At 39.1% G+C, this 62,500-nt stretch overlaps 3 protein-coding genes and 1 pseudogene across 4 annotated transcripts; 3 read left to right on the top strand and 1 right to left on the bottom strand.

Annotated features, from left to right (window-relative positions):
• The first annotated feature begins 12,900 nt into the window (after positions 1-12,900).
• LOC143547938 (ribosomal RNA small subunit methyltransferase, mitochondrial-like) lies at positions 12,901-14,727 on the top strand. Its single transcript, XM_077039231.1, has 2 exons — positions 12,901-13,316; positions 14,006-14,727. Exons 1-2 carry the CDS (start codon positions 12,906-12,908, stop codon positions 14,720-14,722), a joined length of 1,128 nt encoding a protein of 375 aa, XP_076895346.1. The 5' UTR covers positions 12,901-12,905; the 3' UTR covers positions 14,723-14,727.
• A 3,721-nt stretch (positions 14,728-18,448) lies between these two features.
• On the top strand, positions 18,449-21,219 carry LOC143547937 (putative ubiquitin-conjugating enzyme E2 16). The gene is made up of 6 exons (XM_077039230.1): positions 18,449-18,520; positions 18,600-18,703; positions 19,377-19,479; positions 19,563-19,626; positions 20,637-20,725; positions 20,841-21,219. The coding sequence occupies exons 1-6, from the start codon at positions 18,491-18,493 to the stop codon at positions 20,934-20,936; spliced, it is 486 nt and encodes a 161-aa protein (XP_076895345.1). The 5' UTR covers positions 18,449-18,490; the 3' UTR covers positions 20,937-21,219.
• A 2,455-nt stretch (positions 21,220-23,674) lies between these two features.
• LOC143547936 (uncharacterized) lies at positions 23,675-26,273 on the top strand (annotated as a pseudogene). Its single transcript, XR_013137865.1, has 5 exons — positions 23,675-24,115; positions 24,910-24,988; positions 25,072-25,668; positions 25,745-25,996; positions 26,066-26,273. The product of XR_013137865.1 is annotated as an uncharacterized LOC143547936 (transcript).
• Positions 26,274-39,532: 13,259 nt separating this feature from the next.
• LOC143547947 (uncharacterized) lies at positions 39,533-42,708 on the bottom strand. Its single transcript, XM_077039237.1, has 7 exons — positions 42,249-42,708; positions 41,096-41,238; positions 40,749-41,020; positions 40,507-40,661; positions 40,178-40,440; positions 40,020-40,082; positions 39,533-39,920 (listed from the first exon to the last, which is right to left on the bottom strand). Exons 1-7 carry the CDS (start codon positions 42,406-42,408, stop codon positions 39,669-39,671), a joined length of 1,308 nt encoding a protein of 435 aa, XP_076895352.1. The 5' UTR covers positions 42,409-42,708; the 3' UTR covers positions 39,533-39,668.
• Between the last annotated feature and the right edge of the window lie 19,792 nt (positions 42,709-62,500).

The raw sequence follows: 62,500 nt of genomic DNA, 5'->3' as shown, positions 1-62,500 counted from the left end.
AGCGTCACAACGCTGATCAGAGCAAATTCTGTGACTTCCACAGGACAAAAGGCCACAACACCGACGAATGCATAGACTTGAAAGACATCATCGAGACATTCGTCAGAGATGGAGAACTCGCACACCTCGTGGCGTAAAGGATGCTAAGCAGGCCAACGCGTGTAGAACCCCAGTTGGGAAAAACACGAAACTACAGCTACAATGTTGGAGACTACATACTGCGTAAACAACAAGATTCCGAACCAAGTGCATATCGGCTCGATGGCACTCCCATCCAACACAACATGGAAGGGAGCTCAATTACACAGTGCATGTAGATCAATTCCAAACTTGTAAAAGAAAAGGCCCAGAGCCACTTCTAATGGAAATGATTCTCCTTATCACATTGACGCTGATAATCTTACATTTATACTTATGAACTTTCCACACTGATATGCCGGTCTTCACCGCATACATATGTGGGGAAGTAAGTCGTTGCGTGTGGAAGGCGGCAAAACCCGCATAAACACAAAAAACGGCCAACCTTCACGCAGGTCAGTCATAGGTAAAGTTTGGTCATCCTACTAAATGCAAGTGACGGTCTTACCCGCACAATCATGATAGAGGAAACTGAACATTAACCTATTGACAACCGCGCGTCGAACGGTTAATTTATTCAGAACACTTAGAAAATATCTTTAAGGAAAAAATGAGGAAAACCTCCACGCAGGTCAGATATAGGTAAAGTTTAGCCATCCTACTAAGTGCAAGTGACGGTCTTACCCGCACAATCACGAAAGAGGAAGCAAAACTTTAACCTATTATCTGCCACGTTGATAGGTTAACTTATTCAAAGTACTTAAGAAATTGCTAAGTTAAACTAAAGTATGCACAAGCGAATCATATATTGTTTATGTGGCAAAACAAGTGCCAAATTAAACTATACTATGCATGAGCAAGTCGTATAACGTTTATAAAGTAAGAGTGACGGTCCTACCCGCACAAAGGATTTACATTCCATAAAAATTCAAGTATTACAAGAATGGCCGGGTATCTACCCGCCTACAAGAGTGTAAATCTATACAAAAACATAAACCTATCCTAACAGTGGAAAAGGATCTAAAGGTTCAAGCTTCAGGACCACTTCCTCCAAACCCACTTGTACCCGCACCATCACTTGGCTGTGGCGGTTCAAGGAAGGTCTTGAGAATGGTTAACCCATCATCAGCAGCAGCAACTTCGTTCACCTTCTCCACCACTGGATGCGGGAAGACAGCATACTGGTTCACTGCTTGGTCATAAGCAGCCTCAGTATCCACATCATATAAAGGGAAGTTGGAAGGCGGGATGCCCTTCTCAACGAACCCTAGACCAAGCAGGAAGCCAGCCTTTTCCCTATCCTCATGAGAAGCATTGAGGGCTGCGCTCATGGCATCGTCATATGATGTGTCCGTGAAGACCCGATGCACAACATACAAAACAAAAATACAAGTATCAAAACCTTTTCTAAGTATAAAGAAAAGCGTGAAGACATTATGAAGCTAAGCTTACCTGCGACAACGCTTCTCGTAGAAGCCATTCCTTGGTAACCAGAGCCTCCTGAAGGACAGCTTGAGCTTGGTTACGGGCGCGTTCGGCTTCACTTTTGTTAAGGTTAGCAAGCAACACTTCCTTAGCAGCAGCCTCTTCAACGCCCTTTAGCTTACGCTCAGTATGGTCAAGCATACCCCTCTGGTCCAAGATTTCTTGAAGCTTCTTGGCTTCTTCCATGGCCAAGGCGTCATGAGCCTGCTGGAGCCTCTCTAATTTGGCTTTGAGCTCCTCATTCTCGGTGCGTAGAGGCTCAGCAACAGCTTCAGCCCTGGTGGCCCTCTCAGTTGCGTTCCGAGCGGTTTCTTTAGCTAACCGAAGCTGTTCGTTAACAGCTTGGGCAGCCTTGGAACGGGCCTCGAGACGGGCCTGAACTTCAACCTCAAGGGCCTTGAAGGCCTTCTCCTTCTCCGCAGCAACGGCGGAGAGCCTCCTGTTCTCCTCCCGGACAGCCCGCGCCTGAGCTACTTCTTGGATACGAGCTGCTTTTAACTTGTCGTTTTCACGACAAAGCAGCTTGACGCGCGGCTGCATCCGGGCAAGGAGAATTCGAAGCTCGTTTGTCAGCCTACCCTCCTGGTAGCTTGACATAGCTTCTCCCAGTGCACCACTGGGGGCGGCGTGGCGCGCCCACTCGACGCAGTCCACAGCCGTCCGAAGGGTGGTTCCCCGGCGGATGTTCCACCGCGGAACAAACACCTCATTCGAATCCGACACTGCAAAAACAAAAAGCAGTTAGGAAAAGATGATAAAAAAAACATAACAGGCCAAAATAACCCTACGCACCTGTAGGGTCGACGACAGGCCTGTAGCCGCCAAACCCATCACCCGAATCTAACGGATATCCATCCAAGAGGTCAGGCAGATGGGAAGGAGGCAGAGATTGGCTAGACGCCCCAACCCCAAACATACCTGCTGAACCGGCCGGGGGCGAAGTGGTCGCCGGTGCCGGAGGCGCGGTTGAAGCCGCCGTCGTAGGAACCAACAGAGGTGAACTCACCGGATGTGAACTCACAACCGTAGTCGCCGCTGCGGAAGAGCCCGCAGAAAAACTCACCGTCGGCTCAGTGAAGGAATCAGTGAATATGGCACTGACAGCCGGCGGAGACGACGTCACATTTGGAACAGTTGCCTCAACCGAGTGAGCAACTGAACCAACACGTGAAGCAGGCGCAGCCGCCTGGGTCATCGCCTCGGGTAGGTTGACCAAACCTACCGTCATGGGTCCAGAAGTGCTCCTCCCCGCTCCACCTTGGAATGCGGTTGCATCCACGCCTGCATGAAGACAACATATTTAAATATAATGGCGGAAAGATATGAAGTTTAAGTTAAAGTTTACACTTACGAGTCCTCTTGAGCTTAAAGGTGCGAATAGGCGGGGACGAACCCGATGGAGCCGGCCTCTTCACGCCGGTCACCGTCGTTGTACTAGGCTGCCCGGAGGTGACAGCTGTCTCAACCTCCGGAACAGTGGTCTCATCACCACCAGGGTTCCCCGCCACCTCTTCACTCTCGGTCTCCGACTCTGACCGATTCCCCTGATCGGCAGTGGAGGCAACCTTCGCCTTGCCCTTCCCGCCGGCAGCCTTCTTCTTCCTCGCCAAGAAAGGACCATCTGCGGATTCCTCATCAGAAGATGACAAAATTAGAGGAATTCCCGCAGAGGTTTGAGCATTGAGAGGGCGAGGGTCAAAAAGTTCTTTACCTGGCCGACTGGCGCTCAGGATCTCGTGGCCTGGCGGGTAGACCTCCACGAACCGATCCGCCGTTTGCTCAAGGATGGACAACTCGTTCTCATCTAGAGCACGAGTACCCATCCGAGCGGGACCATCACTCTCCCGCGGCTGCAGGAGAGACTGCAAGTCGTTTCCCTCTGAAAACAAAAAGAAAAAACGGTTAGAACAAAAACCCTAAATTAACGGATAATATGAAGCATACCGTAAGGGACAGAGTTCAAACCGTATTCGAGGACGATGGGAATCTGTGACGCCTCCTTCCACACCCGGCTCATCCCGAGCATCACCATCCCGGACTCCGCAAAGCGGTAAACCGGAGACTGGATCCGGGAAACCTTGGAGAACCATTCCGCCTCCTGGTAGTTGGAGGCGTGAAGGTTCGGGAGAGCTCTCCCGTTCTTGAACGTCATCGCTATGGGGACGACGCGAGCGGAGATATAGAAGAACTCCCGCTTCCAAGATCGAAAACTGCGCTCGGTAGCGCAGATCTTCAAACCCTTGATCCGATTGACCAAGGTATACCACCCCTGGATGCACCTCCAGGAATAGAAGGTCATCAGGCGGTCAACATGGGGCTCCACACCCAGAATGAGACACACCCACTCGAAATGGCGGATCTTGGCGATCGCCATTGGGTGTACCTCAGTCAGATGCACACCGTGTCTCTCCAGAACACGGTATACAAACTTCGTCAATGGGAACCTGAGATTCCCATAGACGAAGATTGCAGCGTACACCCCTATCTTGCCCTTGGGGGCATCGTACACCGTCTGATGAGGTGCAGGAAACTCAGGCTCGAAAGGCTCGAGCATGAACTTCCTGACGACGTACTGATAAAGGTCGACCGGAAGAGCACACTGGCACTCGCTAGCAGTACTCTTGTCATCCTTGTCCGACGTGGACGACGGATTCTCGAAGTATACATCGGACTCCTCGACAGTAACCTCAGGATCATGAGAAGACTTGTTTGGGATGTAAACAAGAACAATTTCAGGAGAATGCTCGACAGAAAAGTTAGAGTATTCGCCGGAAATCGTTTAGAAGAAGAAGAGAGGTGAAACTGTGAGTTGAGATGCAACATCTCCTCCCTTTATATACTCATCGCAATGAATGCGATGAATTTAATGCGGAAGAGAGAGGAAAACGCTGGTGCAATGAAACTATGACACGTGGAAAAAGCAAGCTGGCAACAGCTGTTGACAGGACGCGTGCCGTAAACTTCGCGGCCACGCGCCCGAAAACTCGCGCCCACGCGCCTGAAAAAGCGTCTGGAATGACCATATACTGTCACGTCGTCATAACTTCCTGCACGTCCTGACACTGTCAGAAGAAACCGTCGGACGACGTTTCAACAGTTTGGACTGTTCTTATCCTTTCACCAACTCTTCGAATTTCAAAAAGATTCAAAAGTAAGCGGGACTATACCCCTTACCTTGGCAACCAAGTAACTATAAGACAGGTGCGAGTACAGTGTTAAGGCAAAACCCTTCACATACTTAGCACCTGCAGGGAATTGAAGCCAATAATACCTCGGCGACCAAGTAACTATAAGACGGGTGCGGGTACAGTGTCAAGGCAAAACCTTTCACATACTTAGCACCCGCAGGGAATTGAAGCCAGGAATACCTTGGAAGTAAAGTAACTATAAGACGAGTTCGGGTACAGTGTCAAGGCGAAACCCTTCACATACCCAGCACTCCGCAGGGAATTGAAACCAAGAAGGATCTTCTGGGCCATGCTTGCGGAAACGGGAATAACATCCCCGCATAGCGGGAACATCGAGAACTAGATTGTTTGAAGCTCCAAGATGGAATTGGTTGTTTTAACATAATTGATCACTATGTTCAAAACTACCAAAACCTCATGGAGAATCTATACAAGTGGAACTCAACGCTCCTGACTTGCGAGGAGGTTACAGACCTACCCGCATCACACCCAAAGATCAAGCAGAAAAGTCGGGAATTTCTGCACGTGACATTAGGACTTTCGCGGGAAGAATCCCCATGGAAAACCTTAAAACTATTCCCGTTTCAAAACCCTTTGCTTAAGTCCAAAAGTTCACCTCACTTATTAACAATTCATGAGAAGAACATTGGACTGGGGGGACTTGAAGAGGTAGGTCCCAGCAGAGCCCAGTTGGACCCACAAGACTTACCTCAAAGAGGGACGTCTGTTTAGTTGAACCCGCAAGACTCACCTTCAACAGGGACGTCTACGCAAAGGCTAAACTCGCAAGACTCGCCTTGAAGAGACGTCTGCGCAGAAACCAACTGGATCCGCAGGACCCACCATGCTCAGAGACGTGACGTCCTACGCGCAGTACGCAAGCTGTTCCCGCAGGAAAAGCCTCCCAATGGTCGACGTACTCCGCCTGTTCCCGCAACAACGGATACTGGCCATCAGGGAAGGCTACCCGCGCAGCAAGGCTACACGCACAAGGCACTTAACTCTTAAATAATTCAGTAATGTCACCTGAAGAAGGAGTGAGCAAGCCGGGAACACTCCCGCACAAAGCCGGGAACACTCCCGCATAAATGAGCCAGTCCGTACGATACTGGAGATCTTTTGTACTGTACCTGACGAGGTATGGACAAAAGATATGACCCAAGATACGACAGCTCACTGACAACAGTATGACGAGCAGCACGCTCTTGTACTGTATGTCACTATCAGCCGCTGCCTACTCACCAACCTGTCGGAGGACGTGCATAGCCTGCAGTTGGTGGAACAGGAATAGTACACAGCCGGCCTGGTCACTATCAGCCGCTGCTTACCCACCAACCACCAGCATGGCACGTGCGTAGCCCACAGTTGGCAGAACAGGAATACTATTCAGCCGGCTGTACCTGCTTGGAAACCTACCTTCGGCTATAAATACTCCAACACCTTGGAATGGTATGGACACATTACATTACGTTACATTACCTTATCACATCTTATCTTTTCTAGCAATCTCTTAATATACACTTATATTCAAGAGCAATCTAGTCTGATTCTCACGCCGGAGGGTGGTCACAAGGAGGTACCCCCCCCCCTTCTAAGTGACGAGCTCACGGTGTCTGTTTTGCAGGTCACCAGAAGAACCATCTTTGCCGGACATAACCCCTCGTGGGAAACATCTATTTAACCCCCAGATTATCCGTAATCTGCCCGGGGTCAACAAGTGTTTCTTCAGTCGTGCTCTGATTCAAATATCTATTCTGGCAACTCATAAACTCCCAACACGTCGACCCTTATACGATTTGGACATCTTAATTATACCTTTTGGAACATCCTTTCAAAAATACTTGTGTTACCACTACATATTAATCATATTATCACTTTAGAAAATATTATCTTTTAGGTATTACTATAACCTTAATTTTATATAAATCTATTAGTAATTTAGTAGTCACGAAAATATAATAAATTATATGAAAACATAAATTTAATTGTACGTATATGTACACTGAAGAGTGTCGTTTGCTAGTATAGAAAATAGAATTGGACATCACTTCTTGTTCAAGCCTTATCTAGTTAGACCATGTGTAGTCATAAAGCTCCACTATCAGGGATTATGCGTCACGTGGCGCCCAGTCAGAGTTATAGTTTTGTACAAAAACAGGCTGTAGTCATAACTCTCTACTACCAGGGATTATGCGCCACGTGGCGCCCAGTCACGTTTACACTTTTTTGCACCCACCACCGGATCCAATTATTCCGACCACCACGAAACCCACCGGATCCAACTATTCCGGCCACCGGATCCAATCACGAACAGTTTACTAAACACTTAACCTCACAAATATTTAAATAATAAATAAATAATAATAAAAAAGCACAAATAAATAATAAATATATAGAACCCCTTCACTCTCTTCAAAACCACTTCACACACACAAACACACACTCTCTTCAAAACCACACCCACCTCCGATCTTCACACACACAAACACACACAATCTTTTAAAACCACTTTATAGCAACGAAGAAGAATTTCGGCCGTCGGAGATTCTCTGATTTGAACATGGTGTCACTAGATTCTCCGATTTGACGCCGTCGGAGTTCCGGCCACCATGAAACCCACCGGATCCATTATTCCGGCCACCATGAAAACCACCGGATCCATTATTCCCACCACCGGATCCATGCAACCAACGGTCATTTTTTGATTTGTGTGTCATTCTTGCGCGTTTTGTATACAACGCACCAAAAAAAATCACATAACGCAGGGGGGCGGTGTACCCCCGCGTTATCCTTCAAAACGCCGGTGGGAACGTTCCCACTACGAACGGTCTTATGATTCTATTTGGCATGCAGTAAGTTTTGAACCATTCTTTTGCATGCCTTTTCCCTTTATTGCCTTTTATATTTATAGAAGATAAATCATTTTAATGTAAAATATACTTATATTGTATTATATAAGTATCTTTAACAATTGTGATTGCTTATTCGTAATCGTAGCAACTAATTTCATGAAATCATGTGAACATTTTGCGGAGTGACTATAATTTAAAAAAAAAAAAAAACTTTAGGAAACAACTTGAGTATCGCGTTGATAATTATGTACACCGACAATAGTAAATGAAATAATAGCTCCAAATGAATAAACAAAAACGTTAGGTGAGATGTGTTTGCATTTAAAAATACATAAAGGAATGGGATCACATAATTATTTTCTTAATATAATATACTTTATGAAATAAGAAAATATCGTTTCTTTTTAATGACTAAAACTTAATTAAAAAAACCATGACTAGTAAGAAAGTAAACATGACAAGACATTATTACAAACCGAGCTAGAAAAGTGATAACTACATATAGATTACTATGTAATGTGAAATGAATCTTTGTACATATTATTGATAAACGCGGTGTGAAAGAGAATGACACCGCATATGTAATTTATATATCGAAATTAAACGATAATTAAATGTATTTATAATACCACAATTTGTGCTCCCCTTATACATTCTAAATTTCTAATGACAATGTATGTGACAAGTTTTAAATTGGCGGTGATTTATACTTTATATGGATGGATTGTTTATAAAATTTAAAATTATCTATAACCTGAAATATTATTGTGTATAACTTACTTAGGCCTTCCGTAGTGGCATGTTATGGCCGGGCTTTATGGTGGATAACGCCGGGGGCACACCCCCCCCCCCCCTCGCGACGTTTTGGTTTAATTTTTTTTGCGACGTTTTGTAGATAGCGCGGGTGGAAGGCACAGAAATTAAAAAAAACAAATATCAACAATTATGGCCGGCTTTACGACTAAACCATGTTTTTGTAAAAAATCATAACTCTGACTGGGCATTACGTAGCGCATAACGCCCAAAGGTGAAGCTTTATGACTATATATGGTTATATAAGGGAAATATATAGTTACTATGGTCTATGGTACTATGGTAGTAGTATAAGATGGTGTTATTGGTTGATGATTCTAGGCTTCTAGCCTGGTAATAATAAATATAAATGTAGATTTTACCGCTCTCTTTTTCTATGTTTTTCGTGAAAGAACAAAGTGAAATTTTAATCAGCCTGTTTACGCAAGGCCCATTTAGAACAGTAACTGGGCAACTGGGTTTGCAAACCATAATAGGGATAATGGGCTTATGAGACCTTACAAACATATGCACTCGTAAATAGCAACATTGGGCTAAATATATTATGGGCTTAGTCATTTAGAAGACATCGAGCCAAGAGCACGAAAATGATAATAACAGCCCTATTGTTCTAATGGAAAGAGGAATCTATGATTAGCTTTTCGAAAATTTCCAAGTCTTTTTTCTCAGTTACATAACATAAGTGCTTGTTGGTTTTATTAATTTCAACCATTCATTTTTTGTCTCAGTTAACGAATTGGTATGATGGTCTCAATTGTTAACGTATTTGTTTTCAACGGTCCTAACGTCGTTAGTTGCAGGCCACCAGAAAAACATTTTTGACAAGAAAACTCACATTTTTTAAAAAGAAAACTCAACATTTTCGCTCAAATATCTTTGTTACCTTGGAGCGGACCTTTAGAAACCTTTTTTCTAGTAAAGCCCAAATTATTGAGGTCGCCGGAACCCTAGAATAACCGTTGAAATCGATTGGTGGTGCTCAAGTGGTGGTTGGCTGGTGGTGAGTCAGTAGGTGGTGGTGGCGGTGTTCATGTGGTGTGCAGGTTGAGTTTTCTAGCAAAAAATCATACTTTCCTGGCCAAAAGCGTCTATGATGACCTGCAAGTAATTGCGTTAGGATTTTGTTAGTCGTAGACAGTTGGAATAAATACGTTAAAAGATGGGACTAACAACTATCAGTTCGTTAGTTAAGACCAGCATCGACCAAAAAATGATGATTGAGATTAATAAAAACCAATATACCTTATTTAATTGTTATAAATTACTTAAAATAATGTAATAAAAATCTATAAACTTATAGGGTTTGAATCAAATACAAATGAAATTAACGTGCTAATTGTGAGAATCAATTAGGGTAATTATGTAATTACATCCGTAATTATGTAATCATAATTATGGATGTAATTACATAATTACCCTACTTGATTCTCACAATTAGCACGTTAACTTCATTTGTACGTTAACTTTCCCACTAAATTTATACATGCATTATCATGTCTAAACAAGTTTTATGTTAACATATTTCTAAACAAGTTTGTGTTTGTATTAAAAAAGACACGAATAATTATCTTGTCATCTAGGGGTGTCCTTCCCGAAGTTTATCCCGGTTGATTCGAAACCTAGAATTCGGACCAAAAAACCAACCCAAATTACTTCGGTTCAAGCTAGTCTTTTTTCAACTTTGGGTTTCTCAGGTCCGATTAATTCGAATTCAGATATTGGTTTTTTGAGTTGGGTTTCAGGTAAAAGTAACATCCCTGTTTTCATCCCATATTCGTGTCTAGAATATAAGCAACTAAGGGTGTGTTTGGGATTCCTTATTTAAGGTGAAAATAACTTTTTATGATAAGTAGAAAAGGTATTGTGACTATTTGATAAGGAGTTTTAAAAAAGTGTTTGGTTTAACTTATTTATGTAAATGACCAAAAAGGACATTTTTATACAAATGAATAAGTTATTTTTAAAAAGTGTTTGGGATTGCTTATCTATACCATTTTATACTTTTTTCATCTCTAGCATATTGAAAAAGAAATTACAAAATATACATCATAAAATTTGTTTCCATATAATTTTTTGATTAAATCATAATAATACTACATTCGAGATGTTAAAAAAACACCAAAAATACACAATAATAACAAAATAATGTCATACTACATTCCGCTTTGCGATTCCATTATTTCTTGCGCAATAACATCTCTTATCGCTGCCATAAGCATATTATCATCAGCCGTACGATTTGTAGCCGGAACTTCTTCATGATCTTCATCAATAGGATTATCTTCTATGGGATTGTAAGATTCTTGTTGGGCAGTTTCAAATGCTTCATCAAACCTACCGGCCTTTCTAATAAAGTTATGAACAGCCATCGATGCTAAGACAATTTTCACTTGGTGATCGTATGTATAACTTAAAAGGAATCAAGAATCAAATATTGAACTTGAGATGGTATAGTCTTTAATCTGCAGCTCATTAAAGAACTTGAAACTGAGCTGCAAGCTAATAAAAAATGAATCTTGATTTGACCCAACAACTTAAAAAATGAATCTTGATTTGACCCAACAACTTGAAACTGAAATTGAGATGGTATAAAAAATGAATCTTGGAAAGTCCTTCAATTCTAATATTAAAAAATATATAAACAGACCGTTCAAACCGTACCGTTACTAACGGTTTGGTTATAATTGGTAATGATTCGGTTTGGTTCGGTTATAATTTTCAATAATTGGTAACGGTTCGGTTTGGTTCGGTTGTAATTAATTCTTTATTTAATCTTTGTCATGAAAGCTCTCTGATGTTGGACTTCTTGGTTCGGGTAGCGATCACATTACAGCAAGGCGGACTTCAAGTTATAATGGTAAGGCTTTATCCATTTTCTATTTAGTTATACTTATAAATAATCAAAGTGTTATCATAGCTATATTATTACAATAACTGTGTAAATTTATGAAAATTTGATCAACAAAGTTTTATCCATCTAACAATCTCTTTAACCCGAACCGATTAACCCGAAACCCGAGCAAGTTAACCCGATTAACACCACTAACTACAAATGATTAAAAAAACAGTAGGAGTGTAGAACTTTCCTTTATTTTCTCATCCCACCGCTCAGGCGATGCATCGATTAAGCTTCTCGTCCCACCAATCCCCGTTTCATGCCTCATCAACCGGTCATAAAGCTTCCATTCTTTTTTCATAACGTCCCCTTTGTTTTTAATTTGTTTTTCATCAAATGTTATGCCCGTTTTTTCATGCATGGTTTGAACTATATTCTTCCACCCAATCTTACTAAAGTGAGTACCGGGTCTATTCCCTTTTCTAAGTTCAAGCAAGCACGCATCGATAAACTCCTTGAACGTATCATTGTTCCACAAGAATTTTTTGTTTTTCGTAGTCCTAAGCCTACTATATCCATGATTCATAAAACAAACACATCGAATATACCAAGGTAAAACTTATTAGTGAATATAAGACAACAACTAGAGGTGAAACAAAAAATTGAGCATATAATATTAATCTTAACTAGGTTTGTTTTCAACTACCATTAGTTGCTTGAAAATGATGTTTCGCCTTCTTTTACTCAAAAGTCAAAGCTCCTACTAATTCCTTTCTTATAATGAAATTTTATAGTCATTCACAAAGAACTGTGTTTTTTTCCTTCTATTAAAAGCACCAAAATACCATAAGCACCAAAGAACTGTGTCATTGACAAAGAAATTTTCATTCAACTTTATAATCATTCACATAATATAAACATCACATAATCTATTAAAGCACCGAAACACCGTTAAAGCACCAAAGAACCGTGCCATTCACAAAGAAATTTTCATTCAATTTTATAGTCATTCACATAATATAAACATCACATAATCTATAAAGCACCAAAACACCAAACATGTTTCAATCAAACAACTCGCAAACAGATTTAAACACAAATTACATGAGAATCAAACATACTTAAAACCGAATTGTACAAACATGATGACCTGTGTTTTTTCGAATTGGACACCACCGTGTATTTTTTTGATAGAAGGAGATGAAGAGATTCATATATTGTAGGAGCAAATTCAATGTTAGCTAACAGAGGTGGTTGAGAGGCAGTTACTCGAATTGATGAGTTGGGTGTGTGAATTCATGATCGAAAGAAGGGTTAGGGTTGAGAATAATTCGAATTGATGAGTTGGGTGTGTGAATTCAATGGTTGAAGCAGGTTAGGGTTGATAATAATGAATCGATGCAGGGGCAGAACGATGGTAAATTGATGGTAGGGGTAGACGATGAATTGATGCTAGGTGGACGATGAAAGGAGGGTGTAATGGGAAATCTGATATTGATAAGAAGATAAGTTAGTAAAGTCTGAAAACTTAAATTTTAGGCTTGTAAATAAGGAGAAATACACTTTTTTTTATAACTTATAACTAATTATAAGTAGGTAAAATAAGGAATCCCAAAACTTTCAACGACCATATCTATATCATCACAAACCAGCATGCTTCAATGTGCCAAATCCTCAGTCAATCGTCACTTTCTTCTCAAACTCTCCGTTCAATTTCATCAACTTCATGCGAAACACACCCACCCCCCTTACAATAACAGACACCATGATGAAGATGACAACAATTTCAATAGAACCCAAAATCAAAATCAAGAGGATCGTTTTCAGCTATACAAAAGCTGGGGCCAACACCTTTTAACCAACCCACGAGTCCTTGATTCCATTATCAGGAACTCCGGAGTCGGCCCGGGTGATACGGTTCTTGAAATTGGCCCTGGTACTGGAAATCTGACCATGAGGCTTCTTGAAGCTGCTAAGAAAGTTGTTGCGGTGGAAGTTGATAACCGTATGGTGCAGGCTCTTCAAACCCGTGTTGCGGAACACGGGTTTGATGAGAAACTGTCGGTGTGTGTTTGTTGCTCATCAACTGTTTGATGAAATGCCTCACTGAATTTGTGTTGACTGTTTTTAATTGCTTATAAACTGTTTGATAAAAGAGCCCGGCTTGGCTCGTTTCGAGCTCTTTTTCTAAGGTTTGAGCTTGGATCATGAATCGCTTTTACAAGCTCGAACTCGAGCTCGGCTCGTGTATTAGTTATTAATTAATTTATTAACAATTTTTGTTATCATTTTTATATATTTCAAGAAACCTTAAACGAGCCTAAGCTCGAGTTGAGCTTGTGTGCAGAGCCTTAAATGAGCCAAAGCTCGGCTCGAGCTCGGTTGTTTTGTGTGAAATTAATATATAGAAGTTCGAAAGAGCTAAATTAAAAAATACACAATGTTCGTTAAGGCTCGACAAGTCTGACCGATCTTCTCATACAAGGCTTGAGCTCGGGCTCGATAACTAAACGAGCTTTATCTGAGTCTCAGGCTTGGCCTGGCTGGAAAAGGTTCGGCTCGTTTCGAGCTTTTTATTGATTCGATCTCGAGTAGCTCACGAGTGGCTCAGCTCGTTTGCAGCCCTGCTCACAGACTCTATCCTAACTGTCTTTGCAGTAATAACATATATGTATAGATGCTACAGTAATCTATTCAATAAAAGTTCAATACTTACATCAATTTTGAAAATTTTAAAGTATATTTTTGTGCAGATTATACATAAAGATGCACTAAAGGCGGATTTTCCAGATTTTGATCTTGTGGTGGCAAACATTCCTTACGGAATATCATCACCTCTAGTGGCAAAATTTGTTTTTGGTGGGTACAATTTTAGAAGTGCAACTCTTCTTCTCCAGAAAGAGTTTGCTACTCGACTCCTGGCTAATCCTGGTGACTCAGAGTTCAATAGACTGGCGGTTAATGTGAAACTGGTAGCCGATGTTGAGCATGTCATGAATGTAAGCAAAAAGGATTTCGTGCCCATGCCAAAAGTTGACTCGTCGGTTGTTAAAATCAGTTTGAAAACCGAAATCCCGGATGTAAATCTCAATGAATGGTGGGCTTTCACTAAAACCTGTTTTGGTAAGAAAAACAAGACGTTGGGTGCGACGTTTAGGCAGAAGAAAAAAGTTGCAGAGCTTTTGAATCTGTCAAAAGTAACAAGCTTTAATGGAGATATTGTGGAGCATGAATGTTGTAACGAAAGTGATGATGAGGAAGATGAATGCGAGATTTTGGGAACTGAAGTGAACTTGTTTAAGGAAAAACTTGTTGGGATTCTTAGAACTGCCGGACTTGAAGATAAGAGGCCATCAAAACTGTCGAATGGCGAGTTATTGTATTTGCTTTCTTTATTTAATAAGGCAGGAATATGGTTTCATGATCAAGAAAAACCAAGGGATATTAATGCATCCTTTGCTGGATTATAGAGTAAAGTTATGGTTCATTGATTTTATTAGTGTTATTATTTACATGTGAAATTCTTTAATAAATTGGTAGTTTATAGAGCTTATTGCTTGTTTAATTTGATTCTTCATAATGTTATCTCAAACATGCATATTCTTGAAACTTTCGCAACTCGATCTTTAAAGTTTGCTCGTAATTCAGCTCGAGCTACTTGGATCTCTAACATTTGAGCCAAGTTTGAGCTGGCGGAAGCTCGCTTGTTGCCTCGATTGGACGAATTTTTATTTTTTAATTCTCTTGTTCATTGGACTTGTATATTTTGAGATTGCAGTTATTATTATTATTTTGACACTTGTATGAAGATTACGCCCTGCTTGCGGTGCGCGCATATAATGTATATATGTGTGAACCCTCGGGTGGGCAAAAGTAAAAGTGCACTAATTTTGACGTTATTTTACTAATCTCGTGAAAATAACGTTAAAAGTGGCGGAAGGTTAATCAGGCATCATGTGGTGGCGTTGATAGCCGAAAGACAAGGGCACATGCACCAATCAGCCGGTGTCCCTGATGATTGAGTGCTATGTGCCTTATGTCCAAGGCTTGATGCAAAACTACTATCGAGCCGGGGGTCTCACCGGAAGCAGCCTCTCTATCCCTATGGGATAGAGGTAAGGCTGTCTACATCTTACCCTCCTTAGACCCTACCATAGCATTGCTATTGGTGGGATATACTGAGTACGATGAGTACGATGATGATGATGATGACACTTGTATGAAGATATATAAGATCATCATGATTCAAAATAAACAAGTTGGTTCACCTAGCCACAATTGAGTTGATTACGAGCCGAATGCGAACTCAGTTTTAGATCGAAGGTTACGAGTCGATCCAGCTTAGCTTGTATTGGCATGATGCAACTCACTCTTTGAACATCCCACATGACTTCATAATCACCTTTATTCCATTCTTTTTCCTTGGCATATATGCTTGATTGTAAGAAAAGTCAAGGGAACATCAAGAAAAGTGTTTATTTGAATGAATGAAAAATAGAGGTTACCTTTATGAGTAAAAGGAGGCAAAATAAGTGGATTTGACAAACCCCCTCATGCTTTTATTAAAATATTAATCAATCGATTTGGCCTTTGGGTTAAATAAGTGAATAAATGATGTAGAATGGCATGGTTGTTTTTTAGCCGAGACTTCGTGGTTTTATCAACATGAAATCATATATACCTCTCTAAACTTACTTAACATCATATATGACTATATACCAATCAAATTTAAAATGCAAGATATAATGTTCTGCTACATTTGGTATATACATATAACGAGCCGTATCTTATCGAGCTCAAGCCACGCTTGAGCCTCAAGTAAAACTCGTTTTAGTTATCAAGCTCAAGCTCAAGCCTTGTATGCGGAAATCATTTACGCTCATTGAGGTACTATATATGTGTGAACACTCGGGTGGGCAAAAGTAAAATTGCACTAATTTTGACGTTATTTTACTAATCTCATGAAAATAACGTTAAAAGTGGCGGAAGATTAATCAGGCATCATGTGGTGGCGTTGATAGCCGAAAGACAAGGGCACATGCACCAATCAGCCGGTGTCCCGATGATTGAGTGTTATGTGCCTTATGTCCAAGGCTTGATTCAAAACTACTATCGAGCCGGGGGTCTCACCGGAAACAGCTTCTCTATCCCTATGGGATAGAGGTAAGGCTGTCTACATCTTACCCTCCTCAGACCCTACCATAGCATTGCTATTGGTGGGATATACTGAGTACGATGATGATGATGATTATGATGATGATGATTTAGGCTCATCGAGCCTTATCGAGCCTGGTGTATTTTTTTATGACTTGTATGTGTTTATTATAGTCAAACTTTAGCTCATTAAGGTACTAAACATGAGCTTAGGGGTGTTTTCGGGTTTTTCGGGTCGGGTTTTTCGAGTTTCAAAGGTTTAAATCTATACCCGAAACACAACCCAATCTCTCACGGTTTTTTCAGGTTAGGTTAATCGGATTTCGACTATTCCAGAAAATAAATAAATAAAATAAAAATTACAATGTTAAAATTAAAGCTAGCATATTCTTCTTCAGTTTTGTAACGTAAATAAACAAATATTAAACCAACACAAGTTGATGTAACAAACAAAAAGAAGTAGAATTTAACAAAGTCCAACCATAATAAAAAAAAACACAACATTATATGTCGTGATTAGAGTATTCGATTATGGTTGCTATTAATTATAAATAAAACTAGTTATTAAACAATAAACAATTCATCCTAAAAAGATGAAGTGGGAACACCCGATCTGGTCCAAATTATGATAACCTTAGTGGCTAAGATTTCGCATATTATACATAAAAATATACTAGAAGAGTGCCCGCACGATACAGCGGGAAACTGGAAACACATATTTTGATAATCATGTAACAAACTTTTGGATGTTTATTATTTTGTTTGAAACTGTGAGACTGTTCACCAGTTTGGTTTCACGGTTGAAACCGGAGCTAGCCATACATATTGAAATGTTAATTCTTTACTTATTTAGCATTAGATATTATATATATTAGACATAGTTAAAATATAGTTAACCAAATTTTTATTTAAATACGAGCAAACTCGTGTATTACAACTTTAATTTAGCCAAATTTCCAATATGGTTTTTTATAGTCTTTGTTCTTATTATGATTTCGCCTTCTATTTATTCTAATAAGTTTTATTATTTATGTGACCAAAGTTATATTTGTTCATAGTATGATTCTTTTTAATAATGTATTAGTTGATGTTTAGTTTGAAGTGAAGGTATATACAGATTTATAATTCTTATTTTAAATTTTAAACTCGAAGTTTTTTTTATCGAAGTATAAACTATATCGGAACCTAATCGTTGGTAATGGTTCGGTTTAGTTGGGTTTTAATTAGAAATAGTTTACTTCCGGTTTTTTACGACAACAAAAAATGGGTAAAGTTGGCTCATGATTTAATTTAAAGCCATCAAAAGCAAACCACAAACACTTTTGCATAATGTTTTTTACTTCGAAAACTATAGCAATATCATACTCAAATTAAAGATAATAAAATGCTCGTTTTTATGATGTCATTTATTTTAAAAAATATTAACGTACGAAAAAGTTATGATCGTTTGAAAATCGTGGGGTAGTTGGGTTAAAAGTGAAAATAAAATAATATATAAGTAAAAGATAAATGACCAAAGTTGTAATTTGAATGGATGAAACTTGTAATTATTTTGAAGAAATTGCAAATGCACGTGGGATTTAATGTTACAATGACACTTTTGTCCTTAGTTAATGTTGTACATCATGCATAAAATGTTGTAAATTACTTAAAGATAGCGTCTTAATTTGCCCATCAATGGTATATTATATACAATATAGATTTAGTTTAAAACTAGTAGCTTATTCGGGTTGACCCGAAACCCATAACTCAGACCCAAATTACTTCAGTTCGGATTAGTCTTTTTTCGGGTTTGGGTTAGTTCGGGTTTTGGTATGAGTTTTTTTGTTTCGGGTTTCGGGTTTTGGCAGCCCTACACGAGCTCTTTTTACAAATAAAACACCCAAAAAAAAAATCTACAAGTCATAGATTTATTACCAAAAAAACATAAAATAAGAAGGTATGATTTTGTTACATATCTACCAAAAATACATAAAAATAAATAAATAACTAAACACAGATGTAAAACGACTAGAATCTCATTCTCCGGTCTACACCTACACCTACACCTACAAACCACCGTCCCTCCGCCATTCTCCGTCGCTATGACCGCTTCCTGCAATTCCTCTCGCAAGGTCTTTCATCGATTTCAATTTCAATTTCAATTAATTACATATATATATATACTCGTCATAATTCGATTACTCTGTTTAGGTTTTAAGCAAAATTGCCACCAATAGACTTCAGAAGGAGTTGACGGAGTGGCAGATCAGTCCTCCCGCTGGATTCACACACAAAGTCACCGATAATCTTCAACGGTTTCTTTATTAATCATTAATCTCTTCATTTTCTTTTCATTTTTAGGGTTTATATCCTTCTATTTGATCCAATTGTTCACTTAGGGTCTTATATAAATGTTTTGATCACTTTAACAATGCCTATTTTAATCTAGGGTTTCCGAAATTTGATGTTTGAAATCTGTGATTTTATATTGAGTTCTTAGAAATTTGTTTCTGAAATATAGGGGTGTGCGTGGTGCGGTTTTTTCGGTTTTTGGAGTTTTTGAAACCGTTCGGTTTCGGTTTTCCGGATTTTGTTTTGGTTTCGGTTCGGTTTTGGTTTTTTCGGTTTTTGCCATTTGAGCTTGAAAATTTTAGGTCGAAAAAAAATTGACAAAAAATAATGAATTTAGATATAAATAATTTAGTTAATTGTAAAATAACAAAATATGGGAGTTACATATTTATTAAATTCTTATAAATTACTTAATATAAAATATAAAAAAAACAAAAATTTAGGAATTCGGTTCGGTTCGGTTTTTTTCGGTTTTTTTTACATGCAAACCCAAAACCGAACCATTAGTGCACTTTTTACCAAAACATAAAACCAAACCGTCGGTTTTTGTTTCGGTTCGGTTTTTTCGGTTTCGGATTGGTTTTTTTTGGTTTCTTGCACACCCCTAGTGAAATATGGTGTTTGTTGTTTGCAAAGGTGGGTGATTGAGGTTATTGGAGCTCAGGGAACTATTTATGCTAACGAGAAATACCAACTCCAAGTCGATTTTCCAGAGAATTATCCCATAGAAGCGCCTCAGGTGATTTTGATAAAATTTTAATTGATGCTTCTGGTTATTCGTTGTGGCTTCTTGCTTACAAGTTGTTTGATGAAATGTCACAGGTGATATTTTTGCATGCTGCCCCACTTCACCCGCACATCTATAGCAACGGTCATATTTGTTTAGGTACTCATCAAATACCTTGAGGTTTCTTGTATATGAATTGCCGCAACCTTACATGTTTATAAGGTTGTTGTACTCACTATTAAATGAGTTTCAAAATATGAGGGTACTCTTAACTCTCCTACATGTGACACAATTTTAGAAAAAGGAACTAACGTAATTATTATATGCATGGATAATAAGTCAAATTTGGCAATTTTCAACACATATCAAATGCTGGAAACAAACAAATTGAATTAAATAGTATAAGAATCCTTACATAGTTACATAAAGGTTGGATATGCGTACCTTGAACGACTGCAGCGTTTATTAGAAAACCAGAACCTACTTTTCATTGAACCATCGACAACAAGTAATATATAAATTTAAATATTGTCTAAACAAATTTTGTTATTTAGTTATTGTCTTTGATAACTTTTTATTACGTTTGACTTGTTATTAAGTATGATAGGATTTTTTTTTTTTACCAAAGTCGCATCATATGTGTTTTGTGTTGAATGTTAGTTTCACAATTGGTTTACATGTTAATCCATTCAACATGTACAACACGTCTAAAACTTATTTATATTACACATTTTATCTATAACTTGGTCCGTGCATATGACATATATTTAATTATAAAAAATTCCAAAGTATACATAATAGATTAGTTAAATACAATTTTACTTTCTTGTTTGTATATCTTATAAATCTTTAGATATCAAAATTTATCAATCCAGTTTTCAAATCATATTATGTTGTGCAAAAACTAACTTGTGGTACCATACACATGTTTCATGCCCTTTACGAATGCCCATTACTCCATTAGTCATTAGATAATAACATCTGAAAAGGATAAATTTAAATAAGTGTATGTTCAATTTTGTCGTATAAACTACTGTAGCTATTTAGTAACAAAATAATCATATATATATATATATATATATATATATATTGATATCCTTTTTCCAATATTATTGGGGTATGCATTTAATTTGAATGATGAAGATTTAATAGGCTTAAGTCTTTTGTAGATATTCTATACGACTCATGGTCACCTGCCATGACTGTTGGTTCTATCTGCATCAGCATTCTGTCCATGCTATCAAGTTCTCCAGCCAAGGTTTTATTTGCAATTTTTTGTAAATACAAGTGAATATTCAAATTTAGTTCTAAAAATGGTGAAAAAGAAAGAACTTTTGTGTTTTTTCTAAAACTATGATTGGGTGGCATTGCAGGAACACCCAGAAGACAATGATCGATATGTTAAGAACTGTAGAAATGGTAGATCTCCTAAAGAGACGAGATGGTGGTTCCATGATGATAAAGTTTAATCAAAGAAAGAACAAAGGATGTGCTGTTTCATGTCGTATTCATGTAAATGAAGAGCAAATTTTCTTGCTTGTTTGCTCAAAAAGTAAGGATGATTATGTTTCTAAAGCAGTTTGATACAATCTTTTAACTTCATATTATATGCCATCCAATCCTTAGTTACATGAAAAAGATTACAAATTGTTTGCAAAAACTGTTTTGATTCTTGGCATATTGTATTTCCAGTCCATATGTTTGTTGGTTATTTCATCTGAGTTTAACAAGCAGTCAACGCCTAGGCTATCAAGTTCTTGTAGTACCTGTTATCATCACCTGTTCGCGCTGCATCAATATGAAGTCGGGTATCCCATTCGCCATTGCCCGTGTTGTTGTACAGCCTTTGTCTGAAACTGGCGTGTCTTGCGTTTCCAATGGTGTGACTGTAAAACAAAGAGTCGATTCTTATTTAGTAGTGTTTTTCTTGAAAATACGATCCGTGTTTATTGATCGATTTTGAAGATTACTGCGACCCTTGAGCTTGAATTTGTTAAGGACGGTATGGAAGGTGTTGTTTGGGGTTGGTATATGAGTCTCTTCTTACTAGAGGGACATCCCAACTCGCTCCACCTGTATGCCGAAACCAAACATGAACAATAAAGCATAAGGCGAATGATTAGACTCGTAAACAAACCAAACTTGTCATGTTTAGTTCATTCGTTTAATTTAACCGAACAAATGAATGCATATGGACAATTAAACTGATGGATTTCTTGCTTGTGTTTGTTTAGAAATTGGACATTTTTGTGTTCATTTTTTAACTATTGAATATTTATCGTGTTCGTCTATTAATATTATAAATTAACGGTTCATAAACATAAACCAACACCACATAAATAAATGGGTGAAGAAACAAATTTGGATTTAAAATGAAAACTCCCCCACTTAGGTAAACATAAATGCTAAAGAATGGGCCTAAACAGATTGATAAGTTGATGTGCCTAAAAAGTAAAGGAATTTGTCAGATAAGGCTGATATGTTGACGGGCCTAAACACATTGGATAGACACTGTGGTGGATCTAGACGATAATTTCAGGGGTAGTGTAAACAAAACCATACTTTAATATTTGTTTTTTTACCGGTTTCGCGTTTACCGGTGCCTATTTACGTGTTTTACGTGTAGCGGAGCCCAATATAGGGTTTCGCTTGTACATGTGTTGGTGCATTATGCCGCCTACAACAGGTGTCTGGTTAGACGTGTGGCGTGTCCCAGGCCCGACTTCTTGAAACTAGCGTATCGACGTCCAATTAACCCGTTTGCAATGGCGGATCAAAACAAGTTGGTTTATAATGGGTCGCCCCAAAATAACTCAAACTTGTTTGCTTATTGATGTTGTAAAATTATTCAAACTTATTAATATATTAATACAATAATTTTATTGATATCTTTTGATCATATCAAACGCATATTGTTAATGAGTAGTTTTAGTGTTTACTCAATAAATATATTACTAAACACAATATTTAATTATATAAGATAATAAAAGACAATTGTAAACCAAATATAATAAATAAAAAAAAATCTAAATCTGTTAACTAATCTAACAACAAAACGTATCATTTAAATATATTAATTTTATCTATTCAATTTAACTAGAATATTTGATTAACAAATAATGTAAAATGTTTAACTATAAGGTGATTTAAAATTCAAATCAAACAAAATAGTATTATTTGTAACTTTGTTGAACTAAAAGGGTTAATAATAAATTTGCTTATAATCTATTTTTACTTTTTATAAAATCCACGTTCCTATTCCATCTTCCTCACTCATCTTTCTCTCTCTTCCAAGATATCATCCTCCATAGATTCTAAGTTAGTTGTAGATTTTTGTTAACTTTGAAAGGTATCGTTGAAAGGTTTTAAAACCTTTTTAAGGGTAATATAATATAATTTCAGGGGTAACATAATACATAAAACGTAAAAAATAATTAAAAATTTTCACTTCGCCAGAAAAGTTGAGGGGTAGCGGGTGCTACCCCTCCCTCTCAAATAGATCTGCCCCTGGATAGACATATAAATGAACGTTAACAAACATTTACGAACATGACATATGTTGATGCTTGTTCGTTTAACTAAGTGTTCAAAAAGTTTTGCACAACTTCGTTTGTCTATTAAGTAAGTGAATATAAACAAACTTTTCGTCAAACCTCAACATTTGGCTTGTTTACAACCCTGGTTCAAAATAATAAGTAAAAGGTCTCAGATGTGGTTGTTTGGATGAATTGATGATTAGTTTGATCAATTTCGAAGTCTAATTAATCAATTCTTAAACCAATTGCTTAAAAACAAACATGTGAACAAAGGGAACGCGTTGCGTTTTTCCGGCGAGTTGTCAGACACTCGATGTCGACGACGGTGATAGTAACGGGGGAGTGTTGATGCCAGGCGAGTAGTGGTAAGTGGCGTTGGAGATGGCAACAGCAATAGCTGGGTAGAGGAAGAGATTTTAGGGTTTAGTGTGTTTTGAAACTAGATGGTGGAAAGAGTCGCGTATGTTAATGTACGATAAGAAGTTTTATCCTTTATCAAAATTAAAATTTATACATTAAAGTCTGATCCGATTAATGCCAATTAATCAATAGTAACCACCACACCGCCCGGCTAGTAACTATCGAAACACTACTATGGGTAAAAGAGCTAAAAATCAAACATCATCAATGCCATCATTTCATACATTCAATTGACACACAGAAGTGAGGGTTTAAGCAGAATGACTGAACCTCTTCTTCCCGCCACTACAAACCCTAGAAAATGGAGGTTCACATGGGAATCCAATTCACACGTTCCAGTCATCCGATTATACATCTTCAATTCCAACACCAAACCATCCACTAAATGCGTCAATCTCAAACTCTCAATTCTGTCCACAAATCATTACTCCAACTCACCTGGCATAATAATAATAATAATAATAATAATAATAATAATAATAATCAAGTGACGTCACTTTGGGTCCCGATTCCTAGGGTTTTGATTGATGCAGAAGCTCCTATTAGTTTTCGACCGCTGGATGATCACATTGAAGTTAAGCTTGTGTTACTTCTTCCTGTTGATCACCCGATTGTATCGAATTTTGATTTCCAAGATAATGCTGCTGCTGCATTGGAAGATGATGACTCTCAACCTCTTCAATTGGATTCCGGTAGTTTAGCTAAATTTACAGTTACACCATGAGATTGTCTGTTAACCTAATTTTTAGGGTAATAGTATTCGAATTGGACTCGAATTCGGTTTTTGAATATTCGAATTTGATTCGAACTTAGTATTTGAATGAATACGTATTTGTGTTTTCCATTCGAATCGATTCGAAATTCGAATATAGTTTATACATTTTACTTTTGCATTATTCACACACACACGATTATATAAATACAGGTATATATTTGAGTTCACTAATCGAATTCAAATCGAATTTGAATAATTATACTTCTTAAGCCTCGTTTTTATTTTATTCATCAAAGAGTAGTGTTTACATTGAAATAGAAGGCAATGGGCAACAAGCTTTGCCGCTAGCCCTTTTTGAATAGCAAAACTAAGTCGTTTAAAAAGTACATTCATATCTGTTGGGGTCATACTATTACTACACATGACCTGTTAGACACGACTAAGTAGTTCCACAGCCTCAGGCACAGGGAAACTGAAAGTATCTAATGCGAAAGGTATAAACATGTGCTGGTTGCCAAGACATGCTTTCTCGTGTTTGGTCACTTTGCATGAAGCAACTTTTAACACAGCCAGACCCACAGTGAAATAATTCGATTCCATTACTTTGAGTATATGAATTTCGATTTGTTGAACACCCATTGTTTCAATGCACCATTATTGCATAGAAATTGAAATCTCTTGAGTCTCAGCTTTCTTTATGAATTTTGGTTTTTGAAGCAATATATCTAACATTCTTAATATCTTCACTTCAATTGTGTACTTTCGTTTCAGATCTTAAAATGTTGGCTTCTTGTGGGGAGGTGCACTTTTACTGTAGAGGTTGTTCTACCAAGTTAAGCAACCCTGTTCGGTATGGTTATTTCATCGTTATCACTTTACCATCTGGATATATTTTATATTGGTCCTTTTGTTATAGTATTATCATATATGCAGAAATTTCAAGGAAATGCCATCTGTCAATTGGCGTGAGGCGGCTGATAACTGGTTTGGGACTTGTTGCTGTTCTTTTGGTGGTGCAAGCGAGAAGCTAGTAGCACAATATGCCAACTCATACACATGCACACCTGGTGCGTGCCTATTGGATGCCACTTCTGTTGTTCTCTGTAAAGATGACTTTGTAGGATATAAGTTTCCCAACCAAATTGAACATGTAGAGCACAAGTCTACTAACAGTTTAAGAAAAGCTGTCTCTAATAGTCAAAGTACAAATGGGTTGACTGTTGACCATGATAGTCAAAATGGATGTTGTCATCTTCATGTACACGAGGACCAAACACATATTACAAGTGAGTTACTAACAAACAAGGCTAGTCTTCTCAACGGTCTTCTTGGAAGTAGTTTTATGGTTACGTCACCTTATCTTTCAAAAGACATTAAATGGAGTGAAATCTTATGCCCCAATTGTTCATGCTTACTTGGAGCATATCCACATGATAATAATGATGGACCGTTGAATGATTATGGTGTTCACTTGTTTAAATGTTTTATATCCACTTGCTCTCCGGTTCGCGGGCCAACAGACTTGTTTAGGTAAATGTTTTATATCCCTCCTTTTCATATTATTTTGTGAACCAGTAAATACAATTATACTGCTTAAATGTGACAGGAAATACACTTTAGAGAGGATATTTACTAGTCAGTTATTGGAAAGTGCAAAAGATGAACTCTCGTTTAGAACCGTGGTTAGAAATCTGCAAACCAGATCGCCTATGTTGCAAATTGTTCTATTAAATCCAAATTCATGGTGTTCGTTTGGGGATTGTTTGGATGCAATGACACCGGTTCCTAATATTATTATGTATCCGATGGTTAAAGTGCTATTTTCTAACTGCAGCAACAGCACTGAGTCTGAATTAAGGTTTGTTGACCGTTATAATATACTTTTACTGCCATTTTTTCCTTTTAAATAATAATTTCGGTTTTACAGGAAGTTAGAAGAATGGGTTGTTAAGAATCAAGTTGGTGATGTTTACATGTTGACATCAAAAGCATTAGCAGAATCATTAGAGCTAGCAAACTGTATGCTTCCATCTTCACATGCTTTTCTTCAAGGCATGTCTTTATCTTTCTTGAGGAGGTAACGAACATTAGCTGTTTTATGTTTTTTTTTAACTGTAATTTTGTATAATGTATTTTATGATTTGGTTCTTCGAAAGTATTTGAAACACTTTATATTGGATGATCAAGACTTTTACAAAATCTTGTGTGGATTTTGTTCCATTTTAGCTTTTTATAAAGTTTCACAAGTCAATCTCTCAATTGAAGATAAGATGGATTTATGCTCTTTCTTTTCGGGTGTACATGTGTCGTAGTTATAGCCACTCAGGGCCACATCTGATGGGCCGACTCTCAATCATCTTATGCCACATTGCCTGGTTGTTTTATGCTTAACATGACTCTATTATAGTTTATCTTAAATTAAATGTTAGGTTCTTGATTTGGCTCATTTGTTGTGATATATGGTATAACAAGTTTTGGCTATCTGATTAGTTAGTAGGCATAATACACGTAAAAGGGGTATAATTGTCATTTTTTATAAATATTACAGAAAAATTGTTACGCTCATCAACTCCCCGGACTACCAATCAAAACCGTAATATGTCTGTCATTAACTAATCAGTGTTTTTCTGAACACCCGATCATCAAAACTTCAAAACGCAGAAATATATCTAGACACGAATAGTCTAATACTACATTCAGCCTGTTTTGTACAACTAGATTCCACCAGGTTATTTTTTGTTGCACAGGCTATGCCCAAAGGTCACCTGAATGGTTGGCTGTCTTTGGCAAATATGGAAAGCCAATAGCAAGTCTTGATTTCAATAACTTTATAAAAGTTCAGTTGAAATTCCTACTGCTTATCAGAATATATTCTCTAATTTCATGCTCATCACAAACTTGTGTTCAAACCTTTCGGCGGTCCACACTCATGGGCCAGAGACATGAACAATGCCACTCCACTTTTATATTATTCTTTCGGGTTTTAAATAAATTATTGGCTATAAATACAAGCTTGGCAAACCATAGGATATTGTCAGTTTAAGTTCACTGCTACAAATGAAGTGACTAGAGGCCTAAATGTATGAATGGGAGGAGTATAAGGGAGAGTTTGTTTGGTAACCAAGGATGACTTGCCTGTTTCTACTTTTCAAAGTCGCTCGGGGCCCTTTGATTGGTTGGTTATCAGGCAGTCTTCTTGGCTAACCTGACATTCTCTTCTTTCTGGTGGCAACTCTTGTTTCATTATTTACTTGCAAGTCCCAACGGTATATATACATATATACTTACACACATAAACAAATACATCACATATAAATATATATACACATATAAGCACACACACACATACACACACACATACACACATGCATATACACGCAAACATACACACATACATATATGCATATGCATGTATTAAGGTCATGTACGTTTCAGAATCAATAATTTGTTAAGAAATGCATAATAAACTTGTATATAGTGCACAATAATATAATTAAAAGTGGTGGAAGAGAAACAAAGATAGTTGCATATCCGTGTTATGTGTTAGATTCAAAACAATATGCACGCATGCATACATGGTTCTCTTAGTTAACATATTGTTGGTTATGAAATTAGAGCATCTCTTGTATGTGTATCATGTGAGCTTGATAACTAACTACTTTTGTGTTGGTCTATGTGTCATATGTGGCATGTGAAATTTTGAGAGAGGATCAAATCATCAAGCATTCACATGTATCTTTGCATGTTCTTGTATCATGGTTAATGTGTGAACACAAAATGTTATTCTTTTTGGTTAATCATAAGTGTACTTGATTCAAGTCAAGTATAACCACAAAGAAATAACAAGTGAGGTGAAGTGAAGTGAATACATGATATATAAAACTTTGGGGTATTTTTTGTCTGATTTATTAATATATTCAGTCACTAAATAGGTTTTTTTCGGTCACCAGTTTAGTTACACGATATTGCCATTGCCTATCGGATCGGATACAAATAAACCGACCAGTTTTAATTGTACTGCATAAAACAACGAAAAGTCGATAAAAAGATCTTTTTCTTCATCTTCACGCCTTGTTGGTCCAACCTCTATAAGAATTAAGAAATAGCAATGTTTTTATATCAAGCCGGTCATCAAGCTGACGGCTTTATCGGTTCATTAGTCAGACTGATTAGACCAGTCTTGAGAACCATATTATACTATAATCAGTTTAAACTTTTATAAGAAAAAAAAACAGAATTTTATAAATACCAACTGCAGTCACTCTCATATGTAAAGCTTAAAAAGCTGAAGACACCAATCGAAGAAAACTGAAGCTTACAACAATAGAAGAGTAAATGCAAATGATTCATAGCAGTTGTTTATCATATTAGAAACCACCTATGTTTTTAATAACACTCATCCCAGTGGTACATCCAGAGGCAATACTTGTTGGGGGAAACGTGGGATCCAAGAAATATGATAGTAACAATAGCAAGACAAACACAAAGTGCAAGAACAACAAGAGCAAATGAATAAACATGGTTCACTCTATGGACTGGATTTGGCTACGTCAAGTAGATAGATTTATTATATCAAGAACTCTTTTTAAGAGTCATATTAATTCTTAATCAAGAAAAGAAAGGCATGTTTATAATAAACGCATTAGTCGTAAGTTGAACTAAGTTTTCTGCTTTCACCACCGTGGTATACGTACATATATGAACGACCCTTTGTATCAATGATCTTTTCTAAGGATAAAATACAATCATTCACTCGTTTCCTGATTAAATGATTTATCGGCTAAATGTTTTCCGGTGAGACAGTGGATTCTTTGCAATATGAACTCTTCGCTGGTTTTCATAATAAAGAACTAAGAATACCATCTTATTGTTCTCAAACTGATCACTAAGAAAACTTTTCAACCACATGTATTCTATTTCCGTTGTTGTACCACTCTTTTGTAATCGAGTTCATTCTCATTCCTCTAATTGACACAACATGTAATGCTTCTCCTAAAATCAAAATAATTACACCCACATATGCATCAACAAAACCTTACAAGATGCGACCTTTCCCTCTATAACGTTGTGCAACCTTATAGTTCAATTTCGAGTAACATTTGCTTGACTAGCTATGATTTTACATGCACGGATGTACCAATAGTAACTCTCACTGCATAAGCTATAGATGGTTAGAGCTTGTAGCTTAATGGTATCAAGGAGTTAGATAATGTGAAACCTCGATCATTCATGTGGTTAGGGCTTAAGTCCTACATGCAATAAACAAAATGGTGTAATTTAAGAGTACCGGGGTAGGTTAGTTTGCCAATTGCCATTAGAAAAAACATTTAGCATGTAACAAAAATACAGTAACATAATTATGGAAAAACAAAAGTAATGGGTGTTAAGTTCACACTAAAAAAAAGTTTAATGTAAAAGTATTACGGAAAGTAATAAAAGAGTTAATTAAAATATTCTAAACCTTAGGAATTAAAACATTATTAACTCTTAATTCAAAGATTATGACATGTCCTCATTTCAAATTTCAATATTTGTTTTCTTGATTAATATTCTTCCACTTACCAATGAGACTGATGGCTTATTGATAAAGACAAAGCTTTTAAGACATACGACAAACACACAAAGAAATTCGTCGTTAAAAAATATATATATTCTTTCACTTTGTTCGATTTTGCGTTAATTGATTGCCAATGGCATTGCTCTTCCCCAAAAAGATCATAACAAAAACAATGTATTATAGTTATATTCGATCCTCTTTATATAAAGTTTATATATAATATCAATTAGAAAAACGTGAGAAACAAAATAAAATATTTTTTTATCATCTTTATTTCAATAATTTTCGTTCAAAGGATGAGTTGACTTTAAAATATAATTGGATGCCTTTAGCAAGTATTGAAAAGCCAATAATGAGTCTTGATTTTATTCACTTTGTGAAAGTTGAGTTGATATTCTCACCTCTGACCAGAATATATCCTCTCATTCCATGGACTCCCATATACATGAGGCTTAAACCATGCCACTTCAATACAAACAAGCACCCGAATTTTATTAAATAATATTTTGGTAATATTCTGATCACTTGCTATCAACTATATATATATGACCTTCACAAACCATAGGAACTTGCCATTTTAGGCTCACAACTTGAGACGAATGTGTGGTCAAACGACTAGAGAGAGTTTCGTTTGGTAGCCAAGGATGACTTGCCTGTTTCTTCCTTTCAAAGGGCTTGGTCCTTATGGACTATGAGTTAAGGTTCATTGATTGGTCGGTTATCAGGCAGTCTCCTTAGCTAGCCTAACAATCTCTACTCTCTCATGCCAACGCTCTCTTCTTTTATCGATTCTTTATATTAGGCAATGCACCATTTAGATTTGTTGAAAATGACAAGGTTGTTGCCAAGTACACACAATAAAGGTAAGCATTTCGGTGCTATCTTCCGTTAAACCAATTGATTTCTTGTATTGTACGTGTCACCGCCATAATACTCTTTCTATATGCGACTCTTTTGAGTCTTTGGGAAGCAAAGAGAATATTAATAACACTTATATACCTCGACTCTCTTCTTATGCCCATGTATTGATAATTTGATAGTAACCAGTTGAACTAGTTGAATGAATGATATGGATAATTTAAAACTTAAACATGATATAGATGTCTAACGATGTTAAAAGAAAATATAAAATGTAAAACACTACTAAATAGTTCATAACATTTTTGCCGACATGGTAATACCGGAACAAGCTACCACTTAATTGTTACGACTTTGGTGATACCTGTTGATACCCTAGATGAATTCTTAGATAATGAGATACTTGAGAATGATTGATCAAATGCAATGGTTGAATATGAATATGATTATGTGAAGATATGAGTGTGATATTGATCGTGAATCTGCTTATTACAAACATTGTTCTCTCTCTTATAAGGTAAGAGAGATGGGAGAATTACATGGAATACAATAATAATGTCCTTAGATGTAAGCTATTTTCCTCTGGTCCCAGGTCTTTTCCGCTGAACCCTTCTTTTCCTTATTTTATCCAGTGTATCTTCTTTTGAGCCTGGGAGACTATATTTCTTTGGTTGTTCACTTGAACCAGGCTACAGTGCCTTTCTGCATGCATGATAAGACATTTTACTGATGTTCTCTCCATCCCACTCTATCTAGACTGGGCTTGTGCTTTTCTCTCATTTGGGTTATTCTTATAGGCCCATCTCCTATATAAGCTCTTCAATTATATTGGTGCCACCGCTATAGGTGGCGGTGACAGTGTTAAAGAGACCAGAGCCAGCGACGGTAGGCCAAGTGATGGTCAGGGAGAAAAGAGGAAGATTTAAGAATTTATAAGTAGCAGCGGTTGAAGTTTTGAAATGATATATAAGACGACGCACAATAGTTTTATAGTAAAAAAAAAGAAGCTAGTGATGGGTTCCATGCATTATATTAAATTAAAGTAAATAAATAAATTATGATGATACGTGTTTATATATTTTATATTTTGTTCATTCTTAAAACAATTTTTAGCCCTAGCTAGTGGACGTTTAATTTTGTTCAATAAAACGTTATTGTTTTAATTGAAACAATTAGTGGTAATCTAAGTGCTCACAAGTTAAATGTGATGTACATTTACAAACCCCAAGTTCATACACACCACAATACAAAGAAAAGTAACACCATCGTATTATACGTCGGTAGTTTTTCTCTTTAATCGACTATATAGTAGCGTAAGATATTATAAGATGTCAGGTGGTGTATTATTCGCCACCTATACAACTCTCTTTATGGAATTCCAACTTTTAAAATATAATTCCAGTCCCATTCAACATGTTAGCCCTTTTGTAATTCTATTTACGACATTTACATAGTTTTCATGTTTATAGCAAGTTTAAGCCGCATTTTAATTAATAACATAAACTTTTGGCCATAAAATTAATGTATACAACATAAGGCCAAACGTGGTGGACGCGAGATTGGGCGACAAAAAGACGACTTGGGGCTAGAACACCCCCCCCCCGGCGATTTTTGGGCGATTTGGGGCGGGGGCGGATTCTTTTTATCGCCCTGAGAAGATGAAGAATATTATTATTATATTATATATTATTATTATATTACTATTGTATATACATATGTATATGTATATGTATATGTATATATGTTGTGTGTGATATATATATATATGTGTGTGTGTGTGTTGTGTGTGTAAGTATATGTATATGTGTATGTGTATGTGTATGTATATGTATATATGTTGTGTGTGTGTATATATATGTATATGCAAAATGAATTCTAGAAACAACCCGAACCAACTGAACCACCCATTTCCTCCTTTCGGTCAACACCATGGTTCGCAAAACTAACCGAACGTGAACTTACAATGGAACCCGATGAACCTAAACCAACTGAGCTATCCGTTTCAATTTCCCGACCCGAACCTAAACATGTACGCCAACCGAGCTATATGTTTTTTTATATTTTTAGTGATGTATTTTTTTTGTATTTCTTTTTAATTTTAATGCATTTTTATTTAATTATTTAAATAAATTGGTTTTTATTTAATTATTTAAATAAATTGATTTCTAGTTTTGACTCGTTGACTTCCTGAAGTCAAACACTTATCGATGAATTGGAAGCCAAGATATATAAATTTTACATTCATAGTCTACGAGTCATTTTTATGAAAACCTTTGTGTAAACTTGGTAACACTTTTAGCATGATTGCCAAGACTTGTTCAGCTTATTTAAAACACTCAAATTGTTTTAAGTCCGATTTGTAGGAAGTAGGTTCACTTTTTTTATTAAAAAGATATTAATAGGATAAACACTAACGATACTTTCTGTCGAAGCACGAGATGAATCTGACCTGATCCATGACGATGTTTCCACGGATTTCGAGATGAACGAACCACGTCTTGATCTTCTTCTCCGGCTGCTTGGGATCTGCAATGACTTTTTGGGGGTGTGGAGGTGACCGCTAAGAAATCTCGAGGATCTCTTTTTCACAGACACAAAAATATGGTGGTGGCTCTTATTGAGAATGACCAACCCTTAATAAGGAGGTGGAGACCTCCTTATATAGGGAGCCTCATGGCCACCATCATGGTACCCTAATGGGCCTAGCCCAGTTAGGGTTACCTCCACAAAACCCCCTCAGCCCAATAACACTGTATTAGTCCATATAATAAGCCAAACATAATAAATTTAGGGTCGTAAAACCGGGTTTGGTACCATACCCCTACAAGCCCCCCAAGTCCAGCGTTGCTCCTAGGCGCGCAAGCGTTTAGGTGGAGCGCTGGACTTTATGAGGTGTGTTAGGGCGTGAGGCGGTTTTTTCCCTTTTCTTCGGCCTTATCTTTATTGTCTTTGAGTTTTGGGAGGTTTTCTTCATGATGGTGACGTGTTGTGGTTTTTATGATAATGATGGTGCACTAGCATGAATAAGATATAGCACGCCGAATAATAAAAGCCTGCGCGCGAGGAGACTTACGAGCTATGAGAATAATAAAGCTTGCGCGCGAGGCGACTTATGAGCTATGAGAATAATAAAAGCTTGCGCGCGAGGCGACTTACGAGCTATAAGAATAATAAAGCCTGCTCGCGAGGCGACTTACGGATCTATGAGAATAATGAAGCCTGCGCGCGTGGCGTCTTACGAGCTATAAGAATAATAAAAGCTTGCGCGCGAGGCGTCTTACGAGCTATAAGAATAATAAAGCTTGCGCGCGAGGCGTCTTACGAGCTATGAGAATAATTAAGCCTGTGCGCGAGGCGACTTACGAGCTATAAGAATAATAGAGCCTGCGCGCGAGGCGTCTTACGAGCTATAAGAATAATAAAAGCTTGCGCGCGAGGCGACTTATGAGCTATAAGAATAATAAAGCTTGCGCGCGAGGCGTCTTACGAGCTATAAGAATAATAAAAGCTTGCGCGCGAGGCGACTTACGAGCTATAAGAATAATAAAGCCTGCGCGCGAGGCGTCTTACGAGCTATAAGAATAATAAAAGCTTGCGCGCGAGGCGTCTTACGAGCTATAAGAATAATAGAGCCTGCGCGCGAGGCGACTTACGAGCTATAAGAATAATAGAGCCTGCGCGCGAGGCGACTTACGGGCTATAAGAATAATAGAGCCTGCGCGCGAGGCGACTTACGGGCTATAAGAATAATAGAGCCTGCGCGCGAGGCGACTTACGGGCTATAAGAATAATAGAGAGGCGTCTTACGAGCTATAAGAATAATAGAGCCTGCGCGCGAGGCGACTTACGGGCTACAAGAATAATAAAAGCTTGCGCGCGAGGCGACTTATGAGCTATAAGAATAATAAAGCTTGCGCGCGAGGCGTCTTACGAGCTATAAGAATAATAAAGCCTGCGCGCGAGGCGACTTACGAGCTATAAGAATAATAGAGCCTGCGCGCGAGGCGTCTTACGAGCTATAAGAATAATAAAGCTGGCGCGTGGCCTATGGGTTTATGAGGATTCCCAACCTTTAAGTTTGGCGCGTGGCCTATGGGTTTATGAGGATTCCCAACCTTTTAAGTTTTGGCGCGTGGCCTACGGGTTTATGAGGATTCCCAACCTTTTAAGTTTGGCGCGTAGCCATATGGGATATTATGAGGATTCCCAACCTTTAAGTATGGCGCGTAGCCATATGGGATATTATGAGGATTCCCAACCTTTAAGTATGGCGCGTAGCCATATGGGGTATTATGAGGATTCCCAACCTTTAAGTATGGCGCGTAGCCATATGGGGTATTATGAGGATTCCCAACCTTTAAGTATGGCGCGTAGCCATATGGGGTATTATGAGGATTCCCAACCTTTAAGTATGGCGCGTAGCCATATGGGATATTATGAGGATTCCCAACCTTTAAGTATGGCGCGTAGCCATATGGGATATTATGAGGGTTCCCAACCTTTAAGTATGGCGCGTAGCCATATGAGTACAATCATGGTTGTTCTTATCCTGATTTGGATTAGACCGTTCCTCATTTGTTGTGTCGCTTACGATCGGCCTGCGCAAGGTCTTCTTTATTCTCACGCGCGGATGTGGTGCGTGAGCGTGCATGATGCGTGAGCATCTGATATGCATGAGCATACGTGAAGCCCAATAACATATGTGATGCGTGAGCATATGAGATGCGTGAGCATGTGATATGCGTGAGCATACGTGATGCGTGAGCATACGTGATGCGTGAGCATATGTGGTACGCGTGAGCATGCGTGATGCGTGAGCATATGTGATGCGTGAGCATACGTGGTATGCGTGAGCATGTGATATGCGTGACGAGCGTAGGTTTTGGCTTTATGTCTTCATGAGCATGTGATATGCGTGAGCTGTGGCGTAGAGTGATCGCCGGGAGCGCGCATGCGACCCCCTGTGGCGTAGAGTAATCGCTGGGAGCGCGCATGCGACCCCCTGTGGCGTAGAGTAATCGCCGGGAACGCGCATGCGGAATCCGAAGTTGATCCACAGGGAGCGATTTTGATCCGCGGTGGCGCGCATGATCTAGAGATTTTGAATATCCACATCAGGTAGGTTTTATGTAAAACCAACAGATCTAATAGGATTTATAGATCTATGAATATGAAGTGTGACTATTGCTCAAACGAACCCAGATCTGAGAAAATCATAACTAGATTTGGTATATTTCACTTAGAAAAAACACAGATCTAAGGGTTTTCCCCAAAAGTTCGGTGGTATTTCTTCCTGTATATTTCCAGATCTGGAAGTATTTTTTAGATCTACGGATTTTTGGATTTCCATAGAACATATCTGAAAGAAGAAACTTATTGCCGTCCCACGGATGGCGCCATTGTCGAAGCACGAGATGAATCTGACCTGATCCATGACGATGTTTCCACGGATTTCGAGATGAACGAACCACGTCTTGATCTTCTTCTCCGGCTGCTTGGGATCTGCAATGACTTTTTGGGGGTGTGGAGGTGACCGCTAAGAAATCTCGAGGATCTCTTTTTCACAGACACAAAAATATGGTGGTGGCTCTTATTGAGAATGACCAACCCTTAATAAGGAGGTGGAGACCTCCTTATATAGGGAGCCTCATGGCCACCATCATGGTACCCTAATGGGCCTAGCCCAGTTAGGGTTACCTCCACAAAACCCCCTCAGCCCTATAACACTGTATTAGTCCATATAATAAGCCAAACATAATAAATTTAGGGTCGTAAAACCGGGTTTGGTACCATACCCCTACACTTTCATTAGTAATGAGGAATATACTAGTACAACACTGTTTACAAAACCAAATACTGAATATAATTTACAAAATTTTATATTCCACAATTGATATGAAGCTGGGTCTTTAGCGGGTCTCCATATAAATCATATTTTGGTCTTTGACTAAGCTCTTTGATTACAACAATAAGCAAACAAAATGTTGACGGTTATGGTTGAGGATTCGTGTTCAACATGGGTCCCTTAAATAGATTACGTGTCTCTACTTAGACAATGTGTTTGTCTCTTAGAGTACAACAACCAAACAGTATGTAATGCTAAGGAAGTCCATGCATCAAGGTTACACCTGATGAACTTATAGTGTTTGAATATGTGAAAATGAGAATGTGAAAGTAGAATCAAGTAGAGAGTATTCATTTCTACATAGTCCCAACATATTGAGTCACATACTGCTAATTAAGAGAAAAATAATTTCACTCGAGAGTTTATTCATCAATTCAACATTATTGAGTCACATTTAATATTTCCACAAAACATCCATTCATTACATTTTCCAACACTATTTTCCTTCATTTTTACTTGTTAACTCAAATTCTTTGATTTCAAGTTTTCAACACTCAAAAGTTGATCTTAAACATCATAACTGAATCATTTTTTATATACACGTAATTCAGAAAGGGGTGACGGCGTAGCTTGTTGTCCGCCTACCTGCTATGTTGATGTAATATCTATGTTTCTATATAATGAGAAATTTTCTTTATATAAAAAATTGTTAATTTATACACGTAATAAGAATGAAATTAACCAAGCATCCCATATAAGTTATTTCCCCCTTAATTTACACATTTATTATTATATTGTGACCTAGTTCACCATTCATGAACATGAAACCCATCACATTACCCACAAGAAGTTATCTTAACATGTATATACTCACAATTATCATACACATAGATAGTCATTAACAACATATTTTTGTGACTATTGTGAGTTTAACATAGATTAACGATTGTATGAATTATCTTAACCTATCTCAACAGGACTTGTATGTAACTCAAAAGACTTTAAAACTAGGTGTAAATACCACTTTCTCTACAAATGAATGATTTACAACTTCCTTCCTTGGTATTTGGGTTCAACACAAGATCATCAAATCGCCCATGAATTTTCACTTGCGATCATCTCATATACACACTCTTAACCCTTGAGACACAAATGCATAAAACACGTGTATTCTATACAACTCTCGGATTTTCTATTTTATTTTTAGCCCACTTAACCTTAAAAAGTCTCTCTAGTTTGTAATTCTTCGTCAGAATTCCTTATTTTGGCCTCCTTATGACTTTTTAACCTGTTGGAAAGTTAAATGATGTTTAGACCCTTATGGCGTGAGTGAAGAAGTTCGATGACTTTTTCATAAGTCGTAAGGAGACCAAAATAAAAAATCCCAAACAACCCTAGTCGGTATTGGTTTTTGATAAACGATAATTCTATTTTTGTTTTTCTATAATTAACTACTAACATAGCCAGCCACTCATAGGTTAATCTAAAGGGTTTTAACAAGGGTTTCTTCTTCTTCTTCTTCTTCAGGTGCGTGCGATTCATACTTATTAACATTTCCTTAGTTAATTACTTTCTCTAGGGTTTTTCGCAAGTGATTAATCACTATGAATTGGGTTTTCATTTTGGTTGCTAATTGCTGTATTATAACGATCCCGTTTTCAAATTGTTTTCTTATTATTTATTATTAGTTGCCATTCAACTGATTAGCTTCCATGATCTGTTCACACTGCCATAGTTTTAATTTATCTGAGTATGGTGTTAAAGTTCATAGTGACTACCCGATTCCCTTTGGTTATCGGTTTTGGTTGTGGCGGGTAATTGGGTGGTTCTTGAAAAACTTGGATGGTATTATGAATTTTTGTTTCTTCACATGACGCGTAGAAAAAAATGTGTTGTTTGTTTGAAGTGACTTGCTAAAACTACTTATCTGTTTGCTAAGTGTTTTTAAACCGTGTGAAAACCGTCTTAAGGGAAAATTAATAATAGGGTGTCTTTTGCAGACTGATTATATTCTCTATTTGCCTTGCATTTGTCATATGATTGTTGCTCTAAAACTGTTGGTTTGTAATTATAAAAAGCTAACAAAGAAGTCTGTTACACCTTCTTAGCATACTGAATGCCGCGCCTTTTATTGAAAGGCAATTTCATATATATGACCGTAAAAAGTACATTTTTTTTATAATCTTTCTATAGTTTTATATTTCGTTATGTCATTCTTGATGAATAAAATAATATCAGTTACTTATAATATCAGAGGATTGAAGAATTTCATACCAAAAAGGCATCATGTTTACCACAGCAGTAAAATATCTCGGCACAAAACCGAAACCAGCAATGAAAGCATTAGAGCCCAGATTCCGACCTGAGCAAAACCAAACCATCACACGGGCCATTTTTGAAATCCTAAAGGAACATGGTCCTCTCAATGTTGCTCAAACATGGGAACGTGTTCAGGTCACTTCAATTTTGTGTCTATTCATCATCCACCAAAGTTTTAACTGTTAAAACTATTTCTGAAATAACCATGATTACAAACATGTTGCAGGAAGTCGGTGTAAAAGATTTAACCAGCAAAACACAGATGAAGACTGTATTGAGATGGATGAAACAGAGGCAGAAGCTTAAGCAGATATGCAATCATGTGGGTCCCAACAAGCAGTTCCTGTACACAACCTGGTTCACTAAACCACCAACTGTCACCCAACCAAGATCCACTGGGGTCAAACCTTCCTCAACTTAAGTCAACTTCAACTACAACTGCCGTCTTTTATTACATTAGATCGGTTGCATCATGTTTTTGGCAAATTTTGATTATGCAAATCTTTCTAGACATTGGTTTGATATTTGTTTCATGTGACTTGTAATCTGATGCAAGTTTGTTTGAATTTGACGAAATAAAAGTCAAATCGATTTCAACTTATAATGGGATGCGAATTTGTTTGAATATGACAAATGAAAGTCTGATTGATTTGTAATCAGATGCAAATTTTAAGTTTATTAAAATTTGACAAATAAAACTCGGATCAACTTGTAATTGGGTGCAACAAATTGACTTGTATTCAGAATTTCAGATGCAAAATTTTAGTTTGAATTTGACAAAATAAAAAGTCAAAATCAAAGGGGGTTTAACTAAAACATAAATCCAACTATAAATGAGTACACATTCAAATCACAGACTAATGAACATAAACTACATGGAGACACAATAATGTTCACTATACTGTTTTCCAATATACAAAATCTTTTTCTGAATTTCAACACATGTTTAAATTAATGCCGGGCGTTTGCAGTGTGCAATACATCCTTTAAAACAGCAGCAATTCTATCAGCCATGTGTCGTTCTAGAAACATCTGTTTGACCCGCTCATACCCTCTTTTTCCCATGGTCAACCGCTTTTCAACATGGGTAGCGAGTTTAACGATGTTTGTAGCAAGTGGACTCACCCCTTCTTTCCCTGCAGGATGCAGAAACCCGGTTGACCCGTTGACCACTATCTCTGCAGTCCCTCCTGCTGATGTTCCCTGCAAATTAACAAACAAAAATGTCAAATTTATGTTATTAATAATTTAATATAGCTTAAAATCTTAAGTGTTAACTGTCAACATAGAAAATATGTATACCAGTACAGGAAGTTGAAACGCCATAGCTTCAATTGTTATCCTTCCAAAACATTCTCCTCTGCCCTGATATATAACACGAAGTAATTATCAAAGTCAATTGTTTGACTTTTATTTACCAGATAATCAACAAAAGTCAAAAGATGAGAACTTTATGGTACCTGAGAGTTTTGAACCAGAACATCGATTGCTGCTAAATACGGGGCAACAGTAAGCGTCTTATTAACAAAATGAACTCGATGTTGGATCTTTTTCTGTGCTACAAAATCCCGTAGTTCGGTTTCAAATTTTGTCTGCACGCTCATATCACTCCCCACAATTACCGCATGTATTGATGGCACTTGTAGCTTCTTTTCTTTTATCAATTGTAAGCTTTCATAAAATGACTTCAAAAATAAATCTTGACCTTTTCCTCGCGACACACCTACACGTTATAATAATGAATTAAAATAACTTTTATAACTTTTTAAAAAGAGATTAATTAACTTACTGTTTATGGCTGCAAATAATATGTCATCATTTCTAACTCCAAGTGACTCCCTAACATGCTCTCTCAAAACCCTTTTGGCCACATTATCTTCAGCAACATCCATAAGTTCTTTACTGTTACCAAGGTGAACAACATATGTCTTTGGCATTTTAATTCTGCAAATTAAAAGAATAAATTTTTTTCCAACTTTGTAGCTAAAAGGAGTGATTAAATTAGTATGTGAAGATATATATTATACATACTTTAAGCGTTCTTGAGTTCTGTTCTCCCAATACTCAGCTGTTACATGTGAATCAATCATAGAGCCAGCAACATAAGGCAGGTGTTTAACATAATCTAGTTTGAAATAATGGCCACGCATTTCATGAATCCACCATAAAACCTTTGGCAATACTCGTGGGACGTTTTTGTTCAAAACAGCATCAAGCCATTTTCCAGCAACAGCAGTGTTTAAAATTACCAAATCAGCTTTTAGAGCTGTGTTTACAGCTTCTTGACCTTTAGCAGAGAAAACCTATAATATACCATCAATTATCAAACATCATCACAAATGTTATATATTTATAACCAAGTGAAATGGAAGACGTACCTGCACTCCACGGTCCAACATCTTGTTTTCCAAATTGTATATAACTTCATCTGTTCCTGATGGTTTCTGGTTTGTTATCCAACAAACTTCAGCACCGACACCACGTAAAAGAAATGCTAGTTCCATCAATAGCAATGGACCACCTAGAGCATTAAATGGAACTGGTTATTTGAGGTGGTACTAAATAGTAAATACTGATTACTGATATTTGTCCAATAGTATTTTCTTTAATTTGGAAACCAATAAATCATCAAGAATATTTACCCCTTATTTTCATGTTGAAGCCATATAAAATACTGACAGAAAATTGCTATTAGTTTAACAGAGCAATTTAAACTGCCATAACCTATATAAAGTAACTGTTATTGCAGTTTGGTATTATAGTCAATCATTCTATACAGATAACAATTGAGGTTGATGTTGGTTCTTCAAAACACGATGTTTTAGAAGCAGAGAATAAATGGCTACACAAAGATCCAAGAGGAAAAATTCAAGGCTCTTTTTCTTTAACTGAGTTGAGTTTCGTAAATGGATTAAATTCTTTCTTGTGGATTGTAAGATACGGATAACAACCAAAAACGAAAAAAAATAGTATTCTTTTAACCAATGCTTTACAGGGGCGAGCAACGAAGTTCTACTATCGACACATCGTTTGAAGTTGCATGATGACGGTTAGGTCGCTTTGCATCTGTGATTAACTGCAGCGGTTTTCGAATTGGTTCATGAGAGTTTGTTATCATCTCGCCCCCATTCGACCTTATTTTTCGTTTTGTTTCGCGTGGTTCGTATCATGTGTTTCACTTTCTAGTCCTGTTCTTGCATGTGGAGGTCGAGATTTGTGGGCCAGTTTGTAATTTTGTCTCGTCCTAGTCAAGTTAACTATAACAAAACTTTTACCCTTCAAAAAAATAAAACAGCCGTGGATGTTACGGGCATATAAAGGGGCAAAAATGAGCTACTTTTTTACTATATCTAAAACTTCAACCAGTATTTATATTTGTAGCTATAAAGTGTGCTAATTTATACACCTAACTTGGATCCATCAATTAAAGTTAAATGCAATACTAAATAGATGTGTACACTGTAACAAGTTTAACCTCTGCACTTAGTACGAATTAATAATCAAATAAATAAGTTAAAAATCTAAAATTACCAGAAAGTGACAACTCATGTGAGACAAGAAGAACGAGTTTGGACTTCATGAAACTGAGTGGACTCGGTAGGGCGATCTGAGTGGGTACAGTCTCCTTGGGTTTATCCGTCTTGTGGATCCGGTTACGGTGGGAATATCGAAACGGTGCTGACGATCGCATGAGGAATCATAAGCGGCTCTAATAATAAACGCAACGGCAGTAGAGACAGAGAGCATGGCTAGAAGCAGCAGCAGCCACCGTTTCTTGTGGAACAATCCTCCTGTTGATGGCTTAGGCGCCATGGCTAGGGTTTGGGTTATTAATTATTATTATTGAAGTGTCTGGTGCTGATGCATTGATGGATCTAGGGTTTGTTTGAATTGAATCTCATATATGGGTGTTACAGGTTGATTAATTAATTAATTAACTTTGAATCTGAAATAGGAATTGGGTGAGAGTGGTAGGAGTGGAAGTGTGAAGCAGGTTTCTTGTTTTAATTGAAACCAGGAAAATAAAAGCATTGATTTGGACGTAGGAATGGCAACGGGGCGGGTTTGGGGCGGATTTTGGTTAACCCGAACCCGAACCCGAAACCAAAAACCATCCCCGTACCCGCCCCATTACCCGTAGGGTTTAATTCGGGATTCCCCGTTTGGTTTTTTGTACCCCCCGACCCGCCCCGTCCCCGAACCCGAAAACCCGAAAACCCGAAAACCCGAAATCAATAAGTTCAATACGAATATACGATCTTACAGGTGAAATAATAATAATAATAATAATAATAAGAGAATTAGGGATCTTACAGGTGGTAGGATGAGAACGAGGAGGAGGAGGGTGGTCCGGTGGTGCAGACGGCGAGGGTGGTCCGGTGGTGCAGACGGCCTAATCAGTCGACAGTCACTTTCCTTGTTAGGCTTTCCTTGTTAAGCAAACGGCGATTGGTAATGGTTATCAGCTGAGCCGACAGCCGATATTCCGATAACAGTTAAAGACTAAGAGAGACGGAGACCTAACCAGCTAACCTAATTAAGCAGATTGTAATTTGTAAAACGGCGATTGGTAGCTCTTTGCCTCTTTTCCTTTTGCGCCTGCATATACAGTAGGTTTAGGTTTTTAATATATATATATATATTATTTATATTTATATTTATATATTATATCGGGGCGGGTCGGGGCGGGGGTACCTGAACCCGAACCCGAACCCGAACCCGAAACATTCCCCGAAACAATCTCCGAAACCCGACCCGAAACCGAAAAAACAAAACCCGACCCGACCCGAAATAAGCCGGTTTTCGGGTTTCCCCGTCGGATTCGGGGATTTTTGCCATCCCTATTTGGACGCTTTATTTATGTGTGTTATTAAAATAAGAAGATATGATATGACGTGACATAGTAACTAGTGTTATTATTTATAAATAGATGAAGAGTATTTGAGTATAGGCTAGGTTGGTGCGGTTATTTATGTTATCGGGTTTATCACACTTTGGTTTGACTTATGATTTAAAATTTGAAATCTTATACCGGTTGATGCGGTTATTTATGTTATCGGGTTTATCACACTTTGGTTTGACTCACGATTTAAAATTTGAAATCGTATACCGGTTGATGCGGTTATTTATGTTATCGGGTTTTTAACACTTTGATTTGACTCACGATTTAAAATTTGAATCGTATACCGGTTGTTTAACCTTTATAATTTATACTAGATGGGTGTTTGTGTGATTAGGCGGGGAATACGGACCATGGTAATCATGTAACAGTTATGATTGTTTATGACTCGGTTTGAAGCCTTAAAGGTGTTTACCAATGACTAACATTAAACACACGTAACCTCCTGCGCACATAAGTGATGTCGATTACTCGTGCGGGGCATTGAGTTGACTACATACTGAGGTTGGGTTGTGCACGCTATGTGGTGTTTGGACGAGTGTTTATCGACTCCGGAATGTTGAAAAACCAGACTGGGAAGCTAAAATGTATAATAAATTTAAAGAATCCGTTTTTTTAAACCAAGTAACCAACACGATAAAACCCAAAACTTGTTCTAAATGACCCTCTTCGACCTGACCATGTTCCAACTCGAACCAAATGAACCCTTTTTGGTATCAATCCGTTTCGACCCTGACATGTTACGACCTGAACCCATTCTAACCTATTACACGAACATACCCTACGGCCCCTCTGTCGGTCCAGACTGGTAATCACGCAACATGTTATTATTTTAAAGTTAAAAACTATAGTAATACCGGGTACCATACTCAAATTAAACTATTAAAGAGAATAAAATTATCATTTTTATTGTATAAGTTTTTTTATATAAATATTAACATATAAAAAGGTACCTATTTAAAAAATTGTAAAAAGAAATATAAATAAAGGGCAAGAAATGTAATTATTGATTAATTAATTAAATGAGAAGCAAGGTTGAATTGTTGAAGGGACAATACTGTAATTGTTTTTCAATGTGAAAAAAAAAGACAAATGCTCTTGAAATCTCTAAGTTATATGAATTGTATGTTGTATATGTTGAATTATTTCTTGTAAGCCTTAAAATTTAAGATGTCCACCCACTTCATGGTTTGATTTTGATCAAACCAAGTATAAGCTTTTGGTTGATTTATATCGTTAAATTTGTTATCGGGTTCAACAGTTTGACTTACGATTTGTAATTTAAAACTTGATGCGTAGATCGACTGAATATCTAACTGTCAATTTGATTTAAAAAAGTTTGTATCAAACAAACAATCTATTCAATCAAGTTAGTTTGTTTTGTTATTTCTTAAAGCTGAAGTTAGAGCTTCAACAACTTTAACCAAAAGGCCAAAAGCTACACAAAAATCGAACCATGAACACATACTCATGTTAGAAAACGTGTTCAAGAATCATGTCAAATACCCATATGATGCAAGGTTTCAGTAACGTATCAGAGATTAATACTATAAAATACATGCTTCATACATTATGGAGTGCGAATGAATGCAAGGTGATTCAAGCTATTGTGTCGGTAACATGATGGATGATTTGGTTGATGATGAATTATATGTTTTTTCAATAAGAAAACCTTCTTCATGGTGAAAGTAATAAAGACATTAAGGTAATGTCTTATCTATGGGCGTGTAATCGAAATAACGTATAGCACGGAAGAAGTGGTGTCGTTTTAACTTTTATGAATTTTCCATTTTAGCTTGATTGTGTTGTGGGTCGTTGTGTTTTTTTATTGTTCTTATTTCTTTGGGCTCACTTGCATCTTGTAAGAGTTTATTTTGTTTTATTTTATATAAGTTGGCCTTACAAAAAACATGCTTCATACATTAAATAATATTTTATTAGGGCCGTCCAATTATATCTGAACGTGTAAGAGCATATTCAATTCCCTACCATATATATATATGTATATATCATATAATTATACTAAAAAACACTGTATTTTCTCTTTTATGTTCAATTAAATAATATTTTTATACCTTTAACATTATATTCTCTCTTTTTCACTTACAACCACTTTTAAAAAATGTTAAAATATTATACAGTATGAACAGTGAATCTCCACATTTAACTTTCCATATAACATTTTATATCTCCTCTACTCACAATCACTCATAACCATACCATATAATTTACATTGAGAATAGACCAAGAATACTCCAGATTTTCTATTTTTTTAAAGGTTAATAGGTCAAATCCTATAGTAAGTAGGTTAAGTCAATTTAAACACTATTATTTTTTGCTTACTTCCCAAATACTCAATGCGTGTAGAATTACTGTCTCGAAAGTCAAAATCCCATTAATGATTCATTAATTTCTTCAAATCCAACATCCTACTCATGACCTCTAAAACACCAAACTAGCCTGTAAAAAACTCGAGACCCCAAACATTAATATAAGGCTGAGGGGTGTGGGAGGCGCGAGAGGGGGCGCGAGTGGGGGCTCCAGCCAATAATATTGTGACGTGTGGCAGAGAGAGAAACTTGATAAGATGGGTGTTGGTTGTGGTGCTCGCGCCCCGGGCCCTGGTGTGGAGGGGCGCGAGAGGGGGCGCGAGCGGTTTTTTTTTTTTTTTTTATAAATGTATTAAAAAAACGTATTATTAAAAAAACAAGAAATTATTTTAAAAAACACACATTTTTTTGAAAATTCATAATAAAAAAAAACATACTAAAAATTAAACAAACAATAATATTTAATAATAAAACTAATTTAATACAAGATCATCTGGTCGCCTCGCCCACAAATGTTCAACCAACTCATGTCGAAGATCCCCGTGTATCTCACGGCTCTTGATATTTGCTATGTTATGAAGTTTTTGTTGATCACTGATTGTGGACGGTTGTGGCGGAATGTCACCTTGGTAGTTTTGGCATATAGCTTTGCCCTCATCTTCTAACGTCATGTTGTGTAGGATAAGACACGTGTAGACGACGTCCATTATCCTCTCCCGAGTCCAATAACGTATCGGGTTCGCCAGAACATAATATTGTTTTTTTATAGCTCCAAAAGCTCTTTCAATATCTTTTCTAGCAGACTCTTGTTTCTTCGTAAAATACTTCCGTTTGTCGGCGATTGGATCTGTAAAAGCTTGAACTAACACAGCCCATTCGTTGTAAATACCATCGACCAGATAGTACCCGTACTTGAAGAGTTCTCCATTTGCAAGAAAAGATTGAGGTGGTTCAACCCCGTCGATAAGGTCGTTGATCAAATGTGACTGATCGATAACATTAAGGTTGTTATTTGACCCAGCAACACCAAAAAAAGCATGCCAAAACCAAAGATCCTGTGACACCGCCGCCTCAAGTATGAGGGTCGGCCCTTCATGATCACCACGGTGGAACTGACCTCGCCAGGCCGTTGGACACATAGCCCATCCAACATGCGTACAATCGATGCTACCTAGCATCCCAGGAAAACCATGTTTTTCTGCGTGCACCTCATATATGCGTTGGATGTCATACGTTGTAGGTTTACGCAGATATCTCCGAGCGTAAGTCGATATGACTCCTACGTACAATATATATTACAAAATGTAATAGATATTTAATAAAAAGTAAAATTAATGTTTTTTACCTTGGCAGAAAAAATGAAGGGATTCACGTGCAACCCTTTTCGACATCTGTAAATACTCATCCAAAGCGTCCGACGAGATGCCGTACGCTAATTGACGGATAGCAGCCGTGCATTTTTGAAGAGGGGTAAAACCGGGAAGACCCCTAGCATCCTCCCTTTGTTGAAAAAAGGGATACCGTGCCTCTAAATCACTCGCTATACGCGTGAACAATTGCCTGCTCATTCGAAAACCAGTTCGAAAATCCGACTCCGCGTATACCGGTTGAGGGCTAAAATAATGCCTCATCAAAGTATCGTTAGCACCCGATCGATCACGATCACGAGGTGGTGCTCTAATCCTCGGGAGTCGGGGTTGATGGGCTTGATTTTGCAAGAGATTGACCACGGTTGCGGTCAAAACTCCCCCTACATGAAGAAGCAAATCATCCTCTTCGGAGGAGTCGGAATCAGACGAGTACGACGACATTATTTTAAAAAAAAAATTGGGACGATGGGTTGGTTTTGGATTTTTATATGAAATGGGTTATATATAGGAAAAAAATTTTGGGTTTTATAAAGGAGTTTGGGATATTATATATGAGTTTGGAGATTGAAGTTGTGTTTGATATGGTTAAAATGGGTTGATGGTATGTGATATTGGTATGTGATATTGGTTTTATAGAGAAAAAAAGTTTTTTTTTTTAATAAACAAAGAGCCCAACGGCTCTATTTACGCATTCCAAGGCCTCCTCACGCGCATTCCCAGCCGCGAGACCCCTTGCGCCTGCTTTGTTTTTCGTGCTCGCGCCCCTCTCGCGCCTCTCTCGCGCCTCGGTGGTGTGGTGCTCGCGCCCCGGGGCGCGAGCGGATGGGCTCAGGCGCCCCCTCTCGCGCTCCACACCCCTCAGCCTAAAGAAAAGCAATTGCTCATTAAATTAGTTGGGATCACGACAGAACGTGAATGTTACGATACAAGGTGAAACCTATTCGAGTATCCGTGTTACTCGCATCGAAAATGAGCATTTATATTACACAATTTGAAAATATAATAATTAGTTTATAAAAATAAGAAAGTTATTAAAATTATAGGAATTAATATAGAATTTATTAGAACTTAATATTTCAATTTTATTTTTTTGATTTTTGGTTGTTTTTAAAAACGGTTATTGATGGTATTGTTTACCTCGAAAAAAATTGTAAAAGGACAACAAGCTACATCGCTATCGCCTTTTGAATTACAAAACCATATTTTTTAGAAGCTACATTGATATAAAGCTTGGCATCATAACATTATATGCATGAATTTTTAGACTCGGCTAGATAGTTCTACAATTTCAAATTGGTCTAAAAGATGAGCTTATTAGATTTCAAGTAACGGGCATTCCAATACGAATTTGTAACTGTTGTAAAATTTAGAAAAAGGTGAATGGAAATTAATTATTGTAATAATAATATAAAACTCTTGGTTTGGTGAATCTCTTGAGTAAAGTGTCTTGATAACACTTAATGAGTTTTTATTATAACATTAAGTCACTAATTAAGTAAGACACTTGTATTCTTTAACTATTGTATATTAGTAGGCTTTGTGCCTCTTTTGAAAGAATAAGAAGGGTGTTCACTCAAAAATCCATATGGTTAGAGAGGAGTACTCTCTACTTGATTCCTTCACCACATTATTCTAACCTATTCATTTTCAAGAACACCTATATACCCGATGAAACCTCGGGCGTGTAGCCTTTCCCGCCAATACATACTGCATCGGTTGTTGTACCCTGGGAGACAGACGGACTCTTTAGTAGAGGCCCGAAATATGTTTTAAGGGAAGCGTATTGAATACGTGCCTCAACCAACGCTCAATATATATTATTATGTTCATGTTTTTGTTGCAGCCAATGGAGTTGGGTCAAGAATAAGAATCTGTAGTCACACCAAGAAAAAAACTAAGACGAACGTGAAGATACTCAACGTGTGGAAGACCCGAGTCAAGAAGTTTTTGGTGAAGTTCTCACCAAAGCCATCGACATGAATCTATATAAATTGTTCTCTATATTTATTTTATTTTTGGTTTTGTACACGGTATTCTACTACGATATTTCCCTTGTATAACGAGAGTATCGTTATACTTATTTTATTTTATCACTTTAAATATTATTGTGACCCATGTCTTACAATAACTATGTTAGACTATAAACTAGCGTACTCGACACCCACATGCCAGGTGAAGTAATGTATAATGAGCTAAGGGTGGAGCTCACGACTATGAGATGGATAAGATACAAATGGTAATTATGTATGAGACTTTGATTACCAAATCTATAATGTTGGTTTTTGTGAATTTGAAACCATTTTCAGGTTTTAGATTAGAGGTGCACATGATAACCGATTACTAACCGGTCTAATCCTAACCGGTTACTAACCGATCATAACCGTCGGTTAGTAATCGGTTGATATTATTGATTTTAAAACTGGTTAACCGATTTTTTATTATTATTTTATTAAAAAACAGGTATTTTTCCGTTATTAACCGGTTAACTGGTCAAAACTGTTTCTCTAACCGGTCAAAACCGTTTACTACCCTACCCGAAAAACTGGTCTAACCGGTTAATTCCTGCAAAAAAATAACCTGATAACATATTAACCGGTTAACCGATTTGTGCACCTCTAGGTTCAACACCCGTTTTTTTTTTACTTTTCGCTATTAGTTTGTTTAATGGGTCTTACAACTCTTGGGCTTGGTAATTTCAGCCCAACAAGCAATAAGTGATCTTCAGCCCACAAACAACTTTAGCCATTTACATTTTACCATATTATCTTTTTTGACAAAATCACGCATTACTAGTTTGTATTAATAAAACATTAAAAAGGAAGCTGCAACATAATTCTAGTGTCGGAGGCACCTTATGATTTGAAATGAGGGAATTAGATTTGTAAGGTGAAGCGTACAACTGTAATCGCATGATTTATCTAACGAACCAATCACTCGTATATATGATAAGGGCCGGCTTAATGATTTTGTAGACCTAAATGGAAATAAGATTTTGTGGTCCTTTTATGACAATCGTTTCAAATAACCAAAGAAAAAAAGTGCTAATAACGGGTTTTGAACCCATGACTTATAAGTTAGCAACACACAAGCTTACCACCAAACCAACAGACATTTGTGATTAACCTATCGATTAAATATATATTAATTTGGAAGTCTTAAATAAATGTGGGCCTAAAGCTCTATCTTCATTTCACTGGCCCACGGGCCGGCCCTGTATATGATGTAGTCGTAAAACATGGCACTCACTCTTTTTTGTTGAGGTGTCATAAGTGCACCTGTTTTCATCGTTGAAGAAACACTAACCGGACCCCGGACAGATTATTGGTAACCTGGGGGTTAGAGAGATGTTTCCCACGAGGGGTTAGACCCTTGGAAGATGGTTCTTCTGATAACCTGCAAAACAGACACCGTGAGCTCGTCACTGAGAAGGGGGGGTTCCTCCTTGTGACCACCATCCGGCGTGAGAATCAGACTAGATTGCTCTTTAAATATAAAAGTATATTAAGAGATTGCTAGAGCAGATATCAGGTATAATATGATGATATAAGATATGATGATAATGATAATGTGATAAGATATGATAAGATGAGATGGTCATACCATTTGTGGTATTTATAGCCGAAGGTAGGTTTCCAAGGAGGTATGGCCGGCTGCAACAGTGTTCCTGTTCCACCAACAGTAGCCTACGCACGTGCCCTGCTGGTAGTTGGTGGGTAGGTAGCGGCTGATAGCGACCAGGCCTGCTGTATACTATTCCTTTTCCACCAACTGCCGGCTACGCACGTGGTATGACAAGAGTTGGTGAGTAGGCAGCGGCTAATAGTGACATACAGTGTAGGAGCATGCTGCTCGCCATACTGTTGTCCATAAGCTGTCGTATCTTTAGTCAGATCTTTTTCCCATACCTCGTCAGGTACAGTACAGAAGATCTTCCCGTATCGTACGGACTGGCTTATTTGGGCGGGGGTATTCCCCCTCCCGCCCTTGTGCGGGATTGTTCCCGGCTTCGCTCATTCCTTCAGGTGACACTGAATGAGAGCTAAGTGCCTTGTGCGTGTAGCCTTGCTGCGCGGGAGGCCTTCCCTAATGGCTTGTATCCGAGGCTGCGGGGACAGGCGGAGTCCTTCACCATTGGGAGGCATTTCCTGCGGGACCAGCTTGCGTACTGCGCGTAAGGACGTCACGTCTTTGAGCATGGTTGGTCCTGCGGATCCAGTTGGTTTCTGCGCAGACGTCCCTGTTTAAGGTGAGTCTTGCGGGTCCAACTGGGCTCTGCTGGGACCTACCTCTTCAAGTCCCCCCAGTCCAATGTTCTTCTCATGTGTGTTTAATAAAGTGAGGTGAACTTTTGGACTTAAGCAAAGGGTTTTGAAAAGGGTTTTTTAAGGTTTTCCATGGGTATTCTTCCCGCGGAAGTCCTTGTCACTTGCAGAAATTCCCGAGTTTCCTGCTTGGTCTTTGGGTATGATGCGGGTAGGTCTGTAACCTCCTCGCAAGTCAGGAGCGTGGAGTCCTACTTGTGTGGACTTTCCATGAGGTTTTGGTAGTTTTGAACATAGTGATCAATTATGTTAAAACCACCAATTCCATCCTGGAGTTTCCAACAACGTAGTTCTCGACGTTCCCGCTATGCGGGGATGTTATTTCCGTTTCCGCAAGCATTGCCCAGAAGATCCTTCCTGGTTTCAATTCCCAGCGGAGCGCTAGGTATGTGAAGGGTTTTGCCTTAACACTGTACCAGCGCTCGTCTTACGGTTACTTTACTTCCAAGGTATTCCTGGCGTCAATTCCCTGCGGGTGCTAAGTATGTGAAGGGTTTTGCCTTTACACTGTACCCGCACCCGTCTTATAGTTACTTGGTTGCCCAAGGAATATTTGGCTTCAATTCCCTGCGGGTGCTAGGTATGTGAAGGGTTTTGCCTTTACACTGTACCCGCATCCGTCTTACGGTTACTTGTTTGCCAAGGTTTTACTTGGCTCCAATTCCCTGCGGGTGCTAGGTGCGTGAAGGGTTTTGCCTTTACACTGTACCCGCATCCGTCTTACGGTTACTTGTTTGCCAAGGTTTTACTTGGCTTCAATTCCCTGCGGGTGCTAGGTGCGTGAAGGGTTTTGCCTTTACACTGTACCCGCATCCGTCTTACGGTTACTTGTTTGCCAAGGTTTTACTTGGCTTCAATTCCCTGCGGGTGCTAGGTATGTGAAGGGTTTTGCCTTTACACTGTACCCGCATCCATCTTACGGTTACTTGTTTGCCAAGGTAAGGGGTATTTTCCCGCTTACTTTTTAATATTTTTAAATTTTGAATTTTGAAATTCGAAAGGTTGGTGGAAAGATAGGAACAGTCCAAACCTCTGAAACGTCGTGCGACGGTTTCTTCTGACTGTGTCAGGACGTGCAGGAAGTTATGGTGACGTGACATTATATGGTCATTCCAGACGCTTTTTCAGGCGCGTGGGCCCGATTTTTCGGGCGCGTGGCCGCGAAATTACTGGCACACGTCCTTTCAACAGCTGTTTCCAGCTTGCTTTTTGCCACGTGTCATAGTTTCATTGCACCTTCGATTTCTCTCTCCTCCGCATTAAATTCACCGCATTAATTGCGATTACTATATAAAGGGGGAGAGGGTTCTTTGTAATCCACACTTTCACCCTTCTCTTCTTCTTCTTAGCGATTTCCGGCAAATACTCCCCTTTTCAGGCAAGCATTTTCCCGAAATCGTTTTCTTCTTCCTCTGCAATATGTCTTCCCATGATGCTGAAGCTGTAGCCGACGATAGGAGTACTGCTGGCGAGTGCCTGTGTGCTCTACCTGTCGATCAGTACCAGTATGTCGTCAGGAAATTCATGCTTGAGTCTCTTGAGCCTGAGTTTCCTGAACCCCACCAGACTGTGTACGATGCCCCCAGTGGCAAGACCCTGGTATATGCTGCATTCTTTGTTTATGGGAACCTTAGGTTCCCATTGACAAAGTTTGTGTACCGTGTCCTGGAGAGGCACGGTGTGCACCTAACCGAGTTGCATCCGATGGCGATTGCCAAGATCCGGCACTTCGAGTGGGTGTGCCGGATTCTGGGTATTGAGCCCTATGTGGACCGCCTGATGACCTTCTATACTTGGAGGTGCATCCAGGGGTGGTACACCCTGACAACCCGTATTAAGGGTTTGAAGATCTGCGTGACCGAGCGCAGTCTCCGATCGTGGAAGCGGGAGTTCTTTTACGTTTCTGCCCGCGCCATCTCCATTGCCATGAAGTTTAAGAAGGGGCAAGCGCTTCCGAGCCTTCATGCTTCCAGCTACCAGGAGGCGGAATGGTTCGCGAAGATATCCCGGGTCCAATCTCCGGTTTACCGGTTTGCGGAGTCCGGGATGGTGATGCTGGGGATGAGCCGGGTATGGAAGGATGCGTCTCGGTTTCCCATCCTTCTCGAATACGGTTTGAACTCTATTCCTTATGGTATGTCTTGTCTTTCTTGCTGATATGAGTTTGTCTTCTAACTGTTTCTTTTCTTTCAGAGGGGAACGATTTGGAGTCGCTCCTGTACCCGCGGGAAGCTGACGGTCCCGTGCGGGTGGGCACTCGTGCTCTAGACGAGAACGAGTTGCCCATCCTGGAGCAAACGGCGGATCGGTTTGTGGAGGTCTATCCGCTGGGCCACGAGATCCTGAGCCAACGGCGGCCAGGTAAGGCGATACTCTATCCTCAACCCCTCAATGCTGTACCCGCTGTTGGAATTCCTGACATCCTGTCTTCTTCTGAGGAATCCGCAGATGGTCCTCCGCTGGTGCGGAAGAGGAAGGCTTCCGGTGGGAAAGGGAAGGAGAAGGTGGCCTCCACAGCTGATCCGGTGCTTTTATCTGACACCGAGTCAGATAGTGAAGAGGTGGCGGGGAACCCCGGTGGTGAGAGGACCACTGCTCCGGAGGCTACGACTGTTACCTCCGGAGAACCAACGATGACGACGGTGACCGGTATCAAGAGACCGGCTCCATCGGGCTCGTCCCCGCCCGTCCGTACGTTCAGGCTCAAGAAAACCCGTAAGTACAAACATCCTTATCTTTGTAGATTTATCACTATAAATTTATTGTAACACTTATCTTCTTGTGCAGGCGTGGATGTTGACGCATTCCAGGGTGGAGTGCCGAGTAGTACCTCTCCGCCGATGACGGTAGGCTTGGTCAGCCTACCTGAGGCGTCGACCCAGGCGCCTGCGCCTGCTCCCGCTGGTTCAGTTGCTCACTCTGAGCCGACTGTTCCAGCCGAGTTGACGTCACCGCCGGCCGTGAGTGCGATTTTTACAGCATCCTTTACCGAGCCGGCGGTTACGATTGCTGCGGATTCTGCAGCAGCGACTGCGGCGGCTGCCACCATGCCCCCGCCACCGGCACCGACGGCCGGCCCATCAGGTACGCATGGGAGTACTCGCCAATCTTTGCCACCTTCCCATCTGCCTGACCTTTTAGATGGGTTTCCTTTGGGTTCAGGTGATGGGTTCGGCGGCTATCGGCCTGTTATAGACCCTACAGGTGCGTAGGGTTCCTTTGGCCCTTTTTCACTTTTATTTTTCATCTTTTTCCTAACTGCTTTTTTGTTTTTTGCAGTGTCGGATTCCAATGAAGTGTATGTTCCGCGATGGAACATACGCCGAGGAACAACCCTTCGTACCCCTGTGGAGTGCGTGGAATGGGCTAGCCACGCTGCTCCCCATGGTGCGTTGGGGGAAGCCATGGCTAGCTACCAGGAGGGTAGGCTAACCAATGAGCTTCGGGTTCTCCAGGCCCGGATGCAGCCGCGCGTCGAGCTGCTTTGTCGTGAAAACGACAAGTTAAAAGCAGCTCGCGCCAAGGAAGTATCTCAAGCGCGGGCTCTTCGGGAGGAGAACCAAAAGTTGGCCGCAGCTGCTGCGGAGAAGGAGAAGGCCTTCAAGGCCCTCGAGGTTGAGGTTCAAGCGCGACTCGAGGCCCGCTCCAAGGCTGCCCAAGCTGTTAACGAACAGCTTCGGCTGGCTAAGGAGACTGCGAGGAACGCAACCGAGAGGGCCACCAAGGCTGAAGCCGTTGCTGAGCCTTTACGCGTGGAGAACGAGGAGCTCAAGGCCAAATTGGAGGCTCTCCAACGTGCTCATGATGCCTTGGCGATGGAAGATGCCAAGAAGCTCCAAGAGATCCTGGACCAGAGGGGCGTGCTTGACCACACCGAGCGGAAGCTTAAGGGCGTTGAAGAGGCTGCTGCAAAGGAAGTGCTACTTGCCAACCTCAACAAAAGCGAAGCTGAACGCGCCCGCACCCAAGCTCAAGCCGCCCTCCAAGAAGCTCTGGTTGCCAAGGAATGGCTTCTTCGAGAAGCGTTGCCTCAGGTATGTTTAGCTTTACGTCTTCACGCTTTCCTTTGTACATAGAAAAGGTGTTTGACACTTGTATATTTTCTTTTGCAGGTTGTGCATCGGGTCTTCTCAGAGACATCCTACGACGATGCTATGAGCGCAGCCCTCAACGCTTCTCACGAGGATGGGGAACGGGCCGGTTTCCTGCTTGGTCTAGGGTTCGTTGAGAAAGGCTTCCCGCTTTCCAACTTCCCTTTGTACAATGTTGATACTGAAGCCATATATGACCAAGCGGTAAATCAATACGCCGCCTTCCCGCATCCAGTGGTGGAGAAGGTGAACCAAGTAGCTGCAGCTGATGATGGGTTAGCTATCCTTAAAGCTTTCCTCGAACCGCCCCGTTCTTTTGATGGAGCGGGTCCAAGTGGAAGCGGCCCTGAAGCCTGATCTTGAAGATCCCTTCCCATTGCTAGGATAGTCTTGTACGGATGTATTTATTTTCTTTTCGTAGGCGGGTAGTTACCCGGCCATTCTTGTAATAATTCATTTGTGAACTATAAATCTTTTTGCGTATAAGATTGTTATTTCCTTCTTTGGGTTTCTTGCTTTATAAACTTATGACTTGCACACTTAGTTTAAATTAGCAATTTTCCAAGTGTTTAGAATAAGTTAACCTGTTGAACGTGGTTAATGGGTTAAAGTTTTACTTCCTCTTTCGTGATTGTGCGGGTAGAACCGTCACTTGCACTTAGTAGGATGGCTAAACTTTAACCTTCATCTGACCTGCGTGTAGGTTTTCCTCATCTTTTGAGGATAAGTTAACCTTTGAACGTGGTTGATAATAGGTGCGAAGTTTTGCTTCCTCTTTCGTGATTGTGCGGGTAGAACCGTCACTTGCACTTGGTAGGATGGCAAAACTTTACCTTTATCTTACCTGCGTGTAGGTTTTCCTCATCCTTTGAGGATAAGTTAACCTTTGAACGTGGTTGATAATAGGTGTGAAGTTTTGCTTCCTCCTTCGTGATTGTGCGGGTAGAACCGTCACTTGCACTTAGTAGGATGGCAAAACTTTACCCTTATCTTACCTGCGTGTAGGTTTTCCTCATCCTTTTAAGAATTTTGTTTTGAACCGTTCGACGCGTGGTTGTCAATAGGTTAGTGTTCAGTTTCCTTTCATGATTCATGCGGATAGACCGGCACTTTCATTTAATGGGATAATTGAACTCTTCCCCATCAACTGACCTGCGTGAAGGTTTGTCACGTTATTGGGTTTGTGCGGGTAGGACCGCCTTCCCACGCAACGACTTCACATAATGTGAATGCCGTCACCAGTGTTGCATAGTTTAACCGTTCGACGCGCGGTTGTTGATAGGTTATTGTTCAGTTTCCTCATTATGATTCGTGCGGATAGACCGGCACTTTCATTTTTGGGTGTTGAACTTTTCCCCTTCAACTGACCTGCGTGAAGGTTTTTTCCTGTTATTGGGTTTGTGCGGGTAGGACCGCCTTCCCACGCAACGACTTCACGTAATGTGAATGCCGTCATATTAGTGTTCAAAAAAGTAAAATCATCAGCTTCGATGTTCTAAAGAGAATCATTTCCATTAGAAGTGGCTCTTGGCCTTTCCTTTACAAATTGGAATTGATTTACATGCAAACTGTGTAAATGAGCTCCCTTCCATGTTGTTGGGATGGGAGTGCCATCGAGCCGATACGCACCTGGTTCGGGATCTCGTTCTTTACGCAGCATGTAGTCTCGACATTGAAGCTGGAATTTTTATTCGTGTTTTCCCCAGCTGGGGTTCTACACACACCCGCCTGCTCAGCCTTTATTGCGCCACGAGGTGCGCGAGCGTCCCATCTCTGACAAATGCTTCGACCATGTCTTTTACGTCTATGCATTCTTCAGTGTTGTGGCCTTTTGTCTTGTGAAAGTCACAGTATTTGCTCCGATCAGCATCGTGACGATGTCGGATTATTGGAGGCTTTGGCCACGGGAGCGTCTCAGTGGCGAATATCTCAGTGGCGCTTTTGGTGAGTGGCGTCCATCTGGAGTTCCGGTGCGGCTGTACATTATCTCTTCCGCCCAATCGATGTTGCAAGCCGGATGAGGTGTCAAAGTTTACCCTTGACTGCCAAATGCCTAGCTTCCGCTTTTTATTTAGTCGGGCGGTGAGGACGTTGTCTTCTCTCGTCTTCTGAGTGTTGAGGTTTGTGCTCTGTGGGAGATCTCTACCCAGTTGCTTCTCCGTTTCCGCATAGCGTTTTGCTGCTGTCATGATGGCATCCCATGTGGATGGCATGCCATCTTTACCCGTTAGGGTGCGGATGAGCTCTGGGTCATGCGCGCCCTGGATGAAGGCAACGCGAACAAGATCTTCGCTGATATTGCCCAAACTTAGCTTCTTTGAGTTGAAGCGAGTGATGAAGTTTGGCAGAGATTCATCTTCTTCTCGTATGCATTTGAGGATTGTCCATTGCTCCTCGGTATACTTCCGTTGCTGGCTGAAGTGTTGGCTAAACTTCTGCTGGAAGTCTGCCCAGTCGTAGATGTGGTTGACCGGTAGACGATCAAACCAAGCTCTAGCCCCAACAAGCGTCATTTGGAACATGTAGCACCACGTGGGTTCCGTCCAATTGCTGACGGTTGCCCCCGCTATGAACCTGTTCAAATGATCGTCTGGATCAGATATACCATCATATGTGCCTATGTTAGGCATTTGTTTGGCACTCTTTGGGGCGATTGCTTCCGCAATGTCCCTTGCAAATTTGGACGTTCCTGCATTTGCAACGTTTGGTCTGAACGTTTTGGAGAAGTCTCGTGGACTTCCACCTGTGCTTTTTGGTTTGAAGGCTTGTCCAAAATGCCTTTTCGGTTGGGATTCCATTTCCTTACGCTTCCCTTTTGCCCTATGGCGAGGGTTCGCGTCGGAGTCGGATTCCTCCGAGTCATCCTCCCAGTATTCGAATTCGTCGGCCTGTTGTACGGAACGCAAGCGTTCGTCCAACTCAGCCTGGAATTCCTTTTGTCGTGCCTCCGCCCATGCCTTAACTTCATCGAGAGTTTGGCGGGGGAGTATTCGTTTCTCAACCTGGGTACCAGTGGATCCCAGTAGGCGATCATTTACTGCACTTGCCCCAGCATGAGTAACTGGGGTAGTGTTCGTAAAATTTACTTCACTTGCCCCGGCTTGGGTAACCGGGGTAGTGTTTGTAAAAACTGTGTTACCGGTATTCCCCCCAGTAGCTGGGGTTGTGGTTACCGGAATTTCTCTAACCATCTTTGTAGAAGTTTGAAAAAACTGGAGAAAAATGTAGTTCTAGCTTTATGCACGGATGGCGCCAATGAAGAAACACTAACCGGACCCCGGACAGATTATTGGTAACCTGGGGGTTAGAGAGATGTTTCCCACGAGGGGTTAGACCCTTGGAAGATGGTTTTTCTGATAACCTGCAAAACAGACACCGTGAGCTCGTCACTGAGAAGGGGGGGTTCCTCCTTGTGACCACCCTCCGGCGTGAGAATCAGACTAGATTGCTCTTTAAATATAAAAGTATATTAAGAGATTGCTAGAGCAGATATCAGGTATAATATGATGATATAAGATATGATGATAATGATAATGTGATAAGATATGATAAGATGAGATGGTCATACCATTTGTGGTATTTATAGCCGAATGTAGGTTTCCAAGGAGGTATGGCCGGCTGCAACAGTGTTCCTGTTCCACCAACAGTAGCCTACGCACGTGCCCTGCTGGTAGTTGGTGGGTAGGTAGCGGCTGATAGCGACTAGGCCTGCTGTATACTATTTCTTTTCCACCAACTGCCGGCTACGCACGTGGTATGACAAGAGTTGGTGAGTAGGCAGCGGCTAATAGTGACATACAGTGTAGGAGCATGCTGCTCGCCATACTGTTGTCCATAAGCTGTCGTATCTTTAGTCAGATCTTTTTCCCATACCTCGTCAGGTACAGTACAGAAGATCTTCCCGTATCGTACGGACTGGCTTATTTGGGCGGGAGTATTCCCCCTCCCGCCCTTGTGCGGGATTGTTCCCGGCTTCGCTCATTCCTTCAGGTGACACTGAATGAGAGCTAAGTGCCTTGTGCGTGTAGCCTTGCTGCGCGGGTGGCCTTCCCTAATGGCTTGTATCCGAGGCTGCGGGGACAGGCGGAGTCCTTCACCATTGGGAGGCATTTCCTGCGGGACCAGCTTGCGTACTGCGCGTAAGGACGTCACGTCTCTGAGCATGGTTGGTCCTGCGGATCCAGTTGGTTTCTGCGCAGACGTCCCTGTTTAAGGTGAGTCTTGCGGGTCCAACTGGGCTCTGCTGGGACCTACCTCTTCAATCGTGTAACAAGTAAAACATAACACTCACTCTTTTTGTTGAGGTGTCATAAATGCACGTGTTTTCATCCTGTAACAAGTTGAGAACATCGTGCAACATATGATCAGATGAGCAGTTGATACATACATTGCCAACCATTCACAACTCACAAGCATTAACTGATCTTGTGATCTAAAGACCTTTGATATGTTAGATCACTATCGATAAAGAAATACTTATGCATGCTTATCAGTTATCTCTTAATATTATATGTACTAGACGGGTGCCCGCGCGATGCTGCAAGAAACCAAAATCCTAGTAATCATGTAACAATTACGGATGTTCAAAGTTCGTTTGAAATCTTGAAAACGTTTAAACCAATCGCCACTTTTGATTAGCTGGTTTCTGAATGTTCAAACCATAGAAAACAGTTCGGTTTACGGTTTATACCAAAAATAGGCCATATAAAACCGGACCGGACTGTAAACTTATTATTGAAACTCAATGCGTGAAACCAAACCATTAGTAACGATTAAGTTTAAATTTTTTGACGCTTTAGTTTTCGTTTTCAATGAAAAAAATCAAACTAACGGTTTAGCTCACTATTTAACTTAAAAACCGTTAAAACTGAATTGTGAACGTCTATATGTAACATGTTAATTTTTTTAATTGAAAAAAACTATAGCAATACCATACCCAAATTAAAGACAATAAAATGCTCATTTTTATGGTGTAATTTAAAAAAAATGTATTATAGTTGGTGGGAAGTTGGTTACAATTAAAATAAAAATGAATACATAGGTAAAGATGAAGGTTTGAAGTTTTAATAATTTTTTAAATTTACAAAAGTTGAGTAAAGATGAGAGGGCAATGTTGTAACTTTTTTCATGTATATTTTTAATAGACAAGTTTGTCCCTATCTTACATGCTATAGAATGTGTAACTTAAGCTTTACAAGTTGTGAATTACTTAAAATGTAGGTGTCTTAATTTGTCCATGTTTCATGCATTATATATAGTATAGATAATTAAAAAATTGAAATTATTAATGAATAATGATTTTGTATATTTTTTCCCCTCATGCTAACCGATCATCATCATCTAACCTCAATTACCATCTCCTCGTTTGTTTTCATTTTATTCGACAAGGTAACATGCAATGAGCAGTGACAAAAGAGATAAAAGGGCTAAAAAAACATCTTTTTTTTCTTGTGAAAGGCTGAAAAACATATGGGAACTAGAACATTAGCATATAATAATATTTTTTTACTTTATTACTAAAATGTTTTATTTTAACACATAATTATATAAAGTACACCAATAAATGTACAAACTCTTCGTTTATATGATGCACCAACTCATAAACAATCAATTAGAAGGTGCCATGAATCACATGATGGAATGTAATACAAATAGGATAAGGTCAAATGGAAACTCACGAACCTATGCTTCTTAATTTTTGCCCAACGTTGTTAAACCGGATCACGGACCGGACCCCTAATTGCTTTGATTAGCATGGGTTGAGTCGAAACTTGTTGATTTATGGATTTTTCTGAAATGGTTTTGAGTAATTTTATTTAATGAATATGTTTTTTTTTTTTTGTGTTTTTATGAATATGCAAGTTTAAAAGGTGATGTTCAAATAAGTATACGTTTCTTTTATTCTTTTAAATATAGAATTTTAGAAAGCACAACATGCTATATATATTTATGTAATACACAAATATGTTACTAAAATTAGTTAGGTATCTTCCGTTTCTTCAAATGAACCTATGACATGTTTGATAATAGTTCGTTTATTAAAAAATTGTTTATTGCAACTAAAAGTTTTATTAGGATTTAGTGAATAATGTACATGTTCCACCACATAATGTTCATATGAAGACAACATTTTTGTTCTGAATTGAGAAGGATGGATATACTTAATGATTGAAGAAACATTTGTGTAATAGTTGACCTAATTCCATAATAATACAACCTAGCCTGTTTCATCTACTCCATATTCAAGTTGAAAAGACCAAACACACCCTACACTTGTTGTTATATATATAGGAGGATGTCATCCTAATGATATATATTTATATTTCATACTAAGAGGTCAAAACACAACCCCTCATTGACCACACACTATTGTCTTGGGCTTGAACCATATCACACAACACCAAAATGGCTCACTCACCAACTATGACCATGGTGTTCATAGCTCTCTTGGCTCAAACACCCTTTGTTTCTCTAAGATCACCAATGGAGGCTACCTCTACCCGTAATTTTACGACCGTTCTTGCCCACAAGTCACCAACATAGTTCGCACCATCGTTGCACAAGCCATTGCACAAGACCCCGCGCATGGCTGCATCGTTGCTTAGACTCCATTTCCATGATTGCTTCGTTAAGGTTTGCGGACTACAATCTCTTCAAACCTCTTTTTTCATGATTTTCAGATTATATGATCATATGTTATTAATTTGTCTAGGGATGTGACGCGTCAATATTGTTAGACAATGGTGGGACACGTAATGAAATTAGCGAGA

Source organism: Bidens hawaiensis, unplaced genomic scaffold (assembly GCF_021521415.1).
Source record: "Bidens hawaiensis isolate Kalapana, Puna unplaced genomic scaffold, B.hawaiensis_p1.1 tig00014897_1, whole genome shotgun sequence".
NCBI lineage: Eukaryota > Viridiplantae > Streptophyta > Magnoliopsida > Asterales > Asteraceae > Bidens > Bidens hawaiensis.
The sequence above is the reverse complement of the archived record's forward strand: the minus strand, read 5'-3'. Positions and strand labels throughout refer to the sequence as shown.

Excerpts from the sequence above, each read along its gene's own strand:
- LOC143547938 (XM_077039231.1), top strand. The coding sequence starts at position 12,906 with ATGCTTCAATGTGCCAAATCCTCAGTCAATCGTCACTTTCTTCTCAAA. Across the intron at positions 13,317-14,005 it reads GGTTTGATGAGAAACTGTCG|ATTATACATAAAGATGCACT; the intron begins GTGTGTGTTTGT and ends ATTTTTGTGCAG.
- LOC143547937 (XM_077039230.1), top strand. The coding sequence starts at position 18,491 with ATGACCGCTTCCTGCAATTCCTCTCGCAAG. Across the intron at positions 18,704-19,376 it reads GTCACCGATAATCTTCAACG|GTGGGTGATTGAGGTTATTG; the intron begins GTTTCTTTATTA and ends TTGTTTGCAAAG. Across the intron at positions 19,627-20,636 it reads CAACGGTCATATTTGTTTAG|ATATTCTATACGACTCATGG; the intron begins GTACTCATCAAA and ends AGTCTTTTGTAG.
- LOC143547947 (XM_077039237.1), bottom strand. The coding sequence starts at position 42,408 with ATGCGATCGTCAGCACCGTTTCGATATTCCCACCGTAACCGGATCCAC. Across the intron at positions 41,239-42,248 it reads ACATGAGTTGTCACTTTCTG|GTGGTCCATTGCTATTGATG; the intron begins GTAATTTTAGAT and ends TTAATGCTCTAG. Across the intron at positions 40,083-40,177 it reads TTCTGGTTCAAAACTCTCAG|GGCAGAGGAGAATGTTTTGG; the intron begins GTACCATAAAGT and ends GTTATATATCAG.